Consider the following 72,089-nt stretch of genomic DNA (forward strand, 5'->3'; position numbering starts at 1 on the left):
TGCTCAATCGGATTCAGGTCAGGGGATTGACTTGGCCATTGCATAACATTCCACTTTTTAGCCTTAAAAAACTCTTTGGTTGCTTTTGCAGTATGCTTCGGGTCATTGTCCATCTGCACTGTGAAGAGACGTCCAATGAGTTCTGAAGCATTTGACTGAATATGAGCATATAATAATGCCCGAAACACTTCAGAATTCATTCTGCTGCTTTTGGCAGCAGTCACATCATCAATAAATACAAGGGAACCAGTTCCATTGGCAGCCATACATGCCCACGCCATGACACTACCACCACCATGCTTCACTGATGAGGTGGTATGTTTTGGATCATGAGCAGTTCCTTTCCTTCTCCATACTCTTCTCTTCCCATCACTCTGGTACAAGTTGATCTTTGTCTCATCTGTCCATAGGATGTTGTTCCAGAACTGTAATGGCTTTTTTAGATGTTGTTTGGCAAACTCTAATCTGGTCTTCCTGTTTTTGTGGCTCACCAATGGTTTACATCTTGTGGTGAACCCTCTATATTCACACTTGTGAAGTCTTTTCTTGATTGTTGACTTTGACACATATACACCTACCTCCTGGAGAATGTTCTTGATTTGGCTAACTGTTGTGAAGGGGTTTTTCTTCACCAGGGAAATAATTATTTTGTCATCCACCACAGTTGTTTTCCGTGGTCTTCCGGGTCTTTTGGTGTTGCTGAGCTCTCCGGTGCGTTCTTTCTTTTTAAGAATGTTCTAAACAGTTGATTTGGCCACACCTAATGTTTTTGCTATCTCTCTGATGGGTTTGTTTTGATTTTTCAGCCTAATGATGGCTTGCTTCACTGATAGTGACAGCTCTTTGGATCTCATATTGAGAGTCCACAGCAACTGATTCCAAATGCAAGTGTCACATCTAGAATCAACTCCAGACCTTAATTGATAATGAAATAATGAGGGAATAGCCCACACCTGTCTATGAAATAGCTTTTGAGTTGATAGTCCCATTACTTTTGGCCCCTTAAAAAGTGGGAGGCACATATAGAAACCGTTGTAATGCCTACACCGTTCACATGATTTGGATGTAATTACCCTCAAATTAAATCTGAAAGTCTGCAGTTAAAGCACATCTTGTTTGTTTCATTTCAAAGCCATTGTGGTGGTGAATAGAGGCCAAAATATGAAAATTCTGTCAATGTCCCAATATTTATCCACCTGACTGTAGCTAATTTGACACTGGAGTACTGGCAACATGTGGCGTGGTCCGGTGAGTCACGGTTCCAGTTGTTTCGGGCTGATAGTAGGGTTCAGATATGGCGCAAACAACATGAGGCCATGGACCCCAGTTGTCAACAAGGTACCGTCTAGGTTGGTGGTGGTTTCATAATGATGTGGGGTGTGTTCATCTAGCATGGGTTGGGGCCACCTGAAAATGTCACTGACCGTTAACCTCTACGTTGCATAGCTTTATGACCATCTGCAGCCCTTCATGGATTTCATGCACCCCCACAATGATGGAATATTCCAGCAGGATAATGCACCGTGTCATCGGTCCCAAGTCGTCTAGTATTGGTTCGAGGAGCATTCTGGAGAGATTTGACAAATGGTGTGGCCACCATGTTCTCCCAACATGAAATCAAATCTAGCATTTATGGGACGTGGTGGAGAGGTTCATTCCTGCATCTACAAATATCAGGGAGTTGTGGGAAGCTATCCAGACAGCATGGGTCACATCTCTCCAGAAGTCTTCCGTCCACTTGTGAAATCGATGTCATGTCGAGTTGCTGCACTTCACCAGTCTAGAGGGCTTTCTACACGATACTAGGCATCTATCCCATGAGTTTTAGCACTTTTTGTCAGCAGGGATTTATTACAGACATTGCTGCTGCAAGGGAGATCTGTCTCAGGAGATGTCAGATGCTGTTAGCTCTGTCACATGTAATCTAGCAATTCTAACAGTAGGAAAGACCAGACAGAGGCTCCCAGACTAAGCATATGTACATAAGGTAAACTTTCTAAGGCTGCACAATAGAGCTGGCCCTAGCCAATTTGGTGCCCTAGGCAAAATTTTGACTGGTCTCCCTATCAAATAATCCCACCACCAATCTAAGGCCCCTATTTATCAATGAAGTATAACCCCTTTAGCGCTTGCTAAAGGGGTTATGCCATCTTTTCTAGAGAAAACAGTTATAATCAAAGATTACCGCTGTTTGTCATTATAGCTCTCGCTATCTTTTATATATACACACATTTACATATATACATATACAATATATATATATATATATTAGTAACAAAAGTCAGGTGGCACTCAGAGTCTCAGTAAATCCATGGTTGCATGGTTGTACAGTGGGGTAAGTGCATATTGTTTTATGTGTTTATATGCCTTGTTGTATGTGTTTCACTTTGTTATGTTGTCCTGAGGAAGGGGTGGATCACCTCGAAACGTCGACCATTGACCATTAAATCCCTCTGGTGAGGGTATTGGATTTACTGAGACTCTGAGTGCCGCCTGACTTTTGTTACTATTACATTTTGGGGGTGCTGTCCTCCTTGGAGGGCACCAGAGCAAGTATTGGGCTTCTTGCCCTATGACACGGATAGTGGGAGTGCCGGTGCGCAGTATTGTATGTATGTATGTATGTATATACTATACGGACAGAGGTCGGCGCCACAAAATATAAACGGCAAGGGTGCACATCCAGAGACCAAAGCTGACCCCAAACGCAGAGAAGCGCAGCACTCCATGAACTTCAAGGAAATGACCACAGCACAATGCATAATTTTACGAACATTAAGCGCCGTATTCAATCAGAGGCGAAATCGGCCGTTTTCGCCTTCGTTTGCGAATCGGACGATTTGTGAAAAACTGCGAAAAACTGACATTTTTCACCTAAAAACTGGAGAAACCTTTTCTCCAGCCTAGGGCAGGCGAAAAAATTTACAAAATCCCTATTTTTGGGTAAAAATGTGGGGATTTCTTACAGAACCCTTTGGACAGCCCCCCTAATGATAATTTAGCGAAAACATATTTCGTAAATTGCGTACTTTGTCAAAAATCAGGCGCTGAAATTTCAGTCTAAATTTTTTTCCCCGTAAAAAATGTGTTTAACGTATCGGGTCTGGTATTTCGGAGGGCCATAAGGCTGCGCCAAGTGTTTTAAACATCGCACGTGGCTGGCGCAGGTGGTTCTTTAAAACCACTAAAAAACCACCTGTGCCGGCAACGTACGATGTTTAAAACACTTGGCGCATCTTTATGTCCCTTCAAAATACCAGTCCCAATACATTAAATGCATTTTTCACAAAAAATAAATAAATTTCAGCTGTCATTTTTCGCCAAAGCACGCAATTTATGTAAAAATGTTTTGCCAAAGTATCATTGGGGGGGCTGTCCAAAGGGCTCTGTAAGAAATCCCCACATTTTTACACAAAAATAGGGATTTTGCCCATTTTCCACCTTTTTAAAAATGAAGGAAAGTTTTCTCCATTTTTACATGATGGCGATAATATCGCCGAAAAATCGGGTGATTGAATACGGCCCTATGCCTTGTGCCGTGGTTATTTCCTTGAAGTCCACAGAGTGCTGCAATTACTTCATTTGAGATAGATGAGAGAGAGATCTCTATCTATCTATATATATATATATATATATATATATATATATATATATTTGAGATATATCTATTTGAGATACATTATATATATATATATATATATATATATATATATATATAATATGCAAATGGCCCGGCACTCTGCAAACCCTAGTCAGGGTATATACCTTGCTCCAGGTGCCCTCAGATGGTAGAGATCACTCTCCTCAATGAAGTCGACAATGGATCAGCGGCACTCAGGAGTCTTTAAAAGTTAGTGAAGAAAAGGTGTCTTTATTTCGACGTTTCGGGGTCAAGTGACCCCGTCTTCAGGAACACACACAGGTTCCTAAAGACGGGGTCACTTAACCCCCGAAACGTCGAAATAAAGACACCTTTTCTTCACTAACTTTTAAAGACTCCTGAGTGCCGCTGATCCATTGTCAACATATATATATATTATAAATATCTATAGATATATATCTATATATATCCCCAAAAAAACAAAGATATCATAGATATGTTTGTGTGTGTGTATGTATATCTATCTATATATAGATAGATATAAATACACACACACATATCTATGACATTGTTGTTTTTTTGGGGGGATATATATATATATATATATAGATATATATATATATATGACAGCTCAGCCCCCCTCTCTGCCAACATTGCCTGCCTACGCAGGTTACACTTACTTTTTGATGCAGGTAATGCTGCTGGGCAAGGGCTGGGCGCTGGGCAATGCGGGTGGAGCGCCGGCGGTTAGTCTGGGAGCAGAGCCGTGAGGTCACACATGGCTCTGCTCCGCAAAGGCACATGGGAAGAGTGGCCGTGACTGGGCATGCGCAGCATACCCTCCGCGGCCATCTTCTCTCCTACTGCAGCCAATAGCCAGAATGAGCTTCTATGCAGACGCTCATTCTTCTGACCTGGCTCACAGTCAGTCACCTGACTGGCTGACTACCGTACTGTAGTGCCCGATCGGAGCTGCAACGGGAGGGGAGGGGGTGAGGCAGCGTCGCGAAGGGTGTGGGGGCAGCATCAGAGCCCTGGAATGCCTCCCCGCCCCAAGGCGTTTCAGTCGCCCTAGGCATTTGCTTAGTATGCCTAGGGCCGGCTCAGTATTTGTGGGAAGGTACATAAAGCAGTTCATATTCTCTGTAGAGCAATCACAGTAAAATGCACTGACAGGTAGCCACTAGCCAGGGCAGGAGGAGACATCATCTGCAGGTTATGAGGAGACAGGCGCTAACACACACAGGACGCTGCATGGCATCTGACGTCACACCACTGTGCCAGTGCTCTGATTGGCTAGTGAGTGTCATCACGTGATGCGGTAGTAGCAGGGAAGGAGACAGGCGTCTCCGTTGTTATGGTGACCAGGCGCAGGTATGGCGGAGAAGAAGAAGTTTAGTGGAGCTCCCTTCGGCAGCCAGGAGGCCAGGTACAAATGTCCAGCCCAGGACGCACAGGCTGCGGGAATATAATGCTTTTGGGACAGTGGGAAACTAAAGCAAACAGAGACATAACAGCACACCTTGGTGTATGAGAAGGTCTATAATGTTACAGCCTAACTTTCTTTAATGTATCGTTAAGTCAGGGGCGTATCTACATCCAGCGCTATCACACACACACAGCAGCTGGCTGGTTAGTTCTTCTAGCATGTATGTGAAACAATGTAGCTGCAGCATGACAGGACACGCTGTCCTGGAGCTGAGCAGCCTAAGCCCGTCCTCCCTCCTCCCTGACTGCTCTGTGTATCGTGTGTGTACTGCTGCTGCGGGGATCACTGATTTAGAGCAGACAGGCAAGAGGCAGCGTCTGCTCTTAGTCACAGGCAGCAGCTTCTATAGCACAAATCCTCCTCCCCAACGCATAAAATTGGCTGGCAGCAAAGTGTTAAACACATAAATTACATACAGTACTTGAAGTTGTCTCTGTCTCTGTCCTCTCTGTCACCCGTCCACTACACCCCACGCTGATTGGATAAGGTCCAATGGTGGGGGTGGGACAAACTTTAAATGACAGGCTACTGGACAAATGATTGCCTGTATAGTGGTGAGTGGACTTGTGCTGTGTGTACACAGGAAGGGAAGTAGAAAGGAATTATGCGTTCCACCTGCACATGGATTCTACTTCCCTATGCTGAGTCTGCATGCTGCATCTGGTTAGACAAGCAACCTGCCAGCCAGGGAGCCCAGCAGCCAGCACCAGCCAGGGAGCCCAGCAGCCCGCTTACCAGTGACAGGGCCCAGCAGTCTTCCAGCCCACCAGAGACCTGCCAGCAATCTGCAACCCAAGTAAGTGGAGTGGGTAGCCCCTGATAGCTTTGTCCTTATAGGGCGGTATTCAATTGTTATGCCCCTCGCAGCCCCAGCGGGTTGCGAGCTGAAATGTGCGAAAAGTGACCTGTTTGGGCACCCAAACATCACTTTTCGCGGTCGCACCCAGCACTTTGGTCGGGGGAAGCTGCTTTACACGGCTAAACCTGAACACTTTGGGCGCGATCAGCGCGAAAAACTGCAACAATTGAAAAGCGCCCTGCGATCTCCTGTCACTTTAGACGGGAGATTGGGAGCACTATAACAATTGAATACCACCCATAGTGTAGTAAGGGGGATGAGCAGGAGGGTAACGGGGTAAGAAGTTTGTGCAGTAGTTAATTTCCTGTGTGCCTGTTATTCATAGCAGCCCCAGATAGCTTCATAAAGAGTTTTTTAGTTCTTTTAAAACTGATTAATTTTGTTTTCATTTGCAAATATTTAAGTTATAATTAGAAAGTATAATTATTCCTATAAAAAGGAGGGGAGCGGGAGGGGGGGCGCAGGTCCTTTACTTTGCCAGGGGTGCTCGGACCCCTAGATACACCCCTGCGTTAAGTAGATGGCTGAAATGAGCCCAAGGTATTTTAAAGGGGAGATAGACAATCATTTATAAAGAATAATAATGCCTACAATAGATAATATGGACAAATAATGTTTAGTAATTGAGTCCAAAATGTGGCAAAATATATGCAATAATGAGAATGTGACAACAGTGGGAATCACATAGATTATAATTGAAATGGCACCAGAATAATAGCAGCATCAATTATAGTAATAGAAGTTGCTTTCAAGTAGAGAACTGTTCTATAATGCCCAGATGTCTCCTGATAAAAAAAAGGTTTACACGGTACAATATTGGTGTAAGTCATTCATGTATAAGCAGCGCAAGAAATAAAGGATAATACTCTGTATTAAGTAAACACACCCCTATTTGCACTTTGGGCCTGATTCGTTACTGATCGCAACTGCGATTATGCACGAAGACGGCCGATTGTTGCGTTTGCATTGCAGTGCGCAAATGTCACTGCGATCGGACTGCGATCGCAGTGACTACACAGGCCTATAACAGAGTGAGTGTTTGGGAGTGGTGATTGGGGGGGTGGTCGGCAAAACTCAGACATGCCAGTGCATTTGAACGCCATTACAGTGGCGTGCATAAATGCCACTTCGATGGCATATGCAGCTTGGGATCTCACTGCGTGCGATGAGGTTAGCAAATTCTGACCTTGTGCAAGTGTGCGTGAGGGTCTGATGGTACTCGTTGCTACCGATGATTATGCAGATTTGCAAAGTATTATGGATGTGAGTAAGGAGAAGTGGTCATCCTTATTTTAGGCTGCGATGGCACTGAGATTGCAAACATTAGCATATTTTCGCTGTGCAATCCGTAATGAATCAGGCTCTTTGACCCTCCACACTGTTCCAATAGTTTGGCATTTTGACATTACACAATGACAAAGTCCATTTATACTGAACTCTACCAATAATGATGTAAAATTTGCCTTGATGACCTTGAAAAGACACTTTGAAAATTTTTAGGTGAAATGCCAGTTTCATGTTTGGTAAACAGCGAATCGAATTTTAAATGGAAATATAATTTTTTATGTTGTTGATAAATGTGCACTATTTCCCTAGATTCTATGTTTCTAAAGCATCATATACGGTTCTTTTACCAAAATAAAATGGGCAGACTAGATGGGCCAAGTGGTTCCTATCTGCCGTCAAATCCTATAGTGTATTTTAGCTAGTGGCAGGATTAGCAGTATGAAAGCTCCCACCCATGTTAATACATTTAAACGTGCAGTTGCAGATATGTTATGCAACTTAAAATTAGAACTAAATGTTTATAGAAAAATAAAGTGAAATTAAACCAACTTAGAAAAATATTTTTTTACCATGAAATGCTCTAGTGCTGTCCTTCTGTTGAGATCTTCCTGTCAGGTGTCATACAACAGGGCACAAAAAGCATTTTAAAAAATATATTTTTTTGGAATAACCGAAAAACTGAAATATGGTCTGGTAATTGATGTATATAATACTGCACCAACACTCATGAAGGGATACACCATAGTCTCCAGCTGAACTCTAACTTCGCACTATAGGGGCTTTATTTACGTAGTGGCAGGTTTTATAAGCTGACACTTCCAGGGCCGGCGCTTCCATTAGGCAGCTTTAGGCAGCTGCCTAAGAGCGTCGAGACCTGATGGGCGGCCCGCTGAGGCTGTCTTGGAGAGAGGGCATTGCCTTCCCTCTCTTAGAAGCCACTATTGCAGGCTGAGACCCGGTGAATCCCAGTGGCGGCGCCCATTACACCCGCTCCCTCCCACCCAACCGCGGAGAAGACAAACTAAACAGACACACATAGAGGGGAATTCAATTAGAGGCGAAAAGCCATATTCACCTGTTTTTTTGTGAAAAATTTGCCTAAAAAAAAATTCGCCAAATTCAATTCCAGGACAATTTCGCCTAAGTGGAAACAATTCTCCAAAAATGATTCTCCAATCAATAGCTGGTGAAAAGAAATGCAAAATCTTTATTTTGGGGTGTAAACGTGGTGAAAAAACTCAGACCCCTTGGGACAGCCCACCAAAGGACAAATCTGCAAAAAAAAACAGAAACAAAAACCTAAGAACACCCCAAAAAAGACATGTCATTTTTGGGGTGAGAATTTAAAAAGTGGGGGGATAAACATTAAAAGTATCGAAATAGACTTCTTGGGGGTCCCCAAGTATGGGTCAGGGGTTTTTGGGATTGCAGGTGCATGCAGCAGGTGGATTTTTCACGTTTTTTAAAAGTTCACTTTAGAGACATAAAAACATGCTAGCACCCCAAATTTGACTGGTTTACTTAATTTCACCAAAAAATACAGCTTTATGCCATTCTTCACCACTTTTACAAAGACGCTAATAGCAAGCAATTTACACAACTTAAGTACCCAAAATAGTCTTATTAGGGCTATTAGTACACATTTATATTGATTCCCTAGGTTAATATATCTTTTTCTGGGGTACAGACTCATTTCCCCAATTCTTTCAGTATTTTTCGCCTGTTCCGCAGTCGCCTATTTCCGTTTTCGCCTGTCTTGCAATTGAATTAGGCGAAAAGCGGGGACGAGCATGGAATAAAATCGCCTCTGAAACAGGCGAATGAAGCGAACAGTCGGACAGGTGAAAACTACACCTCTACTTGAATATGGCTCACAATGCTAGAGGCTGCGGCAGCTGCCTGGGTCCTGTGCCGGCGATGTCATTGGCCGGCCCAGTCTGCTGCTCCGCCTCCAGTCTTCAATGTTCCCTGAGTCCTGGTGCTATGTATGCGCCCCTCCTGGACTGATTCCGGGGGTGGATGGGGGTGGATTGGGCTGCCGGGACGCCAGGTCAGTTCACACTCAGCCCGCCCTTCAATATCTGATCCCCCTCCATGCGATCAGGCAGCTGGATGCTTGATGGAGTTAAAAAAAAAAAATGGCTGACGGAGCCTTTGCTCTGTCTCTAGCCCCTGCGCCGTCAGCCTCAGACTTCAGACCAGGCAGCAGATGTAATGCAGCACTGAGCCAGGCTGCCAGCGCCCAGCAGCAAACTGCCCAATATTATTGTACAGTACTGCAGCACCAGGTAGGCACCAGCAGAAATATATATAATTCTATAGTGTCCTGTGTGGGTGTATATATATATATATATATATTAGTGTCCTAGTGTTCACTCTAGCTCCGGCGGCAGGCAGGGTGCCGGAGCTAGAGAGGGCAACGTTGTGCGCGCGCCCAAAAAGGGGGTGTGTGTATAAGACGCGTCCCCTTTTCGTCATACTTGGGGGCGTGCCCGGCACTTACGGACACGCCGGGCAGCCCCCAAGCGCTGCAGAGAGGGAGAATAGATGCTACCCGGCGTCTATTCTCCGGCGGTGACTGGGTCACCGCACATTTCTCCCCCTGCGGGACACTGCGTCCCGCGGGTGAAGACGGCACCCGCAGGCTGTGAGGGCAGGGCGCTTTTTGCCCTCCTGGAGGGCAGGGTGCTATTTGCCCTCGTATTATACGTGTGTGTGTGTGTGTATAGATATATATAAGCAACAACTCCGGCACTCCTTCACGCAGTGTAACTTGGACAAACAGCCCACACCTTGCTCCGGTGCCTTCCTTATTAGGAGGACAGCACCCCCAATACACACTGTACAAAAAAATAGGCAGCACTCGGAGACTGGATAAGACTCGTGAAACCCTCAGCCGAGGGACTTTTAATCAATCATAGGTCGACCTTTCGGAGTCTTGCACCCCTTCCTCAGGACAGCAGAATAACACAATACAAACAAACAGACATATTTATATCATAACTACTCACCACTAAACAGGCGCCATGCACACCTGAGCTCCGTCCAGCAGCCGCACTTCCGGTCGCGGCAAGTCCGCAAAAACCGGAAGTGACGTCACCCGGGCGGGACCCAGCGCCATGGCAACCTGCAATAACATACACAGTGCGATCGTGAACAAACTTAGTCATTATCATAATGCAATAGATCCATAAAGTGTATATATCTCAGCACATGTACACTGTGTAAAAAACATAAGATCTGCGTACAAATATCATGCACAGAAAGGATTATACAAACTTTGTTGTGTATAAAAAGTGATACTTACAAAAAGTGTAAAGTGAATACACATACATATAAATACTCAAATAAAATACACATATTCTAACGTGGACATATAACTAAAGATAAAAAATGCATTAGTAACACTATAAAAAACATTTTGCCACTAATGACATTGCCTCTTATTGTCATCAATATGACAAGTAAAAAATCAATACTACATAATGGAGAAATGGAGCCATCTAGTGGGCAAAAAAACACCACTACTACCAAATTTAAATGCATATACAATCCTTAATGAACATATTCATGTCATAGAAGATCCACAACATTGGCATATAAAGCCATCCAAAATTACACAAATTTATAAGAAATTAATAAGACCCAAAGAGTCATTTAACCCTCGAGGAAAAAGAGTATCCAATTGTGTCTCCAATTGCAGGAGTTTCCTTCCTCTATCACCACCCCTTAGTGACAAGGGTACATGGTCAATAATCTTATATCTGAGGGTCGCTATACTGTGTTTGTTATGCGCAAAGTGGCGTGCTACCGGTTGTTCACTACCATTAGTGGAGATAGCTGTTCTAATTGCCGATCTATGTTGAGCCATTCTGATTTTAAATTGGCATTCAGTTTTGCCTATGTAATATAGGCCACATGGGCATATAATAACATAGATGATGAATCTAGAGGTACATGTCAAAGGCCACTTAATTTTATATCTTTTCCCCGAGTATGGATGGAGTATGGTATCCCCAGTCTCAAGATATGAACACGTCGTGCACCCTAGGCACTTAAAACATCCATCTTTACGTGTCAAGAAATTGGGCTTAGGCATAGGTTTTAAAAAATTTGTCACATCAGTTTTAACCACCAGATCTTTGATATTTCTCCCTCTGGTATAGCTAGGTAATAGTTTAGTATTGTGCAAACACTTTAGCTCTGGATCAGATGTAATAATGGGCCATAACTTCTTAGCTCTTTTGTTGGTATATTTGCTCTTAACATCGTATTCATGGACCCATGGTAGCTGATTTAGCTTTTTGTCCTTAGGATCAATTCTCAATAACTCTTCCCTACTCAGACAATGCTTTTTGTCTAGCCTTAATCAATTCTTCCACCGGATACCCTCTCCTCTCAAATTTTTTAGACCTGATATCTAATTGTCACTTCCGGTTTTTGCGGACTTGCCGCGACCGGAAGTGCGGCTGCTGGACGGAGCTCAGGTGTGCATGGCGCCTGTTTAGTGGTGAGTAGTTATGATATAAATATGTCTGTTTGTTTGAATTGTGTTATTCTGCTGTCCTGAGGAAGGGGTGCAAGACCCCGAAACGTCGACCTATGATTGATTAAAAGTCCCTCGGCTGAGGGTTTCACGAGTCTTATCCAGTCTCCGAGTGCTGCCTATTTTTTTTGTACAGTGTATATATATATATATATATATATATATATATATATATATATATATATATATATATATATGTGTATGTATGTAAAAATGCGATGTCTGTCAGAAAACAGCTACAGGCGGCACTCCACGGTCTATATAAATGAAGAAAAGTGACTTTATTCGCCAACGTTTCAAGACCTGGGCGGTCTTGTCATCAGGGTGCAAAAGTGTGACAAATAAGGAAGCTTACCTTAAATAGCGGTGTATTAACAATGGTGTCCATGAACATCCTCAATCCTGAATATTCAAAATATTCTCCAGTACAAACAGGAATTAGATAATCAACTTTTGGACACTGCAGTATATGAAAAATTAACATATGACCCTACTTTAATATATAAGTCGGAACTGGATTCCACTTTACACACGGCGGTACTTAATCAGCATCTAAGTTCTAATCTGCTAAACAACTGGTGCAACCATTTCCAAGAGTCCCGGTGATTTATACAGTCGTCGTCGTCCCCCCCCCCCCCTGCAGTAGAGAGAGACTTAACAAGAATAAAAAAAAAAAACACTTACCTGAAAATCCCGCTCCTGGTCCCGCCGCTGTCCGCTCCTCCGGCCGCTTTCATGGGAGAGACGTCGTCATGACGACTTGTCTCCCATCACCCACTGCGGGAGCCGGAAGATGGCTCCCGCAGTGGGAGCAGCAGCAGCCGCTGAGAGTCTGACAGACTCTCAGCCGCTGCTGATTACACCAAACACGCAGCAGCCGGCTCCGGCGGCTGTGTGTTTGGCAGTGTGTAGCGCTGACCGAACTCCGTCCGGTCAGCGCTACACTTGACTCGGGTATAAGCCGAGGGGGTACTTTTTCAGCACATTTTTTGTGCTGAAAAACTCGGCTTATACTCGAGTATATACGGTAGATCACCTGTGCTCAAGCATGGATATCCTTAAAACATGGACTGTATGGCGGAGTTTGGGAACCTCTATCATATGGTCAGGAAGCAATTAGTTACTTATGTAGAATCAGTCATGGTTTGCGGTCACTGGGCCTGATTCATTACGGATCGCAAATCGGCCGATGGTACGTACTTCGTATGCATTGCAGTGCGCGTACGTGAGTTAGCATTGCGATCGATACAAAGCCATCACAGACTGAAGGACAGGAGGGTGTTTGGGGGTGGTGATGGAGGAGTGGCTGGAGAAACGTTGGCGTGCCTGTCCGTTTGAACGCCGTTGCATGGACGTGCATAAATTGTCCACTGCGACGGCATACACAGCTTGAGTACTCACTGCGTGCAACGAGCAATTTATGAGTAAGGTCATACCTGCTGTAATTGTGCGTGAGGGGCCGATGTTACTCGCTGTTCCCGATGTATACACAGCACTGCAAGGTATTACGGATGTGACATAGCGGTAGTGGGCGTCTTTATGTTGGCTGTGCGACGGCATTGCGATAGCTTTCATTAGCATATTGTTTCAGCACACCTGTGTGCGTAATCGCAGCCGCGATTGCAATAGTTATCCGTAGTGAATCAGGCCCCACTGTTCTTTAATGTTTACACACTTTTTAGCCACGAACCAATGAGTGAACAACAAATACATTTTTTTACATAAATAGTTACATTTAGATTTTCTATCTTATCCCATAGATTTGATGTATCTGCGGTTTATCCTGAATTTAAGAAACCTGGTTCCTACACACAAGTACCTTCCTGCAAGAGGGCAACTTCAGAGACAGTGAGTACATATATGATACACCACTGGCTAAGAAACTCTAAAGAACATATTTCATAAAATATTAGGAGGGGAACATGCAGTAGCCAATGGCAACTACATAAATTAATTTGTGTCTCTAGAGTCCTGTAAAGTGATATCTGGTTGGTTGCTGTGGATTGAAACAGTTCATGCTCATTGCACCATGTTATTAAATAAGATCTAGTTGATGAAGTTGATTTTAGATTCAAGAAAGTTTATGAAAGATGTACAGTTCAAGGCTACATCCGAATAACAATAATGTCCTTTTAGAGGTCACAGGACACCACTTACCCCCTCTGTCCCTCATCTACCTAAGCCTCTGTTGATTGCAGGGCTGTATTTTATAGGGTAAGACTGGTTTTCTCTATATGTTTTTCTTGAGAAAGAAAACATTTTTCACGTTTTTTCTTATTTTTAAGTAAGAATGTGAATGTTGGACATAAATTGTATCTGTAAAAAGACTGTGATTTAATCCAGGCAAGACGTTTAGGGCCTGGAACCTATAATCCCTATAATCCTTTCGTTCTGGAGCGAGTTGCATCTACGCCTGGATGGAAAAGAGCAGAAGAAACAGAACGGCTGACTGTGATGCCACATGTCCTGTACAAGGAAACATGGGAGAGGAACCGTTTGCTGGTGAGGTGAAGCTGTAATTTACACTCTGGGAAACATGAATCAATTTTCTGAAACGTTTGTATGCTTGATTACTTTAGAAGCAAAACATGGGGCCGGGTCGATACAACATAAAGTCATTTCTGGAGCTAATGGAAAAGAAACCTGCCAGCGTGCGAGGACTGTGTAACACTAAAGATGTGCGATTCAAGGACGAATTAAAGGTAGAGCATGTTAAACAGTGATAGAGGAGTTCTAGGAATATGCACAATGATCCTCTACACATTGTGGGTCAGCCAAACTGTAGGCTAGTTCTAGGTACACACTGTGCATTTATGGGACCGATTAACCAATTCCCAGCCTAGTGCTGCCGGCGAACGGTCACAGTAATATAAGCATGCCCTGGCAGCGCCCCCTCTGTTTTACACGGTAGCTTGACCCGACGCTGGCGAAGCAAAGTATTTCCATTTTTGCATGTCCCCGTTGTCGGGTACAGTGTAACGCAATCTGAATAAATTACAGTAAGCTGCCATCTCCATAGAGATTTATAGGGGCGGGGGTAAGCCTCACAAACTGATTTCACTGGTGCTAATCTGTTAATAATGTAATAAAAGCACAGAAAAGCCCTTTGGTGAAAACACCAGAGAAAGGACTTTTCTCATCTTAATAAATAGACACCTGAATCAGTTCTGTACCCCCTTCCTGGCAGTGTGTGAATGATGTCACATGCAGATGAATGTTTGCTATGTGATCTATTTTGTTCATGATTCCTGTTTCTGTCCTCCACACAGAATTGTACCCCAGGACCTGGAACTTACGGCAAAGCAGGGAATCCACACACTCATAGAAGAGAGGGCTTCAGAGTCTGCCAGCTCCAAGGGTATAATGGACAGCGAAACGACTAAATGTGGCTCAGCAAGCAGCAATGTAAGTGATTATGGGATGAGAGGGGCCGTGTGTCATTGCTTTCCTAATGCACTGCTCATATTTCAGGAATGTGTGCCGGGACCAGGAACCTACAACCTAAAATGCTCCATAGATGAAACCTTGAAGCACGTTGTGGGTAAAAGAGGACCTTATGACCTATTCACCGGGCCAAGATCACAGCACATCCTGTACGGACACTTTGCTACACCTGTAAGTATGCTACAAAGTGGAACGCTTCCATTAGAGGTCATTGAATGGAAGATGCTGACCACATATAGTATGTACATGTATAAAACTGAATATAAGAAATTAGGGAACCAGTATATGACGAACGGTACAGGAGGTATACAATAGTATATGCCTGTACTTTTTTATTTTCAATTATTATATAAATGGTATACTTCTCTTTAAGTATTGTTTGTGATTTATGGCTACCATGTAATGATCACAATATTCCCTTGTTTAAAAAAATAAGAAAAAGCAATCTTCTCTGTTCTGTGGCCAACTTGGAAATCCAGAAGACTCTGGGCCTGATCAGAGATGGGTGATAATGCACAGACTGCGACTCTGCATGCAGCGGCTGTGCAATAATATGCTTATGCCACAGGTGGCGTCTAGTTTAAAATGACGCCTACTGTATGCATTGCAGATCCGAGGGGTGCAGCATCGGCTCACTCTGTGGGAACATCTGCCATCTGAGTAACCCTGTGTTGCAAGACGCAGACACTGGCCACGGCGTGCCTCAAAAACGGGGCCGACACATCTGTTTTCAAGACCACCCAGTCCCCAAACTGCCGCAGCTTGTCATTCATGTTGTGGCTTAGGGGGCACTGCTAGCGATCTCTCAGAACGAGATCTGCACATGCACAGATCTCACACCATTGGGTTTGCGTACATCTCTGAATAAGGCAGATCTGACCATCAGGAGGTGAGGTTGAATAACTGCACCCTATACAATACAATACAGTACAATAAAATACAGCCACCCACAAGATTTTATGACCTCTTGATCAAAGACACTGCAGGGGTGGTAAATGAATAAATTGTATGTGGAAATTGCCAGATTTGGCCAACTTTATCTGGAGAAACTTGTAACATTGTAGGTCAAATTGGTGTTATTATTGTCCCACTTGGTGCAGTTATGGGTGGAATGTCTATAATTGTTTACGATTAGGGAACTAATACAGAAAACATTTGAATTTGTTTATTTAAAATATATTTATGCAGCAGGCTCCATAGGGTATCCACAGGGTTACCTTGGGTTATAGTCCTGGCTTGGCCATCGGGCACCACACAGTTAACTTTGTGCTCCCAGCATGCACTGGGCCCCCCTCCTATAACCCCGCCCCCAGGCCAAGGCACCTCAGTTTCAGTTGGTACCCGGCCATAGTCGGGTCACTGCATGGGGGCTGCTGGCAAAAACAGCCCCGAAGTTAAGAAGACTGCAAGTGCGGCTAGTGGGGACAGTCCAGCGGAAGCCCCCACTACCCCCACCTACACCCCTGCTGGCGCTGAGCCACCGGTACTGAACCAGGGAACTCGGCAGGCTTTTCTGGGGGTCCCAGCTAGCAGGACTGTGGTCAGGTGCACAGGGAGCAACAAGGTAAGCACAGGGGGCGTCTGCGGACGGAGCCCACTGTGGCACAGTCCAGTGTCCTCAGGGCTGGGGGCTACCTGAGGGGTGCAGTTAGTGGAGCCAGGTACTCATCCTGCGCTACCACTAGACCACCAGGGATATGGGGCTGGAGCATTAAGGAAGTGCTCCAGCATCCTGAGGGTTAATGGCCTGCCAGAGAGGGTGCTTTTCCGGTTTTAGACTATGGGAAAGACCCCTCTCTCACTGCACCAGCTGCCGTTCTACTGAGGCTTGGCGCGCTGGTGCTTGGGATCCTTCCCCACGGCTCCGCCTACAGAACGCACGGTGGCCATCTTGGATGCACAGCAACGCTGAGTAGGAATGTGGAGCCTGGATCCCCCACCATCCTACCTCTCCTACAGCTTAATGTTTGGTCAGGTAGCACTATTCCCACTTCAGACTTAGCATCTGAGTGGTTGATGATAGCGCTGTTAGTGCAGGCAAGCGCCGGCTCTGACGTGCGCACGCGTGAGACCCGGCTAGCGACGGGCGCTCCGTTGCTCCGGGTCTTGCACCAAAACGGGGCGGCTATCAATTTTGATCGACAGCTCGCACCATTTTGGAGGCGTGGCGGGGGGGTGGCTTCACAAACTGAGGCGTTCCCAAGCGAACGCCTGCCGTTTGTGGGTGGCCCCACTGACATCACCAGTGATGTCAGTGGGAGAGCTTCCGGCTCTATTAGAGCCGGAAGCTCTCTGAGGCTTGCGTCCACAAGACCCTACCACAAGCCCCGATGGTCGCGATGGCCTGGCCGGTCGCAATAGCTGTGGGTGGTCACCCACAGCTATGCGAGTTGCCTGGAGGCCGCACAAAAAAAAAACCGCCCTGAATCAGAGCGAGCGCTCTTTCAGAGCATCCGTCTCTGAATCAGGCCCTCGGTCCGCCACAGTACAGAACTTAACGGACGTTTTGCAGGTGCCCGCTCTACGGCCTGCTGAGAGACCATTAGTAGCGCCACTGTTACCACATTATGACGATGATGATGTCAGATGAAGGGGAGCTCCCGGAATCTGACTCGGAACGACCCACTTAAGCGGTTGAGTATAAGTGCAGGATTTATGTATCCGGGCTAATTAAAGCTTTCCGCAGGGTTATGGAGGATGACTGTCTCCCTGAGACTGCATCGTCTTACGCATACTTTAAAAGGTAAGGCGTCAGTTTTTCCTCTCTGGTCAGCTGGTGGACCATATGGAGGAAGCGTGGAAATTCCCAGGCAGAATGTTTCAGCCCCAAAAGAGACTCATATTCTTATCCCTTTGCAGAGGATTACTTCACTAAGTGGGACACCCCTCCTCAGGTGGATTCCCATGTGACACGCCTGATTAAGAGTGCAATCTTACCCATGCCGTCTATGTCCTCATTTAAGGACGTTTCGGACCGCAAGGTAGAGATTTACTTAACATCCATTTACTCTTTGGCCGGGGGATCCGCCAGACTGCTCATGGCGGTCTGTTGGGTGGCTTGGGCCATGGAAAAATGGGCTGATGCTTTTTAATCGTCATTCTCCTCTGATGCTTCTGAGGAGCAGACGGTGCTGGTAGTATCCGTGATTCTGCTACTTATATTAGCGAAGCAGCGTTGGATGTTAGCCTGCTTACTTCCAGGATTTCAGCAGCAGCAGTTTCGGCTTGCCGATCGTGGTGGTTACGTTCTTAGATTCCACGTCTGCATTCAAAGAAGGGCCTGGAAGGCTTGCCGTTTAATGGTCTGGTCCTCTTCGGCCCAGACCTGGATAAAATTGTAAGTACATTGGCAGCTGCAAAGTCTGCATGTCTGCCATCGCCTCAGGCTCCGTCTAGGACTGCTACTTAGGCTGAAAAGACGATCGTCCTCAAGGTAAGCAGAAGGTGCAGTCTTTTCCCAGGCCATCAGGAGCCACCAGGAAGACACCCTAGTCCAAGAAGCGACCTTGGAGTGCTAGACGCCTTGTCACCAAGCCTAGGGCAAACTCTCAGCATGAGTTGGGCCTCCCCTTGGGGAACCCCAGGGTGGGAGGCCGACTTCTTTGGTTTGCCCAGCACTGGTGGATGATTATCACAGACACCTGGGTCAGAGAAGTGGTTTCTCACGGGTACGCCCTCTCCTTCAACAGAAGGCCTCCCCATCAGTTTTGTTTCCTACACTCCGGAGGTAGGCCTTCATTCCACAAAGGCTCTGGAAATCCAGAAAGTGGTAAGTTCTATGCTCCAAGACGGGGTCATAGTTCCAGTCCCACCGTCCCTCAGGGGGATGGGTTCTTATTCCAATCTCTTTTTGGTACCAAAACCGAATGGTTCTGTCCGTCCTATTCTCAACTTCAAGGCTCTCAACAAGTCTCTGAGGGTCCCTCGGTTCAGTATGGAGACTCGACGTTCCATTATATTAGCTATGGAACCTGGGGATTTCATGGTGTCCCTGAATATTCAGGATGCCTACCTGCATATCCCCATTGCTACGGCTCCTCAGAGGTTTCTCAGATTTGCTGTATTGGATCACCATTACCAGTTTCAACCGCTGCCGTTTGTTCTTTCCGCGGCTCCGCAGGTGTTCACCAAGGTAATGGCGGTCATGGCGGCTCGCCTGCGGTTACAGGGGGTTCGCCTGTTACCTTTCATGGACAACCTGCTTTTCCTAGCAGGGTCTCCGGAGGTACTTCGCAATCATCTGCAACTGACAATATCGGTGTTGCATACTCACGGCTGATCGATTGGAAAAAGTCCTCACTGATGCCATCTCAGAGGATGATGCATCTGGGAGCACTGTTGGACTCTCAGCAGCAGAGAATCTTCTTTACAGAGGAGAAGATCTCAGCCCTACATACCAGGTTACGTTCCTGTCTCCAGGGTCGCCAGGTGTTCATTCACTTGGCATTGAGATTACTGATTTCCATGGTGTCGACATTCGACATGGTGGAATATGCCCAGTTTCGTTCAAGACCTCTACAGAGGCTGATCCTCTTCAGATGGGATGGATCACATGGTCGGATTAAGGATTCTGCCTTTGAACCTCTATACACCCCTGCCTATACCTTCTGATATCCTGCCTATAAACCTCTAAGGACGACGCTATTTTGCGTACGCAGTTATACAGTAAATAAAGACTCCAGACCTAGAACCTGTGGTTCCAAAGCACAAAATATTATTCAAGCAAAAGTACAGTCAGTTACACGCTAGTTATAAGTACAAATTTAGCGCAAAGGAATTATACAGACCCAAGTACAGTTATACATACGCAGCGCTCTGGACCAGATGTAGGCATCAGCAAGAAACCCCTCGTCAATCAGCATTCAGCACGAAGACTCGAAACCCAGGGTCAGAGCACACATATTTATACCCTCCAGAAATAGACAACACAATAGAGAAGTTTGTTGCTAATACCATTGGTCCTAAAGGAGAGGGCATATGTTACAAGGCATTTAACAGGTTGGTTCAAATATACACAGTCCAGCCTCTAACAACTGGTGGTCTCTGGTTTCCCACCTCATGCAAATCCTAATGGTTGGTCATATAATGTTCATTTTGTTGCTTGAAGTCTCTGCGGTCCATAAGTTGAGAATGCCTGTTGCGATCTCTACATCGATGTTACCGGAATACTGTTGAGAGAGTATGCATCAGTACAATACCAAACATGGCTTACTTATCACATATAAAACCTTAGTTACAAAATAATCTTTATTTCATAGCAATTATAGTAAATGTGCATACTTGAATCTTATACCTTAAAGCTTTTGGAACCTTGTATGTGAATATGTAATGTGTGAGTATGTGGGGTTTGATGTAAAGACGCTAGTTAGGTTTATCTGATTTGGGGCAGATGTGCACGCATGCAGCTAATAAACAGCGTTCGCATGCAGGATATTGTGCATTCGCTACTGAGCGTCATGTTAGCAGCTTAACTGTGCATAATGTGCGGTGTTCATGCATGAGATTCCATACGGCAGTGTTCATTCCAGGAGTACTCAACTCTGAAGCGGACTTCCTCAGTCGACACGATGTACATCCAGGGAAGTGGTCACTTCACCAGGAGGTCTTCCAACTCCTGGTGGACAAATGGGGTTTTCCAGAGATAGATCTCATGGCCTCCAGATACAAATGCAAGCTAAGAGTGTACGGGTCCAGAACAAGAGACGCAGAGGCTCTCCTGGTAGACGCTCTGTCGGTTCGGTGGACCTTCCAGTTTGCGTACCTGTTTCTTCCTTTCTCCCTTCTTCCTCGGGTATTGAAGAAGTTCAAGCAAGAGGGAGGCATGATCCTGCTGGTGGCTCCAGTGTGGTCGGACGTCACTGGTACTCAGATCTTCAGAGTCTCTCCATAGACGCTCTGTTGCTGTTTCCTCAACGTCCGGACCTGTTGTCTCAGGGTCCTTGTGTTTACACGGATTTGAGTCGTCTGTCTTTGACGGCGTGGGTCTTGAGACATCCATGCTTCGGAAACCTGCTTCTGCCAGGATTTACCACAGGGTATGGCATACCTTCTTTGAATGGTGTCGCCCCAGGGGGTACGATTCCCAGGTATTTCGGATATCCAGGGTTCTGGCTTTTCTCCAGGCAGGATTAGATAAGGGTCTTCGTCTAGCCTCATTGAAAGTACATGTTTCTGCACTGTCTGTGTGGTTTCAGTGGAGGATTGCTCCACTCTCGGATGTTCGCACCTTTTATGCAGGGTGCTCTTCGCATACAGCCTCCCTTTGTGCCTACTGTGGCTCCTTGGGAATTGACCTCCATTTGAACTACTGGGCTCAGTGGATCTCAAATGGCTCACAGCTAAGACTGTGTTTCTCCTGGCTATTGCTTCCGCCAGGAGGGTGTCAGATTTGGGGGCTCTTTCTGGTTTTTCACAGCAGCAGGGCAGTGCTTCGGACTTGCCTTGGGTTCCTGCCTAAGGTGGTCTATAGTTTCCACATTAATGGGGAAATTGTAGTGCCGGCCTTTAACTCACAAGACCTTGTGGTACGAGCTCTACGGTTTTACCATACCAGTTCCCTTAGGAAGTCGGACACTTTGTTCGTCCTCTATGGTTTCCATAAGAAGGGTTGGCCGGCCAACAAGCAAGCGTTGGCCAGGTGGATTCGCATGGCGATTTCTGAGGCTTACAGTCATGAGGGCATTCCTGTTCCGCCCTCTGTTACTGCTCATTCTATGAGGTCTGTGGGTCCATCATGGGCAGCTCCTTTCTGCACAGGAGCGCCCCCACCGTTGAGGATACTGCTTTGGGAACTCCCAAGGTATCCCTGTGGATACCCTATGGAGCCTGCTGCAGAAAATAAGAGAGATGGTAAGAACTTACCTTTGTTATCACTATTTCTGCAAGGTCCATAGGGTTCCACAAGGAGCCCACCCTGTCGCCCTGTGCTTCATATGGGTCTGGTTCTGGTCACCGATTTTCCGTCTCCCTGTTGTGAGAATGTGATTCTTGTGTATTCCAGACTTCCTTCTCTCTTTTTCTCTCCTCCTATGGCCTTGGCTTATTACTGAATTGAGGTGCCTTGGCCTGGGGGAGGGGGACCCAGTGCATACTGGGAGCACAAAGTTAACTGTGTGGTGCCCGATGGCCAAGCCATGACTATAACCCAAGGTATCCCTGTGGAACCCTATGGACCTTGCAGAAATAGAGATCTCAAAGGTAAGTTCTTACCATATCTCTTATTTTATATTATTTATATATATAATAATCTCACAAGTTTCACACTATGGGGCCGATGAGGGGTTGAATGTAAGTTGGATGCAGTTATACGCTACTGTGCGCACAGGAAACTAATGTGGTTGATCACCTGTTTGCAGAGCTGTACGCATTTATTTATTTACATTTAGAATATATAATGCTACGCTTTACAAAGAACAATTCAGTCCTTCACTGCCCCAATGGTTCTTACAATCTATGGTCCGTATCCCATGAACATACATACACACTAGGGTCCTTTTTTATCAGAAGTCAGTAAATCTACGCTATGTTTTTTGGAGTCTGGGAGGAAACTGGGAGAGCCGAAGGCCTTGGTCAGGAACTGAACTCCTGATCTTGGAACTGTGAGTCTGCAATGCTAACCACTATACCAACTGTGCTGTCCCATCTGTTCAGCCCACTGTCCCTATGCATTTGCTCGCTTTCATAGACACCATTGTTATGAATGCACCAGTCTGATAACAGCCATATCGCTGTGTACACACTACTCTGCATAGCACGCAATTCTGTTGATAGGCCTGCGAAGCGGTCATGCGACTGAGTTGCATAGGACTCAGCTATGGAGCATACACAGCACAAAAACACTCAGAAGCCAATTGCAAAACAAAGTTACGTTCAAATCTGCATCGGCCCTTACATTGGGTTTCCTGTTCTTTGGAGAACTGGACACAAACTGCCTCATCTTTTTTGCATTTACTTTATAAGCATAGATACTGTTTTACATACCATGCCTACCTATAAGATTAGTGCTTTGAGTGGACATCAGGGACATGAATATCCACAGGATTTTTTTTTTATGCAAAACTCGGCCTTTCTGCTATCAGTGCTGCTACGCCAATCATGTGCACAAAATTCTACTAGGGTCGACCAACAACGGCTCTGTTATCCATGGCTAATGGTTTCAAACCATCAGTAAGAAACCATCAATGATTGAGCCATCAATGGTTTAACTCTGCGCATGCGCTGAACACAGCCGGCATTAGCCATTTGGATTTTGCCATTGATGTTCACCATTGGTGGCCTCCGATTGACGGTAAAACTAGTTATGATCGACATCAGACCATCGATGGTTGCCAATCATCAATGGTCGATGGCCAACCCTAAATTCTGCTTCTAGTATTCCTGATTCAATACAGATGGAGGTTAAAAATATGACTGAATGTGCTAATAGAAGTGTATGAAATATATTCACAGTGCACATGATATAGTTTCAGAACATCACGTGCTAGACTCAACCCACCTACATTCTCCCAAAAAGGCAAAAACAAGTGGCCAGAATATGGTGGTTATTCTGTGTGTGTATTTATGTCTGTTTCATTATATCCCTAGGAATGTTATCAGACAGAGCTAGGATACTTTGATGCAAAGTCATTCATTGAAGATCTTGAAAATGATCAAAAAAAGAAACATGGCAAGTTTGGAACAATTCATCGCTTTCCAAAAACTCCAACGGACAGGATATTCTACAGCTCGCTTGCCCACTGTCCCCGGCCACTTGTCAGTATTCAGGATTTGATTATCCAGTACAAACCATTTGCAGGATGTCTGCTTCAAAATCTAGCCTGTATTACCATGGAAACTTGGATGGGTGTGAATGTATACAAATGCACCCTTTATGCAAATGTACACAACTATGGATGGGCCATATAATATGTTTCCATTACTTAATTGCATATTAAGACTTAGCATGATAAAATAGTATTTTGACTCCTGGCTGTAACAAGTGTTTTGTGCACTAACATTCCTGTAAGCTCAGAATTTGGGTTTAGTTGGCTGAATCCCATGGATCTAAATGAATCCCAAATGTTTGAGTTGCTGTTAAGGTCCATCCAAGTCTCCAACAGAATCCTGAATTTGATACATTCCTTAATACAAAATGTATGTACTGTACATATAGAACACAGCTTTCCAGAGCTGGTTATTTAAAAGGACTGCACATACAGTATGTTAAAGATGGAAGGAACTGAGCGGCTAAATAAGGCATTGGAACTGCTGTGCTGGTGTCTATTGGGCAGCATGAATCGTGCAGAAATGATATATTGGTGAAGCTTATACTTGGCCATCCCACTCTTGCGTCTCATATATAATTATAGTAGCCCACTGATGCTGGCTGGTGATCACGTACTTTCATGCAAGTGCTACACCACATATGCTACATAAAGGTAAATGAAGACACTAGGGGATATATTTAATAAAGTGAGAATTTTTAGAGGTGGATATGTTGCCCATAGCAACCAATCAGATTCTGCTTAACATTTAACTAGAATCTAATAGTTAGAATCCGATTGGTTGCTATGGGCAACATCTCCACTTCTAAAAACTCACTTGAGTAAATGTACCCATTGAGCCCTATTATGAGTATGTTCCAATGCCGATATTCTCGCATTGGTCAATGTTTTTTCAACTTTGCATGCGTTTAAATTTCAGCTTGAGCGTCCCACAGTATGTGGGTACAAAGTCGCAGGACCCAATGATACCTTTGCATGGAATCAGAAATGTATTGGGCATTCCTGAACGGTAACTGGGAGGTGGCTCTTCTGACACAGGAAGATGCATCTTATGGGTGTGTTATGGGAGTTTTGCGGGTGTGTCGCAGGAGGGGTTTTGGAATCAGATGCTTAATTGCGTGCATTGGAGGCCACACTCTGACGGAGAATCTGCACCTAGCAGTGACGCACCAAGCAGTAATGTAGCACCTACAGATGCACAAAGTGGCTGTCTCAGTCCTTGCACATTCCTGCGCACGGCTGTACACCAAGTGCTTATTGTAGAATTAGCATAAAGTCACAGGTGAGACTGTGACAGAAGAGCGCAAACACGTACGCCACTTTGTCTGGCTCAGAATCAGTCCCTAGAGGGAGCAATAAAGTGCACATGGTTAGTGGGGTGATCTGTGACAGTCCTCCTAGTGACTAGCTTCCAGTATCAATACTAATGACACCTAGGCAATAACATCTGCAATGTTTATGTACGCGCAGCAAGAGTTCTTACAGGAAGTGTCTGTGCGGCCTGTTATGCCTGTGTTATACTAATATACTGTGTGTCACTGCATCTTGATCTATTGTTTTTCATGATAGCATTCCCCAGGTCCTGGTTCCTATGATGTAAAATCAGTGTTCGCTTCTGTGAGGCAGTCCTCGGTTCCCTTCCTGACCTCTGCTAAGCGATTTGACAGAAAGTCATGCAGAGTCCTCTTTGGAAGTAATGTAAGTTTATTGTGCATAGAATATAGATGTTCTTTTTATTTCTGCATTACTGGTGCTGACTCGGCCTAAGTTAGCTCTTCCTAAGATTTTGGGTTGCTCTGCACAAACTTACACAGTAACTCCCTGAGATCTATGGGTATTTCGCACTCACATTTACAGCAAGCTTTTTATTTTTTTGCTTTATAGTATAAAAATAGTTTCAAATACTTTTAGCATTTTCCTTCTGTTCGCCACGTTTATGAATATGGACCCTGAATTAGTACTGTCTTCAAATTGAAAGCTTATGTCTTAGACAGAGTATTAGAACCTCCGGATTATCCAGTCCCCTTGTTTCTCACATTCAGTTAATCTACTGTACTTGTCACACTGCAGAACCCAGTCGGCGTTGGTCGATACGATATCAACAAACCCACAAGTGGCAAAACTTACCGATCCGCATTTCTCTCAAAAACCGCACGCTCTTTCTCTGATCGGGAAAAAGAAAAAGCTTTCAAGTGAGTTACAATTTGGTTCTTTTGCATTCAATGGTTAACATACCCTAGTACAGTGGTTCCCAAACTTTGTTTGGTACATGGTCCCCTTAGGTCCTCAGCATTTTTTTCACAGCATCCCTAGGCCAGGGGGGAGCTATTTACTAAGATCAAGTGCATTCCAATCAGCTCCTAACTGCTGTGTTTGAAAAATGACAGCTAGGAGCTGGTTGATTGGTACTTTAGCTTTGTCCACTTTATCTCCATCTAAAGCTTAGTAAATAGACTCCTCCATTAGCTTCGAGGTTCTGTTGGAACCTTGTGCACTAATACAATGTGGGTCCTATGACGGGAATTCCTAACACGTTTTTTCTTGCACCCCATAGAGGTGCAAGCAAGAGTAAGCTAGACTTTTCATCAGTAATAACCTGCTGTGTGCACAGTTGGAACTTCATACTTAAATGAATCTCCCCCCAAAAAAATATAGGGGGAATAGCTGGGATGAGGGACAATGGGAGATATACCCACAAAGGATTGACAGAGAAACAGGTACATATTACATTTTGGAGATAGAGAGGGACAGATAGGGACACAGAGAGGGAGCAGAGATGCACACAGAGGATGTGACAAACTTGGGTGGGTGGACCAAAGTCAGGGCTGGACTGGTGAAGAAGAGACAACAATGAATTCTCCCATCAGGACAGGAATCTGTGCAGAGCGCTCATTCACCCTTGTTGTATTGGCAGCAAATATTTGGTGCTCATTAACCTCTTCTCACTTTGCTGCACAGAGAAGGAGGGAGGAGAAATGAGAAGACAGATGGGGCTGTACAGCACAGCCACACACAAGTAGTGCAGCCTGTGTAATTGGCTGCACTCTGACGTTCTAAGGCTAACAGGTAGCACATGGCCCAGCCTACAAATATGGTGGCCCAAGTAATTTATTTGCACCCCAGGTACCACAGAACCCAGTTTGGGAACCACATCCTTAGTATAATATATACTAACATGTGATTAGCAACCAGTGGGCTCACTGAGGCTAAAGAGCTCTAGATGCTGCCTTTAATTTATTCAAACTGTACTAGAAAAACTGATTGGTTGCTGAGTTACAGCAACTTTTGTGTTCTGTTATCTGTGCATCAGTCTCAGAAATGTCCCCCTCAGTAGTGTATTGTTTATACATCCTCTTAACATGTAAGTTGTGCCCTACAAGAAGATGGACTTGAATTCTCATTCTGACGGCCATTATATTTTCTAATTCCACTGTTTGTTGTTCTAGGGAACGGATCCAGAGATCACACAGTACTTTGCCTGTTCAGCCATTAGTAGCACCGGCTAATGGTCCTCTACTACAATCTACTACTACATGAGAGAGAGGATGAGGCTTACCGGACATCATTTTGGCTGAGAACTTGAAATGATGGATAATCTAATGTTTTATGTGTTAAGAGGAACTGTGGGAATTAATCATTAACATCTTAATGCAAAAATCTGTCTATTGCTATTAATTGCACACGTTACTCATTTTCATCAGGATAATTGTTATATATAGTGGTCTGTTTCTTATATGTTCCAGGAGATATTCAATAGTTATTACCTCTTGTTATTTTATGAAGCACTCCCAGGTTTTCCAACAGCTCAATTCATAACACTGTCCTTCAGTGTAATTGAGGGATTCAGCATGGATGGGTAAATGAATTAGAGTCCTATGAGGGAGTAGTCACTGCTGTTATCTTTCAATAATAATTGTTGGCAATGATATCCCCCTCCGATTAAATAACTTCACCATTGACACTATAACAGATTTATATTCAACTCATAGGGTGCTACCGCTAATAACTACAACATGATCATGTTCAATGAAATGAGAAAGGAAGTTATACTATGGTGGTGTACATAAGTAACCCACTAATTATATACTGCAATACAAATTTTAATGATATATTAAATAATAATATACTAAAAGCCCAACAAACAAGAAAAAGAGGTAAACAAAGGAAAGCCATAGTAAGTTTTTCAGCGAATAGAACTCACAGTATTATGCTTTAACACACTAGAAGGATCCAATTTTAAAACCACACTTTATATACATGAGTGCCTCCAACTTGAAGTATAAATGAATGACAGCACAGTAGAAGCAGATCTCACTACTTGTACTTATGTGGATGACAAAGGAAACGAATCTGAGGAATCTCCTAGTGGTGCAGGACATAACCCTGCTCTCTGGTAGGAAGATGTGCACTACTATGGTTGGAGAGAACAAAGATTTTATGCAGGGCTATATTTTATTGTTGTAAATGTGAGTGTTTTTTATGTGAAAAATATATCTGTAAAAGGCAGAATACCAGATCTGTTGTTTCCCTTCATTTTCCACCACAATTGCAACCAGAACCAGAACCAAACCCACCACTTATTAAATGTACCCCATGGTCTATAGAGGAGATAGTTCTCCTACACAAACTACAGGGTCAATGCAGAGTTGAACGCAACTCTACCGCAGATGCTCCCTCTTTACGTGCATGGAAAAGGATGCGTATGTTCGCCTGGAAGCAGAGCTGTACGCATCTGTGCTCTGAACTGCCCACTATCCATATGCGTAGCTTATTACTTATCAACATCAGCTCACACGTGCACCAGCCTATACTTGGGGTAAAAGAATTGTCTGAATTAGCTGTATTTACGCTTCCATCCAACTTTGTATAGCCTGCAATTATGCACTGTAAGGAAATGCAAATATTCATACCACATAAATTGATATACAATTAATTAAAAAGGAGGACTTATGACTGTTAGAGGGAAATTAATCAGACCCTCTAAAGTAGGGGTGGGCAATAAGCGGCCCCCCAGCTGTTGTAGAACTACAAATGCCAGCATGCCCTACTAAAACTGTTACAATGCATGCTGGGATTTGTAGTTTAACAACAGCTGGAGGGCCTCTTTTGCTCTAAAAAGAGTGGACAAGTGAAGTTGCCCATAGCAACCAATCAGCTCCGAGGTAGCATTTATCTAGTATATTCTATAAAATGATAGGTAGAAGCTGAGTGGTTGCTAAGCCCAACTTATCCACTCTTTAGAATGTTTGATACATCACCCCCCAAGTCATCTACTATAGCATACACTACACACATCACATCTCACACACAGAGTTGTGGAGGCTTACGCTACTTCCCACAAGGTTGCCTTATAATTCCATCTTTCTCACTTTCCTGTACCTCTGTTCAATTCTTTTGTATTTTTTTCCCTAGTATTTAAAGCTCTAATATAGGTGGCGTGATCCTGCAAGTCATATTGTAGGACATCAGAGCACCCATGAAAGTGTTACAGGAGCACAGAAGAGAGATATATGTGGAATCTTTAATAACTAAATGTGCGAAAGTTGTAATATTCTGTTAAAAGGACTTACAGTTTGATGTGGTCTTTGATGGAACCAAGTAAACACCTGCTGTCACAGCACCAGCAATATACCCACTTTCTACTAGTAGTTTGTGCTGGCTCACATGGGGGATGGGTCTAGTGAATACCCCAGTATGGAACAGGGCCACCCTAAGGACATAATTTGCTTTGTTGTGAGCTATGCACATTCTGTGGCCCCCTGGCTCCTCCAGGCAGCAACTGAGAAGTTTGGGCCGAGGTGACAATAGAATCATGAGACATGTTGTTAGGGATAGGCCGGGGGTCAGGAGCTGGCAGCACAGCACTGGGAATCAGTACACAAACCAAAAGTCAGTCATTAGCAAGTGTAGGGTTCAAAGTTGTACGCTAATCTGATGTTCACGCAATTGAGCGATTATCGATGATCTACACATGCGTCACAGCCACAATGAGCACACGTGGCGATTGAATTGCGATTACGGTGCAGTGATTTGCAAGTGATGGACAGGAAGCGAACATTTTGTGGGAGGTAACTGGGAGTGTCAACTAAAATGGAGGTATGTTCCGGGCGGTTCTCCAGCTGTGTCTGTGATCCAGTACGCAGATAACATGGCTCTGGTGGACATTCTGATTGGCCAAAGACTCACTCAGGGAGTCGATGTTTGCATTATCTGTGTCCGATGCAGCGAATGTGCACGCAATTGCGGCAGGTGTGATGGCTCAGGTGGGCATCTCAGTACAAGTCCCGGCCGCTGTGCCATTAGCATATTCTCACAAATCCTCAACTGTGAAAATCTCATCTGTGGCAGCAATAGCGCACAGCTCTGAGTCAGCATTCATTCATAGATCTCCGGGGAGCCAATACATGGAGTAATGACCGGTAATCATCAGAGACGAGATGGAATACAGCGAGACCTGCAGGAATGCCAGGCTTGGTACTGTCAATAAGAGAGAGGTTATTTCATTTAATAAATAAAATTATCCACCATCCATGCGCTTTACCGTCGCAAAACGGCATATAGCATCCGCCTGCATCGTAAATCTCTTCTTCCACCAGATAGAGATGAGAGGATACTTGTGATGTGGGCACTCCTGTAACTGCCTGATATCACATCGCATAGAACTGAGGGCCTGATTCAGATCTGGTCGCAAGCGCTGAGCGCTCGCAACGGGGTCGATGGTGGCCCACAGCGCATGCGCACAACGGAGCCAGCTCCGTCGTGCGCATGCGCGAGACCCGGCTAGTGACAGGCACTCCGTCGCTAAGGGTCTTGCAACAAAGGGGGCGAGCTGTCAATGTTGAGTGACAGCTCGCCCCCTTTGGTGGGCGGGCCGGGGGGGTGGCTGCCCAAACGGAGGCGTTCCCATGAGAACGCCTGTCGTTTGGGGGCAGCCCCACTGACATCACTTGTGATGTCAGTGGAGAGATTCCGTCTCTGTTAGAGCCGAAATCTCTCTGGGGCTTGCGGCCACGAGACCCTACCACAAGGGTCTCATCGCAAGCCCGATGGTCGCGATGGTCTTGACCATCGCGACCCTCATCATGGCCGCTCGCTGTAGCTGTGGGTGGTCACCCACAGCTATGCGAGCGGCCAGGAGGCCGTTCTAAAAAAAAAAAAAACCCCGGCCCTGATTCAGAGCGAGCGCTTTCAGAGCGACCGGGTCTGAATCAGGCCCTGAATTCCCCCCAAATTACTTCCCAGAAGTTAAACACCACAGCTCTAGAGCAAAGCAAAGATAATTAGCAGTTTAATCTCACTTTAAGATGATGAGCAACTGCATGGAAAGTCATATGGAAAGACTGAGCTGTACGCAGATAACAGGCAGATATAGATGTAGATGCGAGAAGATCACCCAATGAAATGTTTCTCTCACTGCACAATGAGAGATTCTATAATTATGGAAGTTACTAAACATAACAAACAGAGGTAACGGGCCTTACTCCGAGGTGGAGGCAGGAAGGTAGCGGCTGTAGGGTAATGCTGCGGCGGATGTGTGTTTTATAGAGAAGCTCACCGGCTGCAACGCGAATCCATGGCCGCACCATTGGACCTGCAGTGGGTCCATGGCTGCCAGTGTCACGGGCATGACCGCTGCCGTGAGCCCCCACCCCACAGTCATCGCCCAAGAGCCCCACTGCAATTGCATGGATCTTTATGCAATATTGATCTGCGATCCCTACTGGTAACCATCAGGACACGCGTGTAGTGCTTCTCGGACGCATGCGCAATTGTGCCCAATGCTTTGCTCTGAATCGGGCCCACGGAATGATTTGTACAGGCAGATGCTGTAAGTATATTGGTGTACGAGCATTGCTCATATGCATTTCATAAATAGTCATAGGTGGCTACACACAACTCAATATTTATTATGACATAATAAAATATAGAGAAACAAACAAAGCACTTGATTAAACCATTATGCTTGTTGGCACTTCCCAATACACAAACATTACCATTATTTGGTTTCACATTTCTGAAAAAAAAAAACTCACATTCAGCCCCGGATAGAAATTCGGTCTTCATTTCCCAAACTTGTGTTCCGTTTTGGACCTCTTATCACAATTATTATGTCTGAATTACATGGGTCCTAAAAATCTGTGGCGTTGGACAACAATAGGTTACTCTGGGACTGCCAAGGTGTAATTGCACAAGGTTGTACAAGGTGCAGCTTCTAAAGAGTCTTTGCGTCAGTGATGGCACAATATTAGGCTCAGAGCCCCTACAAGCGGCTGGGAAAAGGCTTGTAGTATGGGTTTTTGTATACAGTCCATTTCTGTAGCTTATGTCTTTTGCCATCAATGACGTGCGGCTTTACAGATTTTATTATACACCTCTGGAAAAGCGTTTTTGCAGTTCAGTTTCTCTCGCAGCTTCTGATACAAAGAAGAGTCAAACATCTCCCAGAATTCATCACGGCTCATGTAACAGTCTGCATACAGCATTTGGAAGCTGAACAGAGAAAGAAATAATTATCATTTGGAGGCAAATAAACAACTACAGGATGTAAATATGCATTTGGTCTGCTTGTATATGCGCACCAATGGCCTGTGTCAGAAACGGATGGAAATCATACAGTTGCCGCGTCTTTGTACTCAGCAGCTGTGTGATAATAGACTAATGCCACAGGAGGCGTCTTCTGTAAATAGACGTCACCTGTAGGCTTCTCTGATTCGCTGATGCATCCGAGGACGTTACCTGTTGCCACCCCCAAATGCCAGCAGCAAGTCAATCATGCTGCAGCATGTGGGGCACTGCAAGCAACATCACAGCCCCAGATCTGCGCATGCGTAGTGCGGTCTCTGCGCAGATCTAAAAACATCAGAGATGTATGTAAACGGGTTTCCGTACATCTCATGAATCAGACCCCAAGTAAATTAATGTTGCAACATCAGTTAAAGCACCAGTTAAAGCAACCACAGGAGGGTTATAATAAACAAATCACACTCTATGCTTCCGGCAGCTGTACAACAGATGCTACAGCAATTAGGGGCCTATTCATCATCGGAGGCCGCATGGCCCCTGATGATTAAGTATTGATCTCGCTGCAAGGGATACTTAAGTATCCAACTCGCAGCGGGGAAAACTTAATTCATCATTTCTTCGGTGCCGGGACAACTGCTCTGAAAGGCAACTGTCCCCTCGGTTAGTATCGCAACTAGAGAAGTAGCTGCATTACTTACCTCCTCCACGTTGGCGCGGCTACGCATGTGCAAAGGTAGCGAGAAGGCGGCAGAGGGATCCGCTTGGATCCCTCTTCGCATCCCCGGAACTCCTTCCCATAGGAACCCATATGAAGGAGCGGGGGATCAGAAAACTAGCGCCATCTGAACATGGCGCTTGTTCTTGCAAGCAAGCTCCAAAAAGTTTTCGGAGTTTGCTGAATATCAGGTGGCCCATTTGGGACCCCTAATGATGAATGGCCCGGTAACTAAAATATGCGGAAACTAGCGTTTCCACATGATTACCGGGCCATTTATCGATGATGAATAGGCCCCAAAATTCTATCCATTTCCTCAATAGGCAGATCAGTGATTAAGGGTAAAATAGTGTAGTATTGCACATTTGTACTGGAATAATATAGTTTTTTGTGATACTGACCAAATAAGTCCAGGCAAATAATACAGGTAAAGTAACTGCCCAATGAGGCTACAACTGGAATTTATATCGGTAACTTACCCATGAGCATCTCTGACAAACATTTCTAACTGGCGCATTGAAGCCTTGGCATCAAAGTGCTTTGTCTTGGGTTCCCCATATGCTCCAATATCTACATAGGCTCAGCCTCATTGCCCTTGGGATGTACCATGCCTGGCTGACTTGGTAATATGAATGGACAAAGCCAAAGTGGGTAAACCTGTAATAAAGAAAAGAACATATGCCTCAAAATGTAATATACAGTTACAGAGCAGAAAGATAAATGTGCTGCAACCTGGGACTCAGGAGTCCTGACAAAAGCCCAAGAACCACGGTTTATTACCCTAGATTTACATGATTTAAAACCCAACAAAGGGGCTGATACAGGGTTAGGAACAAAGCAAAAAAAGGAATTTGAGCCTTGGAAAACCACATTGCACTGCAGACAGGGCAGATTTAGGGCCTGATTCAGAGCCGGTCGCTATTTGCGGTCGTTCGTTCAACAAAAAGGGGTGGCTATTCAAATGAACCGTTCGCTCTTTGCGGTCTGTTCACGCCTCTATGTCTGAACGAGCGAACAAAACTTGCGGTTGTAATTTTGAAAGAGACGCCCCCTGGCCGCTCGCATCATACGTCATGTCTGCTATTTATTAGATTAATCGAGTACATCGACCAGCGTATGAACTGTTTGCTATTCTTGTGGCTGGTGTTTGCTACCACAAATTTGCGAGCAGTTCTGGCTATAAAATAACCCAGTGACGTGGTCAATGACGCTCCAGTATTAATTATGCACACCCTTAAAACACCCGTTTTGACCTTTAAGCACGCCTGCGTTCGGATCTCCACTCCCCGTTTTCAAGCACCTTCCCCTGTTACCACCCACAAACGCCTCCTCCTGTCACTCATTAGCAGGCATTCGCTATTTAGCGAACAAACGATTTTCAGCCGCACTGACTGGTTCGCGCATGCGTATAACGATCCGTACGCATGCGCAGTTGGGCAAACATCGCTCGGAGCGAACGACCGGCCGCTTACGAGCGGCTCTGAATCAGGCCCTTAATCTGCAGAGAGATTTAGGGGTAAAATGTACTAAAGGTCGATTTTAATTCTAAATCAATCAAGATTGATTTTAGGGGCTAAATCACACATCTACTAACACTGAAAAATGTATATAAAAAATTGTCTGTTAGTAAATATGTGATTTAGTCTCTGAAACACAACATCGATATTGATCGATTTTTTTAATAGATTAAAAACGACCATAAGTAACTTTGGGGGTCATTCAGACCCGTTCGCGAGCAAAGGACGCTCGCAAACGAGTCGATGTTGCCCCACTGCGCATGCGCACGATGGAGGGAGCTCCGTCGTGCGCATGCGCGAGACCCGGAGAGCGACGGGCTCTCCATCGCTCCGGGTCTCGCACCAAATGGGGCGTGCTGTCGATGTTGATTGACAGCACGCCCCCTTTGGTGGGCGTGCCGGGGGCGTGGCTGCCAGACGGAGGCGTTCCCATGGGAACGCCTACCGTCTGAAGCCGGCCCCACTGACATCACTAGTGATGTCAGTGGAAGCGATTTTGGCTCTGATAGAGCCAAAATCACTCCAGGGCTTGCGGCAGCGAGACCCTACTGCAGGGTCTCTGTCGCAAGCCCGATGGTCGCGATGGTCTTGACCATCGCGACCATCATCATGGACGCTCGCATAAGCTGTGGGTGGTAACCCACAGCTATGCGAGCGTCCATGAGGATGCTCCTAAAACAGGTAGGAGGGCCCTGATTCAGAGCGTTCAGCTCTGAACCAGGCCCTTTATCCCCTAGTTGGGAAGAGCACGTGCTAGCTCAAATTTAAATTCCAGTGTAAAAACAAAATTGCTCCTGGACATAGCTGCATCAAGCTCAACTCATAGGGCCTGATTGATCACGAATCGCAATTGCAACCACGTGCGCAGATTGGTCGATGGGGCGTACTGCACTTGCGTATGAAACGCCGTGTGCGTGATAGCATTGTGATCGCACAGTGATCACCCACGCAGAAAGAAAGCCATCGCAGAGTGAGTGATGGAGGTCAGTGTTTGGGGGTGGTGACGTGGGAGTGGTCGGAGAAACGCAGGCGTGCCAGTCCTTTTGAACGCCGTTGCATGGGCGTGCATAAATTAGCCACTGCGAAAGCATACGCAACTTGAGTACTCACTGCGTGCAATGCGGATAGCAATTTCCGAGTAAGGTCAGACCTGCTGTAATTGTGCGTGAGGGGCCGATGTTACTCGATGTTCCCAATGTAGACACAGGACTGCAAGGTATTACAGATGTGAGATAGTGGTAGTGGGCATCTCTATGCTGGCTGTACGACGGCTTTGCGATTGCATTCATTAGCATATTTTCACAGCAGACATGTGTGTGTAATCGCAATAGCGATCCGTAGGGAATCAGGCCCTTAGTCTAGAATTCTTGACACTAAAGCCAGGTACACATTACCCGACCCGCCAATGCGACACCTGATGGTACAATTGGAACGATATACCGGGCAGTTCGTACACACTGCACTATCCGGTGTCCCACCGACCGATACATTGTTCACCCTCTTGGCTTCGGCAGATGGCTCGCTCCATCTGCCATACATGCACGGTCAACGGAATGACCCCCATGTCGCTGTGCAGGGGTGCGCATAGTGCATACACGCTACACGATCCAGATGATATGTCCATCCAATTCGCCATATCCTCCGAGAAATCGTCTAGTGTGTACCCAGCATTAGGGGTATATTTGCTAAAAGTTGATTTTAATTGATTTCGAAAATCACTCAAAATAGATTACCATCGATGTTGTGTGTGGGGCTAAATCACACATTTACTAATACTTAAAAACACAATAAAAATGTTGATGGATTTTGAATGATTTTCAATCGATTAAATATGATCTTCAGTAAATATACCACTAACACTGACTACAACTGAAATGAAATACAAACAGGATATACTGTATGTAGAAATATTGCACCAAAGATCCATCAACATGATAAGCTCTCACTAATATCTAAGTATATCACATTTAAAAGAGTTAGCAACAAATCAGGCTACAAATAAACACAGCAGCATTTGAGTCTTGCACACATGACGTGTTCAATAGTAGGAGTTATAGAAGCAGTTTCGGACTGGTCGGGGACCTTGCACTTTACAGATGCATGTGCCTACTATCTATAACCAGTCTCCCAGTGCTTCTTCCTCCCAATTGTCCTGCCACATCAGCCTGCATATGGACCGGACCAATGGTAACTACCCAATGAGGATGGTCTCCTGTTTGTTTCTTACCTACTCAGGGAAGGGTTTTGTCCTTTTACTCTGACAACTAGAAAGCCTAAATCATTTTAGTGATCTACAGGATTGTCTTGAGCCTTAATCCTTGCTTGATGCAGATAATGGCTGTGACAAATGTCAGAGTAAACTACCTGCAGATTAATCAGGACTTTGTCCTGCCTGTATCCTCCTGCAGTCCTGGATAGCAACCCAGGGCAACCTGCCTTCCTACTATAGATAAGGGAATGATTTAGCAGAGAGTCTTCTCCAACAGCTAACAGGCTACAGAGTGTGGCTCTATTGGGGCCTAGTAGACAGGGCAAGCAGAACTCCCAGCGAAAATTGGACGTGTGTTTAAAAGGTGGAGGTAATTCCATCTCTGGGTGGTGGGGTGCAAGTTCCACCACTGTCCACATTAGGGGTGTCGCACACAATTTTTTTTTCTTTCTGGAAAGGGTTCAGACTCTGGGATCCGATATATTTCAGGTTTTCAGTGCATGAGGGTTGTCAAAACCCAGGTTTCAGCTGACCTCCAATGTCCATTCCTTACTAGCCTCACTTTCTCACAAAATATTAAGTATTCCTTCCTGTGGTAGCAGGAGGGGCACCATCTGTCTACAGGTGAGCCATTACCAACAGTGGCGTAACGAGGCCAGGGTGAGCGGGGCACGTGCCCTGGGTGCCATGACAGGCCCGGAAGAGAGGAGCGCCGCCGGCCAGGGCAATGTAGAGTGTGTAGATGTGCTACACACTGGGATCGAGTGTGTGATTCCAGCACCAGCAGTCCAGTGAGAGGTGTCCCCAGTGGGACACATCAGTGGCCGGCGCTGGGACAGTGGACCTGATTCAGCGGGCGATCACAGCTGTGAACGCTAATTGGCAAGCATTTGGCTAATGCTTGCCAAAGCACCGCCGACATAAAGACTCCCACTGCTGCTATCTCACATCCGTCCACTGTCGGTCTTCTGTATAAACATCGGTACCATTGATGCACATCGACCACTCACGCAGCATTTACAGCTGGTCTGACCTGATGCAGACACTGCAAGTGTCTTAGCACACAGTGGGCTCTCAAGCTGCATATGCAATCGCCGTGGCTGATTTAGCAGAAGAATGCAGCAGAGGACTGGAGAGTGGGAAAGTAAAAGAGCTAACGAAGCTCTCCACTGCAGCCTCTCCCGCCAGACAGGTAAGCCTTCTATGAGGCCTTCCCGTCATTAACCCCTCCCTAGACCACCAGGTTGTCGGGCACTAGACCCGTGGTTGTAATCAGGCCTTAGGTCTGTGGCACTGATTAGTGGGCATCAGGCCCATGCTCCTGTAAGTGACCTTGGGCAATAGGACCAGGCCACAAATTTTTTTGGAGGGGGCGCCATTTTTCGATTTGCACTGGGCGCCTAAACTCCTCGAACACCCCTGATTACCAATTCCTAACTGGTAGGGAATAATCATGGAAGACTGTTTCAAGGATTGTGGGACATAACGTTTTGGGGCAAGAAAAGCATCCAAATCAGATCCAGTAGTCTGAACATTTAAAAAAAAAATTTTTGCAAAACAATAAAAAAAAAGGACACAGAGGAAATCATTTATCAATAACAAAAATGTATTTTTTTTGAAGCTTGCCATATTCTCTGTACATTGCAGTAATAATTGTTTAGAACTCACATTAATCTCCTTGTGGAAAGCAGTGATGGATTTTTGTAGGCATTTCATGGGAACAAGCATATCCTGAACCACGTGGTGCTGCTCATACAGCCTTCGGATGGTCTCGCCCTGGGTGAGCTTTAATAAGGAGATTTTTGGAGGAACCATCCAACCAAACAGGTACCGGAACACTGGGTGATTACCAAAAGGAATTATGGCCCTGATTCAGAGCCGGACGCTCTGACCAGAGCGCTCGCTCTGAATCAGGGCCCACCTCCATAATTATGGAGCGTCCTCCTGGACGCTCGCATAGCTGTGGGTCACCACCCACAGCCTATACAAGCGTGCAGGATGATGGTTGCGATGGTCTTGACCATCGTGACCATCGCCAGTGCGACCAGAAGCCTGTGGTTGAGTTTCTCAACCGCAAGGCCAGGAGTGATTTTGGCTCTATCAGAGCCAAAATCACTCCCACTGACATCACTAGTGATGTCAGTGGGGCCGGCTTCTGACGGTAGGCGTCCCCTTGGGAACGCCTCCGTCTGGCAGGCATGCCCCTGGCACGCCCAACAAAGGGGGCGTGCTGTCAATCAACATCGACAGCACGCCCCCTTTGATCAGACACTACGAGCGAAGGAAAGTCCTTCGCTCGTCGCGTCTCGCGCATGCGCACAATGGAGCTCCCTCCGTCGTGCGCATGCGCAGTGCACACCATCGACCCACTTGCGAGCGGACAGCCACTCGCGAGTGGGTCTGAATCAGGCCCTATGTCCTAAAACAAAGGGAGAACAAAAAGAAAAGTTTATTACAAATTTTTTGACACACGGTTAATAAATAATTTATTAATAAACGATAAAGCTCTTAATACTTCTGTAACGTTTTGGAACAGGCGATGTTTATCGACATGATATTACAAATCTAGTCCTACTAGCAGCACTGGTACAATCCTATCTTTCTAGAGCACTTGTGCACTGGCGGAGCTGGACACCTACCTGCAACTCCCAGAAGATACTCCGTGTGTGTCTGTGATAGTAATGCCGTAGGGGGATGTACTCTGTTCCACTTCGGTTACTCTTCAAATAAGACTTAACATGTTGGAAAAACCAAGGTTTCCAATAATTTCCAATATTATTGATCTTTAAAATGAAATAAAAAAAAGTTAAGGATTAGGTTTGGGTCAAAAAATAAGACAATTTATAAAAGAATATTAGATATGGGAAATCCCTAAGCAAAACATTACAATATGCTGGTATTACACCTCTCCAATGTTGAAGTAGACAGGACCCGATTCAGAATTAAATGTGAGTCAGTTTCACAGACAGATCTTACAATTTTTAGCAACAGGAGCTGAAATGTATCTATAGGTGATTCTGGGCCATGCAAATCTCAGTCACGTTTTACTAGAGGTTGAATGGGTGTAACTGGGTAGCAATTGGGCATTCGCATGTAGACGAGGTTTACAGAGGGGCGTGTCGTTGGCGTATATGCAGAATTGTGATCTAAGCAGTGTTGAGCATTTGCAGAGGTCCATCTGATAGCAGACGGATCTTTTACACCATTTATAGGACTGACGCTGATAGTGATGACGGCTACGTTCACGGTAGGATGGATAGGTGCAGTCGTATAGATGCGCCCAACTCTGAATATGGGACAAGATCCAGATTTATCTCCGGGCACACAATGCAGCTGCACTTGCAACCAACTAACATTAACTCTAAAACAAGTCCACAGTGAGTACATTTAACAAGTACATAATGGTAACCCATTCATAGTCATTGGATCTCACAAATAGTCATTGTAAAGCAATTCTATAAGCGGCTTTAAATTGTCAGAATACCCTTTAATAATGGTAATGCTCTCTCTGCATTGACATGTAGGATTTACTAAGAAAGCAGAGGCAGAAACTTGGGGGTAGATTTACTAAAACTTCTAAAAAGTGCAGGTGTTGCCTGTAGCAACCAATTAAGAGTGTAGCTATCATTTAACTAGTACATTGTTGGTTTTTCTGCGCCTATGCTATTATTAACCTCAATAACCTTAATTTCCACTCATTTCCAGTCTATTCTGAACACCTCATATCTCACAATAGTGTTTTTATGTCCAAAAGGTTGCACCGAGGTAGCTGGATGACTATGCTAAGCGACACGAGTGGGCGGCACAAACACATAGTTCATCTAGGAGTGACACTGCAGTGGCAGACAGGATGGCAGTTTGAAAAACTAGGCCCCAAACAGTACATAATGCAAAGAAAAAAAAGAGGTGCAAGATGGAATTGCCCTTGGGCCCTCCCACCCACCCTTATGTTGTATAAACAGGACATGCATACTTTAACAAACCAATCATTTCAGCGCCAGGGTCTGCCACAAGACTGTGGCTGAAATGATTGGTTCGTTTGGGCCCCCACAAAACAAGCTGGCAATTAATCTGTCCCTGCACAAACTGGCTCTACGGAGGCAAGATGTCGTCCTCATCCTCCTCATCCACCGATTCCTCACCCTCTTCAGTGTTGTGTACATCCTCATCCTCACAGAGTATTAATTCGTCCCCGCTGGAATCCACAACCACAGGTCCCTCTGTACGTTCTGGAGGCTGGTCTCCCTGGAAGAGTTGATAATTCATTTTATGAACATCTTCTTCTCCACATTTTGTGGAAGCAACCTCCTACGCCTTTCGCTGACAAGGTTCCCGGCTGCACTAAACACTCTTTCGGAGTACACACTGGAGGGGGGGCAACTCAGGTAAAATAGAGCCAGTTTGCCAGGGACCTCCAAATTGCCTCTTTTTCCTGCCAGTACAGGTACAGGACTGACATGCCTACTTGGATGCTGTCACCGATGTAATCCTTTAACAGACAGACACAATTCACAAAGACAGAAAAGAAGAATTTTTTATTTTTTGTGGAGCGCACTTTGAGGGTTACACCACCCTTTAAGAAATGAGCCAGCCAGCCCTTTACTTATGGGACACAGGCGCACGCTTGGCGCTGCTCCTTTGTTGATGCACGTGCAACCACAGTGCACACAATTCACAAACACAGAAAAAAATGTTTTATTTTGTTTGGAGTGTACTTTGGGGGTTACAGCACCCTTTAACGGTCAAGCCAGCCGGCCCTTTACTTATGACACAGGCGCACGCTTGGCACTACTTTGTTGATGCACATGCGGCTACTGCGCACACAATTCACAAACACAGAAAATATTTTTTTATTTTGCTTGGAGTGTACTTTGGGGGTTACAGCACCCTTTAACGGTCAAGCCAGCCGGCCCTTTACTTATGACACAGGCGCACGCTTGGCACTACTTTGTTGATGCACGTGCAGCTACTGCGCACACAATTCACAAACACAGAAAATATTTTTTTATTTTGTTTGGAGTGTACTTTGGGGGTTACAGAACCCTTTAACGGTCAAGCCAGCCGGCCCTTTACTTATGACACAGGCGCACGCTTGGCACTACTTTGTTGATGCACGTGCGGCTACTGCGCACACAATTCACAAACACAGAAAATATTTTTTTATTTTGTTTGGAGTGTACTTTGGGGGTTACAGCACCCTTTAACGGTCAAGCCAGCCGGCCCTTTACTTATGACACAGGCGCACGCTTGGCACTACTTTGTTGATGCACGTGCGTCTACTGCGCACACAATTCACAAACACAGAAAATATTTTTTTATTTTGCTTGGAGTGTACTTTGGGGGTTACAGCACCCTTTAACGGTCAAGCCAGCCGGCCCTTTACTTATGACACAGGCGCACGCTTGGCACTACTTTGTTGATGCACGTGCAGCTACTGCGCACACAATTCACAAACACAGAAAATATTTTTTTATTTTGTTTGGAGTGTACTTTGGGGGTTACAGAACCCTTTAACGGTCAAGCCAGCCGGCCCTTTACTTATGACACAGGCGCACGCTTGGCACTACTTTGTTGATGCACGTGCGGCTACTGCGCACACAATTCACAAACACAGAAAATATTTTTTTATTTTGTTTGGAGTGTACTTTGGGGGTTACAGCACCCTTTAACGGTCAAGCCAGCCGGCCCTTTACTTATGACACAGGCGCATGCTTGGCACTACTTTGTTGATGCACGTGCAGCTACTGCGCACACAATTCACAAACACAGAAAAATTTTATTTTTTTTGCACTTGGGGGGAGCACCCCTGATGGACAGAGCACCCCCTGGACAACACTACAGCACCCCTTTAGGACTGGGACTCTGCACAGGACTTTGGAGTGGACACAGCCCCTATGGACAACTGACTGCACAACACAGTCCAGCCAGCCCCTATGGACTTTGGAGGAGTGGACACAGCCCCTATGGACAACAGCAGCACAGCACCACACAGCCAGCCCCTATGGACTTTGGAGGAGTGGACACAGCCCCTATGGACAACAGCAGCACAGCACAACACAGCCAGCCCCTATGGACTTTGGAGGAGTGGACACAGCCCCTATGGACAACAGCAGCACAGCGCAGCACAGCACAACACTACACTGCACTATACTACACTACACTACACAGCCCAGCCAGCCCTAACTCCCACCCTCCCTCTTGACTATCCACAGCCGAGTGAGAAAATGGCGCCGACGCGGGTACCTTATGTAGGATCCAAAACCCGCAAGACCCGGAAGGCGGGACGATGACGTATTGCCTCGATTTCAGATCTGAGTCAGGCGGGAAAAGTCGAGTCTGACTCGGATCGGGAGGGGTTCGGATTTCAGAAATCCGAACCCGCTCACCCCTAATATATATATATATATATATATATATATATATATACACACAGCCACATATAAACGGAGATAACCATATATATATATATATATACACACACATAGCCACATATATACACAGATAACCATATATATATATATATATATATATATATATATATACACACATAGCCACATATATACACAGATAACCATATATATATATATATATATATATATATATATATATACACACAGCCACATTTATACCAACACTGAAATATAAGGAACATATGTGCTATTATTACCTTGTTATGGTACCACGTTATCCCTGAGCCGGGTGCTCTCCTGTGATGTACTTAACAACTACCTCCACAGCCTGCACTCTGCCTGTCTCCACCTCAGCACTCTCCCCAATCAGTTCCCTCTTACAGTCTCACTAATAGCTCGATCCCCACAGCTCCTGGACCTCACCTAACAGAGAGGAAGGAAAGGGGGGGTGGGGGTGTATTCAGCATGCGGGACTCGGGAGCCGGGCATGCTATCCTGATGGGAGATGGTCCTCGGGAAAATGGCTGCCACTCCTTAACTCTTGCACACACACCTGTTACTATACATATTCACACTCTAGTGCCCAGACCTCCCCCTAGTGCCTGCTTCAGCGTGACATGACCAGCTGCTGGATTCTATGGGGACGCGGAGCGCTGTCCAGCGGCAGCGGAGTCTGTGCTGCTAGGAGGTGACTTCTAGGGTGGGGCGATCGCCACAATCGCCCCCCCCCCTGGATCCGCCAGTGAGCCATGCTGCAGCACAGATGGTTAAATCAAATTAACTGGGATACTAATTAAGTCACCTGTGCTCAAGTATGGCTATCATTAAAACCAGGACTGTTAGTGTGCCTTGAGGACCGTGGTTGGGAACCCCTGGCTTAGTGAATAGACCCCCTTGTGCCAAACCACCACTGCTTCCACCGCCTATATTCCCAGCCCAGGGCTAAAACTGATCTCGACGGGACTTGGACATTGCGGTAGTAGACGGGGCTGACAAAGTGTTCTGCTGCTGCCTGCATGTAAATCACGCCATCTATTCAGCACCTAAATTAGACCCAAACAGAGCAGACGAAGATGGGTACCAGGCCAATCTCAGGCAGAACTGGCTAATACGCTAGATTGTAAGCTCTCATGAGCAGGGCCCTCTCTACCCTCTGTCTCAGTTCTGCTCCTTCTTTAGCTGCCTCATATGTTGTGGTTCTGCTGTAGGATTTTTTTTTTTTAATGTATGATTTGTTAAACCGACCGTCCGTCACTGAGAAGTTTTGTGTCTCCTTACAAATAACGGATAACCTACGGAAAAAAGGGGGAGAAGGACAAGCGCCTGATAGTGTAATATACAGTATTAAGTAACAATTAGTCCAAATTAGGTATTCCGATGTATATGCGTGCCCAGGGGCGTTTTAAGAGAGGAGGGGGCCCGTGTGCACTCCTCGTGCGGGGCCCCCTCCTCTCTCCCTGGTGGCTGGCAGCCGACTGACGCGGCTGGCCAGCCACTGGAGCATTAGTAGACTCCGGGCACTAGAGTGTGCCCGGAGTCTACTGCGCATGCGCAGAACACCGGAAAAATGGCCGCGGTGGCCATTTTTACGGTGTTCAGAGCAGCAGTGACACCCGATGTGGGACCTCGGACAGGTAAGTTTAAAAAAAAATGTGGGTGCAGTGTGTGCGGTGCGGGGCCCCCCTGGACCCGGGGGCCCTTGTGCCCCGCACACACTGCACCCATTATAGATACGCCACTGTGCATGCCATGTATACACTTGTCAGTTAAGCATATAAAGCAAATCTAATGCTGCCCATCCACTAGGCGATTAAACCTAGTGATGGATCGATAACGACGGTCGTTATCGCTCTGTCGCTTGGTAATCGCCTGCAAATCGGGCAGTAAAATGTTAAAACGACCAGCGATACGCACGCCCGCAGGTCGTTTTTAACATCAGTCATCGCCCGAACATGACGGTCAATCTGACGACCGCCATCATGTTGCCATGTTCGGGGACAATTGATCTGCATACACTGAATGTTCAGTGTATGCACTTCACCCCGCGGGAGACGACGACGTCGTAATCGTGCCGTCATCCCCGCATCGTGTAGTGGATGGACAGCATTAAACAATCAGCTTCAGGGCTTCCCACCAGGGAACAACTTCAGATACCTCCTTCCGCTTAGATATACGTTCGTCACCAATGATATCACAGCAACGATTTATGGATATCTGACGCGTATACTGCTGTACTGCCAGTTGCAGACGGTCTGTCTTCGCTCTTCAAATAAAGACTGCCTGCGGTGCCAGCTCTCTTATTTTCTCCTATCCCACAATTCTCCTTCTGGTTGTTACTGATAGGCAGAGGGAGGTTGGATCTCATCTCCTCATCTCACAGCAACAACAAAATGGCTGCTGTGGAGGATAACCTACAACTGAATGGACAGATGTTCCTCTGACGTTCCGGCCAATGATATGGCTATATTCTGGACAGATAACTTGCTAAGCCTGAATTTAGGAATCAGCGTTTGCACTGCTCTATAAGAAACCAAAAAGGCAATTGCAACTTGCACCAGTTAAAAGCCAATGGCCGATCAGTTAGTAAAAGTGCACGCAAAAGTACCGTATGCCATCGAGCCATGGGGTCTGATTCTGAGCCGCACTCCACGCCGATGTTCCCGGAGTACAGTGATTTTCTGCTACTGTGCATACGCAAAAAAAACCCTAAGAACTCTTACAGTGCATGCGTTCCACTGTGTGTACTCAGAGAGGGGCAGATGACACGGAGAAGCAAGGTATCAGAATTGTACTGGAAATTTGCTGGGCGGTGACTGTGAGGCGGCTATTCACAGACACGGAGATGGTCCATCTTGTGGGCGTGTTATGGGAGTGTCAGGGGCGTGCCACTGAACTGATTGCACACACAGATGCTTAATCGCTCACATTGGCGGCCATTGGTGTGGATTAACAGATAGACAGTAAAAAGGTCGACAGTGTCTAGATAGACACCAGATGTTAGACAGTCAATAGGTCGACACTAAATGTCGACATGTAAGAAGGTCGACATGTACAAATCGGCGACAAAAATTGTCGCCACATGATTTTTTAATATTTATTTTAGCCATAATCTTCACCCTAACCCTCCCTCCTGGTGCTTAACCCTAACCGTCAGGGTAGGTGCCTGAGCCTAACAGTCCCTTCTAGTGCCTAATGGTGCATACACACTGTCAGATTTTTCTTTATTTAAAAAATCGTTCAATCGCTCATATCTGAAGGAAAATCTGACATATCTACAAATAGAAAGTATGGTGGTCGCTCAAATCAGCTTAATGATATTGCCCAGGTGCTTGTAAAGGGCGGGGTTTACACTGAACCAGAGAAAAAAAAGGGATATTCCCTCCAGCACACTGCAGCAATATTGGCAAAAATACTTGAATCCTACATGATAACAGAAGTCAGAGGTATTAGTTGCATACATTTGCGTGAGGTCACTGGTACCTAGTGAATTAGGCTGCAGTCTAGCAGACGGCTTTCACTTTGAGATATTCCGTTTGACATTAGCTGAACAAGAATATAACACCAGAGCACAAATACATAATATTATTTTTTATTATTATTATTAATAATGAATATCCTGCAAGTAAACACGTCCGCTAACTAACGAGTGACATGCAATCAGGAAGCCTGATTAGAGAAGATAATTACTGGTTTCTGAATATCAATGCTACTCTTTGGGAAATATTAATTGAATAAGTCATGGTTTACTTAAAAGTAAGCGCCATCTGGAGACGCCTCGAAAACGCTTAGTCACAAAAAAATGAATAGATGTGAGCGATTTGTCTGAGTAAATAAAGCAATATAATTATACTAATGATTAAGGCTATTAGTAAAATAGCTGCAAACTACAGCAAAACATGATGCACCAAGCTATAAAGCATGCCCATCTGCTCTAATGATTAATTTGGCATTAAACAGAAGGATGAAGTCCACGCTTGCACTCTACGTGAACATAAGGCGGGGACAACATTGCACATCTGGGTCTGGTAGTGGAATGGACATATACAGATTATGGGGGCAACCATGCTGGCTGGACCAGTATGTACCTAATAATTTACTAGGAACCAGTGACATCATAAAGGCACTGCCTAATATTCATGAGGCCTGCCTAATATTCATGAGGCCTGCCTAATATTCATGAGGCCTGCCTAATATTCATGAGGCCTGCCTAATATTCATGAGGCCTGCCTAATATTCAGTGAACAAGTAGATCAGCATGCAAAATAGCTGCATTTGTCATGAGGTTATGTAACAACTGCACAGCATTCTCATACCCCTTTCAGGCATACACCAAAAACCCGGGTTTTCGCTATATGTGAACAGAAATGACCCGGGTCGAAGTCCTGGGTCCATGACCCTGCTCTGTACCAGGGTTTTCCCGGGTGAACCCCTGGTAGGCTGTAGTGTGAATACATCCAACTCAGGTTTCTAGACCTGGGTTTTAAGAAAACTTTCTCATTGGCTGTTCCGTGCACCTGCAGATGACATCAACTGCAGTCACCCGGACCACGACAGGGGAGCAAATTAATTTAAGTGTGTATTATTTTACGTTTAACTTTTTTATGTGAAAATTTTGTCTTTGTATAGACCAAGACTTATATTCATAATTATCTTATATTGTAATGTAAACATTTATTGGTTTTCAATAAAAAAAAAAAACACATTGGAAACAAAGTTTGTGGCCTTTACTCTAAAAATGGTAATTTTTATACTATGTCATTACTGTGAATAAAAAAAATAAAAATAAAAATGTTCCTTTTAAATCCATACCAAATTTCAGGGCAGACCCGGGTTTAGTGTTAATGTATCCGACCCTGGAATTTCCCGGGTTTTGGTGTAGTGTGAATGGGGGTCTCATCGATTTTGTCCCTCACTATTCTACCTTCTCCATCCATCGACTTCAGCTTTGTCCCTCACTATTCTATCTTCTCCATCCATAGACTTCAGCTTTCTGCCTCATTATTCTACCTTCTCCATCCATCGACTTCAGCTTTCTGCCTCATTATTCTACCTTCTCCATCCATTGACTTTGTCCCGCACTATTCTACCTTCTCCATCCATCGACTTCAGCTTTGTCCCTCACTATTCTACCTTCTCCATCCATAGACTTCAGCTTTCTGCCTCATTATTCTTCCCTTTCCTTCATTATAAATCATTATTCTACCTTCTCCATCAATCGACTTTGTCCCTCACTATTCTACCTTCTCCATCCATCGACTTTGTCCCTCACTATTCTACCTTCTCCATCGACAATGTGCCTCACTATTCTATTTTCTCCATCCATCAACTTCAGCTTTCTTCCTCGCTATTCTACCTTCTCCATTCATCGACTTCATCTTTGACCCTCACCATTCTACCTTTTCCATCCATCGACTTCAGCTTTGTCCCTCACTATTCTACCTTCTCCGTCCATCGACTTCAGCTTTGTCCCTCATTATTCTACCTTCTCCATCCATAGACTTCAGCTCTCTGCCTCATTATTCTACCTTCTCCATCCATAGACTTCAGCTTTCTTCCTCATTATTCTACCTTCTCCATCAATCAACTTTGTCCCTCACTATTCTACTTTCTCCATCCACTGACTTTAGCTTTGTCCCTCACTATTCTATCTTCTCCATCCATCGACTTCAGCTTTCCTCCTCGCTATTCTACCTTCTCCATCCATCAACTTTGTCCCTCACTATTCTACCTTCTCCATCAATCGACTTCAGCTTTGTCCCTCACTATTCTACCTTCTCCATCAATCGACTTCAGCTTTGTCCTTCACTATTATTCTACTTTCTCCATCCATCGACTTCATCCTTCACATTTCTACTTTCTCCAACCCATCAACCTTAGTTTTGTCACTTAGGATTTTACCTTCTCCAACCCATCATCATCACCTTTGCCTCTTACGATTCTACCTTCTTCAACCCATAGACTCCATCAACCTTAATTTTGTCCCTCGCGATTCTACCTACTCCAACCCATCAACTTCAACATTGTCCCTCACAATTCTACCTTCTCCAACCCATCAACTTCATCCCTCGCAATTCTTTCTCCATACCAACAACTTCAGTTTTGTTGCTCACGATTCTACTAATTTTTCTGAAAACTTCTAAAACAAATTATAAATAACCAATACTTAAAATAAATTGTTTTTGCAGCAGTCACCTACAAGCAACTGTAGCAGCTATTTTGTCAACCGATACACAAGAACGCCGTTACGGAACCAGCGCCACCACTGAGGAACTTCACAGCTATCCCGTATTGTACCTGTAACACTCTTTTGGTAGTGTCTACAAAGCACCACGCAATGACCCACAGATAGCACTACATGTAAGGAATGAGACTGTGCTTTTGTGCACAAGTTACTCTATGCTATAATCCTATCTCGCTGCGGATCTCACCTTTTCTGCAGGGTCTGTGCTCGCTTTGTCAAACTTTGAGGGTTTAGGAGCCACGATGGATAGCAGCTGAAAGAAACCAAAGTCAAGTAATCGTTATCACGAGATATAGGTCGCTTCCAGGTATTTTCAAATCAGAGGCCCTGCGCATTTTCAAGAAATCACACACTACAATTATCGGGGCGTTTAGTGGATATCGGGTGGGTCGCTCCGATAATTGCATTCTAGGGTGTAGAAGTTAATTTTATTTATTTTAAGTTAAAAAAAAAAAAAGTATCAAAATCTGCACTAATGGTTGTTTTGATGCCATCTAGTGGTCAGTGTTAGAAAATGCCAAGTCCAGACAAGAGATAACAGGCCTGATTCATTACGGATCGCAATATTGCGCACTCATGCATGCAGTTCAACTGCGATAACATGCAAATCCATTGCAATCGCAATGCAAACTCAGCACTATATAAGGACGCCCACTTTACATTGCACACATGCGTAATACTTAGCAGAATAGCGAAACCATCGGTACAATCGAGTACCATCGCAGACTCATGCACATTTGAACAAGCCCTGACCTTACTCAGAAATTGCTAACAACCACGCACACTTTGAGACCATGTATGGTAATGGACAATTTATGCACGCCCCTGCAACGGCGTGCGAACTGGCACACCTGCGTTTCCCTGACCACCACCCCCAGTCACCACCCAGAAACGGTGCTTCCTGTCAGTCTGCGTAGCCTCTGCGATCGCAGTCCCGATCACAAAAGCTAGTTTGAGCACTGCAAAGCATATGCATGCGCGGACGCAACAATCAGGCGACTGCGTGCGTAATCGCCGTTGCGTACGGTAATGAATCAGGCCCAATGTTGGGTTTGTATCATGGAGATGACCAATCCAAGCGCATTCCGTATCTGAAACCCCTAATCCTGGTTTCCCCGGTTAAAATTTTTTAATTCTGTTACCTACACATCTCAATTCATATGTTCAGACAATAGTAGCCGTTTAGCATGTATGGTACACAATACACGTACAGGACCAGAAAGCCGTTTAGCATGTATGGTATACAATACACGTGCAGGACCAGATAGCAGTTTAGCATGTATGGTATACAATACACGTGCAGGACCAGATAGCAGTTTAGCATGTATGGTATACAATACACGTGCAGGACCAGATAGCTGTTTAACATGTATGGTATACGATACACGTGCAGGATCAGATAGCAGTTTAGCATGTATGGTATACAATACACGTGAAGGACCAGATAGCATTTTAGCAGGTATGGTATACAATACACGTGCAAGACCAGATAGTTTAGCATGTATGGTATACAATACACGTGCAGGACCAGATAGCCATTTAGCATGTATGGTGTACAATACACGTGCAGGACCAGATAGCCATTTAGTATGCATGGTGTACAATACACGTGCAGGACCATATAGCCATTTAGCATGTATGGTATACAATACACTTGCAGGACCAGATAGCAGTTTAGCATGTATGGTATGCAATACACGTGCAGGACCAGATAGCAGTTTAGCATGTATGGCATACAATACACTTGCAGGATCAGATAGCCGTTTAGCATGTATGGTGTACAATACACGTGCAGGACCAGATAGCAGTTTAGCATGTATGGCATACAATACACGTGCAGGACCAGATAGCAGTTTAGCATGTATGGTATACAATACACGTGCAGGACCAGATTTTGGGAGTAGCCTCAGTCACATTCATTTCATCCTTGACCCTTCTCTCACTGGTTGTGAGCCACAGAAAGAGTACAGGGTGGGACACACTCCCACCTATAATGGTAGGACCATTTACCATGTATATAATTTAAAAGACTATTTCTGTGCAAACTATCACTCATTAACGTGTGGAGGCAGCTAGGTTACAACTATTTATTTTATGTACTTCCCACCAGTGTTCCTCTCACAGCCAGGTCTGTTACACATTATTTTATGTACTTCCCACCAGTGTTCCTCTCACGGCCAGGTCTTTTACACATTATTTTATGTACTTCCCACCAGTGTTCCTCTCACGGCCAGGTCTGTTACGCATTATTTTATGTACTACCCACCAGTGTTCCTCTCACGGCCAGGTCTGTTACGCATTATTTTATGTACTTCCCACCAGTGTTCCTCTCACGGCCAGGTCTGTTACGCATTATTTTATGTACTTCCCACCAGTGTCCCTCTCACGGCCAGGTCTGTTACGCATTATTTTATGTACTTCCCACCAGTGTTCCTCTCACGGCCAGGTCTGTTACACATTATTCTATGTACTTCCCACCAGTGTTCCTCTCACGGCCAGGTCTGTTACACATTATTCTACGTACTTCCCACCAGTGTTCCTCTCACGGCCAGGTCTGTTACACATTATTTTATGTACTTCCCACCAGTGTTCCTCTCACGGCCAGGTCTGTTACGTATGCACAGCAACCCAACAAAATATAGAGCTCCCTTGCTCAGGGACGAATAACTAATACGCCATTTGATACAATGATCTCTCAGCATTTGGCGCTTTCTCACCCGTAGGGCAGCCGATAAACTCTGGATGACGAAGACGACGGGAATTCCAGCATTTTTAATGGCCTCCACAGCTTCATCGTGTCTGGTTTCTCTCAGATCTACACCCGACACCTGGAAATTATATTCAGAGGCAAATTATACACCTCAAATACAGGTTCTGTGTCACTATTCTATCATAGGAAACATTTTTAACAACTGAAACACATAATCAGTTTTATTGCAAATTTAGTAATGTACAAATTAGTACCAACATTTAAAACAATGCAACTGGAAGGGGGGAATGATCTACATAATGGCCAGGCAGGGAGTACAATAATAAAATGCAATAATTCTAGATACCATAGCTTAAACTAATATTTAAATTCACTAGTTGATAACGAAGGCAGAGGTTTTACGGTACTCTGTGTTCGTGGGATGCAATTCCCACACTTGTCTGGGGTAAAAGAATGGTGAGAATGGTAACATGATGGTAACAGGATGGTTGTAATGGTAACAGAATGGGTAAAATGGTAACAGAATAGTTAGATTGGTAACAGAATGGTTAGAATGGTAACAGAATGGTAACAGAATGGTTAGATTGGTAACAGAATGGTGAGACTGGTAACAGAATGGTAACAGAATGGTTAGAATGGTAACAGAATGGTTAGAATGGTAACAGAATGGTTAGAATGGTAACAGAATGGTTAGCACCTGTAAGTAACACCAGCGGCGATAGAGGCAGATAATTTATGTAATTGCAACTATTATCCAACAACTTGGTTACCTCTCCTACGGTCTCTGCTATGACTATGCTAAATGCTAACAATACAATTATGTCATACAGAAGATTATGGAGATCGTCACAAATATTGGGGGTTGCAAAAAAAAGCTTTGAAGGGCCGCAGCAGACTAAAAGAGCCCTGTATCAGAACATAAGTCATCCGACAGGTCCTTATACTCCTGGCAAGAGACACATGAAGAACATTGAACCTGGTAAACGTCTCAATTGACATATGTAATACTTTAATATTTACAGATATTTTCAAACTTCGCTGCTAAGAGTCCTGCACTACACGATTAAGCTTCCTTGCAATGCAAGATGCTACCTAAATGAAGTTTGTATATTCATCATATTCTAAAAGGTCCTCCCACAAGTCAAAAATATATTGTTGGGTTATTGGGCTTCGCTTCTGACTAATTTTTCCCTATTGTTTGTGCGCACTTGTGTGCCTATGGTCGGGGGATTAGATCATAGGCTCCACAAATTGTACTGTACAAATGGTTAGATTGAAAAATACAGAAACTGTACAGGAACAAATCTTTAAAGCCTTGAAACTTAGGGTAAGTTGGTAACTATGCCATGGAAGTCCCAGGGGTGAGGAACCGGTAGGCGTCCAGCTCAGTGGAATAAGACGGGAAGGCGACGTCACCAGGAGGAACAAAATTTACAGAACTGTTCCACAAACTATTAGTCCCATGGTGCATTTACAGTGCATCCGGAAAGTATTCACCACGCTTCACTTTTTCCACATTTTGTTACATTACAGCCTTATTCCAAAATGGAATAAATTCATTTTTGTCCTCAAAATTCTACACACAATACCCCATAATGACAACATGTAAAAAGTTTTTCGAGATTTTTGCAAATTTATTTAAAATAAAAAAAACTAAGAAATCACATGTACATAAGTATTCACAACCATTGCTCAATACTTTGTTGATGCACCTTTGGTAGCAATTACAGCCTCAAGTCTTTTTTGAATATGATGCCGCAAGCTTGGCAACCTAACTTTGGGCAGTTTCGCCCATTCCTCTTTGCAGCACCTCTCAAGCTCCATCAGGTTGGATGGGAAGCGTCAGTGCACAGCCATTTTCAGATCTCTCCAGAGATGTTCAATCGGATTCAAGTCTGGGCTCTGGATGGGCCACTCAAGGACATTCACAGAGTTGTCCTGAAGCCACTCCTTTGATATCTTGGCTGTGTGCTTAGGGTCGTTGTCCTGCTGAAAGATGAATCGTCGTCCCAGTCTGAGGTCAAGAGCGCTCTGAAGCAGGTTTTCATCCAGGATGTCTCTGTACATTGCTGCATTCATCTTTCCCTCTATCCTGACTAGTCTCCGAGTTCCTGCTGCTGAAAAACATCCCCACAGCATGATGCTGCCACCACCATCCTTCACTGTAGTGATGGTATTGGCCTGGAGATGAGCAGTGCCTGGTTTCCTCCAAACATAACGCCTGGCATTCATGCCAAAGAGTACAATCTTTGTGTCTCATGGTCTGAGAGTCCTTCAGGTGCATTTTGGCAAACTCCAGGCGGGCTGCCATGTGCTTTTTACTAAGGAGTGGCTTCCGTCTGGCCACTCTACCATGTAAGCCTGATTGGTGGATTGCTGCAGAGATGGTTGTCCTTCTGGAAGGTTCTCCTCTCTCCATAGAGGAATGCTGTAGCTCTGACAGAGTGACCATCGGGTTCTTGGTCACCTCCCTGACTAGGGAGGTGACCAAGATCCCCCGATCCCCCGATCGCTCAGTTTAGACGACCGGCCAACTATAGGAAGAGTTCTTGTGGCTCCGAACTTCTTCTTTTTATGGATGATGGAGGCCACTGCTCATTGGGACCTTCAAAGCAGCAAATATTTTTCTGTACCCTTCCCCAGATTTTTGCCTCGAGACAATCCTGTCTCGGAGGTCTACAGACAATTCCTTGGACTTCATGCTTGGTTTGTGCTCTGACATGCACTGTCAAGTGTGGGACCTTATATAGACAGGTGTATGCCTTTCAAAATCATGTCCAATCAACTGAATTTACCACAGGTGGACTCCAATTAAGCTGTAGGAACATCTCAAGGATGATCAGTGGAAACAGGGTGCACTTGAGCTCAATTTTGAGCTTCATGGCAAAGACTGTGAATACTTATGTACATGTGATTTCTTATGGAGCATACACATGGTCAGATTTGTCAGATCTGTCAGATGAACGATTGAACGATTTTTGACCGCATTAAAATGAATGGAATCGTCCAAGTCTGACTGCAAACACATCAGATGTCAGATATAGTTATCTGACCATCGGGAACACGCATCATTCAAATCGTTCATCTGACAGATATGTCAGATTTTCCTTCAGATATGACCGATTGAACGATTTTCTAAATCATTATCGTTCAGATCTGAAGAAAAGTCTGACCGTGTGTATGCTCCATCAGTGTTTTTTTTTTAATGAAATTTGCAAAAAAATCTCAAAAAAACTTATTACACGTTGTCATTATGGGGTATTGTGTGTAGAATTTTGAGGACAAAAATTAATTTATTCCATTTTGGGATAAGGGTGAACATAACAAAATGTGGAAAAAGTGAAGCGTTGTGAATACTTTCCGGATGAACTGTAGCTGTAAGTTTTGAACATTTCAATTTTGGAATTTACTCTTAAATTCTCCTATTCCCAATCCAACCACATCACCCGGTAGAATGAAATGATCGTGGCAGTTCTGCAAACCATACTGCAAATTTACAAATACAGTGCAGAATTGAAAAGGAAAAAGCTGGATAATGGGGCAATTCAATTAGCGGCCTGGCCGTGAAGTGCTGTCCAGGAAAGTTACATCGCGACCAGCAACATCGCTAGTTTCTCCTTGCACCCCATAGAAAACTAGCGATGCTCAGCCTACCCTAATAGGCAAATAGGAGCGCAGCCAAACATTGCGGGATGTGTACAGCGGCACAGCGTCTCCAATTCAATTGGTCGGTAAGACTGTATTGTTTGTATTTGCTATTACACTTACTTCTAGAATTTTATCTCCAGTCTTCAAGGCATTGGTTCTCCCCACGGGACTGTCTTCCAGGACCTGGTTAATAAAAATCCCTTTCAGCTCCTCCCCATTTTTGAGGCGTTTTATAACGGTTTGCCCACCAACAATGCTGATTAAAAGGGAAACTTCAGGCTCTCTCCAAATTTCTACCCTGAAAGGAGATCAGAAAACAGGAGATGGTTGGACAACAGTAATGCAGTTATTGGAAGTGGTTAAAGACAGGGACGCACACTGACAGCTATGACATACACACGTGGGGCGCTCCAGTGGCTGAATGTTGGGGTCTCCTCTCCTTCCCCTTCTTCCCATTCAGGTAGTTTCCTATAGATAGAATAAAAGTGACAAATGTAATACAGAGTACAAGACAGCAGTGCATCTTACTGCAAATGCCATTACTGCCATGCAAGTACCATGTACCAGTACATCCATGCCCTGCACCTGGGGCGAAGCTGGGAAGATAGAGAGCACTGGGCATCACAGGAATTTTTTGAAGTGGCCACTAACTGACTTCCATCGTTTTGTGCTGTTCTGCATAGCACGGCTATAGGCTACATGAGCTATCGTATACTACTGGAAAAGAAGGATACAACCGTATATACTCGAGTATAAGCCGACTTTTTCAGCACATTTTTTGTGCTGAAAAAGTACCCCCTCGGCTTATACTCGAGTGAAGTGTAGCGCTGACCGGACGGAGTTCGGTAAGTGCTACACACTGCCAAACACACAGCCGCCGGAGCCGGCAGCTGCGTGTTTGGTGTAATCAGCAGCGGCTGAGAGTCTGTCAGACTCTCAGTGGCTGCTGCTGCTCCCACTGCGGGAGCCATCTTCCGGCTCCCGCAGTGGGTAATGGGAGACACGTCGTCATGACGACGTCTCTACCATGCAAAGCGGCCGGAGGAGTGGATAGCGGCGGGACCAGGAGTGGGAGTTTCAGGTAAGTGATTTTTTTTTTTAATTCTTATCACGTCTCTCTCTATTGGGGGGGGGACTACAGGGGGCACTACCAGGGGGCGTTTACTACAGGGGGCACTACCAGGGGGCGATTACTACAGGGGGCACTACAAGGGGGCGATTACTACAGGGGGCACTACCAGGGGGCGATTACTACAGGGGGCACTAAAAGGGGGGATTACCACTGGGGGCACTACAAGGGGGGGATTACTACAGGGGGCACTATAAGGGGTGATTACCACTGGGGGTACTGCCAGGGGGGGATTACTACTGGGGGCACTAAAAGGGGGGGATTACCACTGGAGGCACTGAAAGGGGGGATTACTACTGGGTGCACTACCAGGAGGGATTACTACTGGGGGCACAACCAGGGGGAATTACTATAGGGGGCACTACCAGCTGTTGCCATTTCCCACACTAGGCTTATACTCGAGTCAATAAGTTTTCCCAGTTTTTTGGGGTAAAAGTAGGTACCTCGGCTTATATTCGGGTCGGCTTATACTCGGCGTATATACGGTAATACAACATTAAAGGCACTGTACCATCATTAACGTAATGTCCAGACAAGTTATTATCCTGCTTTAAAGAGACACAGAGGAGAACACATTTGGTGCTTCTTACAAAGTTCGTACAGTGAATATAATGGAGAAAATAACTTCATATTAACTGCTGGCTCGTAAAATAAGTTATTAGACTTCCAATGAAAACCTGGGAAGAGTAACTGTGCAGCCTTTGGCTAATCACTATTGGTACCTGCGATATGGGACCGTTAAAGTGCCCCTCCCCTTCGTCTACACACAGTGAAGACCGACAATTTTGGGGCAATATTCATCACCGAGGCAATAGGCAAAAAAGTGCCTTGTGCCTCAGTGATGTCACTGATCATTAGGAAATAGCTAAATCAAATATGGGCTCTTCATGCAAAATGTTCCAGGCGCCCTGCAAGTGTGTAAGCGACATTAAAAAATGCACAGTACAGGCAACATTATTAACCATGACAAGGAATTAACGCTGCTACTACAGAAAAAAAAACTTCCAAAATACTAACAGGAAGCAAAATTACAACAAAACTCTACATCTATCTATGTTAAACAAAATTGAATCAAAGACGCAGTCTCACAGCTTTAACATTTAATGCGATCATGCCCAATATATTATTAAGTGTGACACCTACTGTATTTGCCTGAATGTATAACCGTTTATTAGATATCTAGATAGAGCCAGGAGCAATGCAGGTTGAGTCTCCCATATCCAAAATGCTTGGGACCAGGGGTATTTTGGATATCGGAACATTCTGTATTATCTCCTGGATAAATGTTAGGAAGTATGACATAAGGCAAGCTGTACCTTCGGTAGGGATTTCCATTGAATGCAATAGTGAGGGGGTATATTGTGCTTGTGTGGGCGCTTCCAGGGTCAGAGCAAGCCTAAACTATGACTGTGATGAGTATCCCTAGTATAAAACTCACAGGAAGGTCAATACTGGCAATGAAAGGGTGTCATCCCATTGAGTGCTCTGCCATCAATAGCTGAAGGTTTTGAACTATAGTCGGACAACAATTTATGGCTGAAACATCAATAGTTCGCAGCCACGCATGCGCAAGCCTCTGAAACCAATGGTAAAACTAGGGGTGTTAAAATGGTAATTGAAGGCTCCATAGCAAGAGTTTGTAAGGGGCCCTTTGTACCACCCAATGGTGAAAAATATATAACACACTTAACTTTGAGAAGGAAGATGAGCCCCCCTCAGCTCTGGGCCCCACTGCAGCTGCATCCTTTACACCTATGGTAGTTACGCCCATGGGTAAAACCATCTACCTTTGCCAGCTAACCATTGATGGTCAACCCTAATTTTTGCCACCTACATAGGAGACCCATGGGATTTCAGGTACCTTTACCATAAGGGTCTTGTGTTATTATTTATGGTCCAATTCCAGAATTTAAGCAAAGGCTTTGTTCTGTCTCTTTCTGTGTGATCGATCAGGATCTACGAGATCTGCTTCACTTTCCTGCCAGCCCTGATTATCACCTTCACCAGTCCACTATCTGCTCCCAAGGGAGATTACTACAATAGGGGCTAGAACAGGGCAGCCAGTCCGCTAATAAACTGCACTAGAAAAACATTGGCCCTCATTCAGAGGCGGTCGCAAGAAGCGATCGCTCTCTCTGAATGAGGGCGGCCGCTTCCTTTTTTTTTTAGTGTGGCCTCCTGGTCGCTAGCTAAGCTGTGGGTTACCACCCACAGCTTAGCAACCGACCAGGGTGATGGTCGCGATGGTGAACACCATCGCGACCTGCAACGAGACCCTAAGGTTGGGTCTTGGCAAACGCAAGCCCCAGGGAGCTTCCTGCTCTGATTGAGGTCAGTGCGGCCGCCCACAAAACGGCAGGAGTTCCTTAAGGAACGCCTCCATTTGTGAAATAACCCCTCGCCCCCAAAAAACAGGGTGAGCTGTCGATCAACATCGACAGCCGCCCCTTTTGTAGAGAGCTCCGGAGAGAGATTCTCTCTCGCTCCGGGGCTTGCGCACGCACAGCGCGGCACATGCTGCGCATGCGCAGGGCTAACCATCGACCAGGTTGCGAGCGCATCGGCGCTTGCGACCGGGTCTGAATGAGACCCATTGTTTCTTATTGTCAATAACAACTTTTTTTTTTTTTTCAACAGTTTCCAAAATTGGCCCCTACAGTGTATCACCGGTATAGGGGCATATTCAATTAGATGCAAAAAGTCCCGTACTTTTCGCTGACATCACTGGTTTTCAGTGCGAAGAAGTATCGTGCTCGTCCCCGTTTATCCCCGTAATCAAAAAGAAATCAGCGAAAACGGGACCCGGCGAAACTGTAACATGCGAAAAGTGCTGTCAGATTTGGGGAAATCAGCCTGACACCCCCCAAAAGATGCATCGACATTGGGGATCACTATAGATACCCCCGAATAGCTCTGCTGAAGGTATTTGGGGTTCTTAAATGGTCTCAATAGCTGCTATTTAGTGTCTTTGCATTAGTGGTGAAGAAAATTATTTAGCAGGTTTTTTTGGTGAAAGTAAGTAGTCCCAGCAAATTTGGGGTACATGAAAATGGGTGCTAGCATATTTTAAAGTTGCTAAAGTGAACTTTTAATAAACGTAAAAAATCCACCTGCCGCGACCACCTGCAAACTTAAGAACACCTGGGGCATACTTGGGGACCCCCTGGAGTCTATTTTGCTAGTTATTAAGTTTGTAACTCAACTTTGGACTTTTTCGCCCCCAAAATGAAAACACTTTTTTGGGGTGATCTAAAGTATTTTTTAAACTTTTTTTACGCAGTTTACCTTTGGGGGACTGTCCCAAGGGTGCAGGGAGGTTTTCCGAGGTTTGCACCCCAAAACCCCAATTCTGTACTTTTTTTTGACACCTATTCATAGGCAAAACTTTTCACAGGTTCAAATACATTGGAGTTTCCGCACCGGTGAAAAAGTCTCCAAAATTGAATACGGAGGAAACTTTTCGCATGGCGAAATGTCACTCGCGATGCAGTTTTCTGCGAAAAAGTTTTTCGCACCTAAGTGAATATGGCCTATAGAATGGTCGATGTAACCTCCATAGCTGCATCAGTCATGTACCCAGCATCCCAATGCACCCGATTTAGGGGACTGTCCCGCACATCAGGACTATTGTCCCAATTCCAGGAGAACTGTGCCCCACTAATGGATTCCCCTCAATGCTGTGTGTGTGAGGGACAGGTGGGTGGGCACAGCAAGGGTGTTTGTAGAGCAGTATAGAGAGGACTGGGAGTGACCCAGCACTTTGGAAACTCTGGGTATACCCAAGGGGCACATGGCCCTGTTCTATTCTCACACATGGTCCTGAATACTATAATATATAATCTGTGAGGATCTGCCACCTCTTTATCTGGCCTAAGTTGTGTTTTTTCTGTCATTTATGTACCTTGCAATGCCCAAATAATTCTCCCCCCACCTTCCCCCCAAAAATTATATTACAAAAATCATATAACTAGGCCATTCCTTCAAGCTATTGTATGAAGAGGCGATGATCACAAAGAAGGCAGTACAGCAGCAGGATTTACTGTAAACTGAGCATAGGGAAGAGAAGGCAAACAATGGCACCTCTCCTGAACGAGAGCTCAGCAAGCAGATTATACTAGCACCAACAGAAGTTGTTCAATAGCATGAATAATAATTATTATTATTAATCATTTCAGTTTATATTAGACAAATTATAGGGTTACAGTTCTTTTAAATATTTTTCTTACGGATACAACTTTGGTAAAATAGACGACAGCTCATTAATTCTCAGCTTGGAGGTTTGTCCTACACGCTCATGCTGTAAGCAGATCTACTTGTGTCACTCAGAGTCTTCAGATGCCCTCCTGATTAGGTCATAACAAAATAAAATAAAATTCTACCCAAGGGAGATGAGAGAGCATAAAACTCGATTGGCAAAAAAGACGTTAATGGCACTGCACGATACCCTTCTGAAACCGAATTTATCATTCCATTACCGAGTCAGAAGTAGGGAGCTCATTATATCGTAATAAAATTATACACCTTCTGAAATGTTGTTAACGAAAACACAATAATGTTTTATGTGCCATCCTTACAAAAGCCAAATAGATCAAGCCTCAGAAACCCTTGCCGCTCTGTTGCCTCTTCTAGATCGTCAAATGATTGATCAGACTTCAACAGAATACGCATAAATATACCGGCACCACCAGATTTTATACCCAGTTTTTAAACTGAGAATATGCCAAGTTTAATTTCAGTCCAAAAAAAGAGTAATAAAAGTACAGAAGCCTTTGGCCCATTTTTATTAATGATGGAGGAGAGACAAAGATACAGTTACAGAAATTGGCTATTAATGGTTGGTGTAAGGTTCTATACCAGGGGTCTTCAACCTTGGCCCTCCAGCTGCTGTGGAACTACACATCCCAGCATGCACTGCCATAGTTTTAGCATGCTGTTATATCAAAAAGGTGGCAGTGCATGCTGGGATGTGTAGTTCCACAGCAGCTGGAGGGCCAAGGTTGAAGACCCCTTTTCTATACTATATTACTGGGTACTTTGCACTGAAATTTGTCTTTTTGTGATCAGTCTACAACAGAGGTTTTCAAACAGTTCCCGATTTCCAGGTCACCCAGCAGGTGCACAGCTGTACTCATTACTCACTGACACACTTTAAACGAGCCACAGTTGGAGCTAATTATTTCACTTGTGATTCTGTCAGGAGACCTGGCAAACATGACCCGTTTGGGGTCCTGAGGACCGAGTTTGAGAACCTGTGCTCTACAAAGATGATGTTCAAACAATTGCTTGAAGAGCCTTCAAAATACTACAAAACTTCTCCTACTAATAAAGTGTGTTTCAATGTTTTTATTTGGATGACACGTCAGGCCTGAGCCAAGTCTGTCCCTTACAGCCAATATAAAAAGGCTTCAGGGAGATAGATGTGTCCTCCTAAATCTATCCTCAATACGCCATGCAGCGCGACATGCCTGACGTGAGGGAGCCGTCAGGTCCTGTGCAGCACTGGTCGCATCGGTAGTCTTTTTGTGCCGAAAATGCAGATCCTACAATGTGACCCCTTCCACCTGGTACAAAAAGCTCTGCTCCTGGATTTCTCTCTTAATTGATGACTGCAGCTACTTGTGGTGAAACACCTGCCTCATCTTTTAGCTAGCTCTACACAGGTGTCTGTAATCATTAATTAAGAGAGAAATCCAGGAGCAGAGCATTTGTACCGGGTGGAAGGGGTCATGTTGGAGGGTAGGAAAATGCATCTAAGGGCCGTATTCAATTAGGCTGCGAAAAACCCGTTATTGGCGATACTTTATCGCCGATGATGTCATTTTCTCAGTTTTCACTTTTCCCCGTATTCAATTTCAAAGACTTTTCACAGGTGCGAAAAGTCTTTGGCAAAATCTAGGGATAAGTTTTCACAATAGAATAGGTGGCGAAAAAAAGTACAGAATCGGGGTTTTGGGGTACAAACTAAAAAAAAGTACCCTGCACCCCTTGCACTGTCCCCCCAAAAGTATTCTGTGTAAAAAAAAAAAAAAAAGAGTTCCACAGGACAGGACACTCCACAAAATGCAAAATGTATTTATTTTTGGGAGCAAAAAATAAAAATTGGGGTGACAAACCTTTTAAACTAGCAAAATAGACTGTGCGGGGGTCCCTAAGTTTGCCCCAGGTGTTTTTTGATTGCGGTTTGTTGCGGCAGGTGGATTTTTTCACTTTAGGGACTTAAAAATATGCTTGCATCCATTTTCATGTACCCCAAATTTGATGGGACTAGTTATTTTTCCCAAAAAATGTTTGTCAAAGACGCATAAAAGCACCTGTAGAGACCGTTTAAAGACCCCACATACCTTTAGCAGGGCTATTCGGGGGTACTCATAGTGAACCCACATGTCAGAGCATCTTTTGGAGGGTGTCAGGCTGATTTCCCCTAAAATGACAGCACTTATCGCAGATTTCCTTTTCGCCGGGTCCCGTTTTCGCCAAAATGCAACGGAATACGAGGAATCGCGTGGACGAGCGCGATAACTTTTCACTTCCAAAACCTCCTTTGGCTCCGAAAAGACCGGCAACTGACTTTTCGCCTCAAATTGAATATGGCCCTAAGTCGCAATGCAATGTCACTAGGAAGCACCAGGAGACTGTGCTGATTAATATAATATGTGACACTTGTATATCTGTGTCTGCGACTGAGAATGTAAACGGTGCTTGGCGTGGGAAAAATCAGTGGTCGCTGCATTGTCGCACTTTGCGCGCTGATTGAGACAGCCAGTCGCACACAGAAATACAAGTGTCACATATCAGACTAATCAGCACACTGTCTCCTGGTGCACCCTAGTCGCATCGCATTGCGACTTAAGGTGCCCACACACATACCGATGTCCTCACGATACGATTTTATGGCCAATTTCCTCATGAACTTTCACGGAAGCTCCCTTGCCGTCGTGATCACTATTTTGGAAAGAAGACACCCAATCTGTGTTGCGATCTCACGATCTATCGGATCGTACACATCGTGAGATTGGCCATAACAAATCGTGAGTTAAAAAAAAAAAAAAAAACAGGCTCTTGACTATTAGTGGGAAATTTAAATAGCCATAACAATGGGAGGGGCTATCTAGGGAGTATAAAAAGCAGGCACCCTTTAAACTCTGTGTACATTCTGCTCTGCTACTAGATGAGGCTAGGTGTATTCCTGCTGAATCCTGTACATTGCTACTGTGCTCTTTGTATTTGGCTTGCCTTTTATAAAGGTTATTCTACCTGCAAGTGTGAGGTACCTACCTGCATTCTAACCTGTTCCTGAATTCTGTACTGATGCATCCCTATCGGTATAGAGTGTTGGTCGCTGAAGCTGGCGTCCTGGAGATTAGGAAGAGGGCCCAGCGAAGAAGGACGAGAGCATGCTGGACCAAGGAGTGGCTGCTACAAAGGGATACCCGCTCTCACATGTCCCTGCTGATGGAAATCAAGGAGAATAACCCGGACGACTATCGGAACTACCTGCGCATGGATGACGCCAGCTTCCAAGAATTGCTGCATCTGGTGACCCCCCACATCCAGAGACAGGACACAAGGTGGCGGAGGGCAATCCCTGCTGAAGACAGACTGGTGGCTACCCTAAGGTACCTGGCTACAGGAAGATCACTGGAAGACCTAAGTTTGGGACACTCATCTCACCTCAGTCTTTGGGCGTCATCATTCCGGAGACCTGCAAAGCCATCGTAAAAGTGCTACAGTACCAGTATTGCAAGGTAAGTTAAAAAAAAACACCACACATTGGTTTCTTGTGCAAAGAATAATTTTTATTTTTATTTTTTACTCAACATAAAGCAAAAAATTGCCTTCTTTTAGTACAATGTGCACTGACCTGCAGGCAACTGAAAGTGTGCACTAAACTGTGTGCAATATACTTTTTTTGTAACAAGTTCACAAAAGAACATTATCACCAAATTTTATGAATCCCAATAGGTAGCCGGCTGTATGTGATAGGGTGGGTCAGACGCCAGTTTGAACAGGCCAATACACATATGGCACAAGTGTACATTGTGGCCCCAGCTTCCAGCAATGTGTACTTGTGCCATGTGCGTAGTGACCTTGTCCAAATAGCGTCATCACCACCCTATCCCATGCAGCAAGCACCTATTAGAATTCATAAAATTTGGTGACATTAAAAGCAAGACAGAAAAAACAACCAAATTACTTATCAAATAAATTTACATCTCTGTATATTGGGGCGACTCATCTGCATCCAGCAGAGCATTATACAAGGTCGTGCTGGTGCTTGGTGGGGGAGTAATATCTAACTGGGCAGGGGGGGGGGGGCGGACATACCTATTTGGGGCAGGGGAAAATAGCATTGGATCTGCAATGTATGTAGAATTTGTGAGATTTTTGCTCATATAGCGACTCAATAGGTCGTGGGTTAACTTTAGAAAATTTCTTTGGATATCTGTATCCATATTTCTCAATGTGCTGTTCACATGAGCTGTGAAATCATCTATTGCATCTGGGGGTTTCTGCAGAAGCCGTTCTGCGTTTTGTAAAATATTGTCCTCACGTTCAGTAAGATTTTCCTTTCTCCCTTGTTTTTTTTTCTTTTTTTGGGGTTGTTGAGAAGATGAGGGTCCAGGTGGAAGTGGAGTTTTCACTTGTGTGCTATTCTCCGGATCACTGTCACCACCGAGCAGACTGAGGTCCGGTGTGGATGCTAAATCAGGGTGTTGGGTGGGAGTCTATATAGGAAAAAAAGATATGAAAAAAAATTATAGTCATGTTTTAACCCCTTTTTTACTATTTTTACAGTTTCCTAACATCGTGGAGGAGTGGACCAGCATCGCGGAAGATTTTGAACAATGTTGGAATTTCCCTAACTGCGGAGGAGCCATCGATGTGAAACACATCCGCATCAACCCACCTGCCAACACGGGATCATACTACTACAACTACAAAGGATTCTTCAGCATCGTTCTCATGGCAGTGGTGAATGCCAACTACGAATTTCTGTTTGTGGATGTCGGCAAGAATGGCCATGCTTCAGATGGTGGGTCCTTCAAAAAGACGGCTTTCTACCAGAGACTCGCCAACAAAACCCTCAACTTGCCCTCACTGGACCAGACAAAGCACGGCCTAAATTACGTTTTCGTTGCAGACGAGGCTTTTGCATTACATGAACATGTGATGAAGCCATTTGCACACAGGGGCCTGACCAGAGAGAAAAGGATCTACAACTACCGTCTATCCCGGGCACGACGCATTGTGGAAAATGCGTTTGGAATAATGAGCAACCGCTTCCGCATTTTCCACACCACCATCAATCTACATGTGGAGAAGATAAACTGGGTCGTGATGGCGTGCTGTGTGCTGCACAACTTTCTGCGAAGAAAATCTACTCAACGAGGACCTGTCCCAGCTAGAGCAGAAGATGTAGGACCCCTGGAGGACATTGAACATTTGACATCTGCGTCTGCACCACCAATTACAACAACATCCACCGCACGTGCCAAAGAAGTGAGGGAGGAGTACATGACCTATTTCAATGGACCAGGTGCTGTACCATTGCAGGAGGACTGTCTGTGAACTACTGACTAAATTGGACATTTGGGATTTAACAACAAAAACATTAAGGATTTTGGTTTAAACTGTGTCACTACTTACCAAGACTTCTGCAACCTCCTCTTCTCCCTCACGCTCAGACATCAAGATGATAGATTCCCTTTGAGGCTCTTGTTCACTGATGAATGACATCATATGGTAGTACCACAGTGCAGGAGTATATATTTCATCTGTGCCCGCTCCTGATTTTTTGGAGTCATCCACCTTCTTTTTTTCTTTGATGTACACTGTCCTGAGATTTTGAATCTTTTGCCGTGCAGTTTTCAGGTCTGCATCAGATATGTATTTTTTCGTATACACCAAAAGTTCCTCTAGTGCGGCCAACTTGTGCGACTTATTGTGGTACTTCCGAGAACTGATCTTCCACAGACACTCTTTCGAGTGCAGGATTTCAATGAATCCTGTAACAAATTCACGTTCAGAATCCATGGACATTATCTATGAATAAGAAAAAAAAGGAGATTTAAATATTTGTGTATATAGTTTTGTTAAATGTAATGTTGTTATAGTTCACATTTTTAATGTTTTAATATTATTTTTTTTACAGGTTTTTAAAGGTTTGTTATGGTATTCTAATCATGCTTTCTTTTACAGGAATGTGATGTGTTTATTGTTTTTCTTTGTTTGACAGTATGGGTTTTCCACCTTTGGGCCTGTTGTTGTGGTAGAACTACAGATCCCAGGATGCCCTAAAAACAGTTTCAAAGGTGGGTGGCAGGTCATCCTGGGATCTGTAGTTCCACAACAGCTGGAGACCGAAAGGTAGAAGACCCCCAGCTTTAAATAATGTGTTTTTAAATGTAATGTATGGTGATTATTTTGTAAAATACGTGTTTATTTATTTTTTTGTTATATTACACACATTGGTGTGTAGTGGGAGCTTAAATGCATGACCCAGCCACCGCCCGCCTCAATACGGCGGGCGATGGCTGGGTCATGCATTTATTACCTGGGGGCACACATTGGTGGGCAGTGAGAGCTTAAATGCATGACCCAGCCACCACCCGCCTCAATACGGCGGGCGGTGGCTGGGTCATGCATTTATTACCTGGGGGCACACATTGGTGGGCAGTGGGAGCTTAAATGCATGACCCAGCCACTGCCCGCCTCAATACGGTAGGCGGTGGCTGGGTCATGCATTTATTACCTGGTGGCACACATTGGTGGGCAGTGGGGAGCACATATTGGTGGTCAATGTGGTTGTATTTCAACTGTACCAATACTCACCAAAACTTGTCCAAAACAAGAATCCAGTGTGCAGGCTCCTCAATGTGCGACTGTCTTGCTCCATACACGATGCTGCACAAGATGGCGATGGGGCGTGTCCAGGCTTCTGTCAGTCAAATTCCGCATTGTGTGATGAATCGTACGATTCATCATGAGGGAAAAAACCCTCACGATCTGCTTCCATTGTGTTCATGGTTGGCTAATCTGCCCTACAGCACGGCAGATCAGAAAATGCGATGTACGACGAGCGGGGACGTGCATCGGCATCGTGCCCGTGAGTATAAACTCACGATTTGTACTTTTTTTACCCGATTCGTCGTCACGATTCGTCGAAATCGGCCAGATCGTGTAAAATGTGTGGGCACCTTCAGTGTCTTCCCTCACATGCTGCCTGCAGGAGAGAGAGCCAGTCCAGGCAGAGCAGGAAGGGGCGGGGACTCGGGATAGGGACTGGAAGGGTGCAGGGAGGCGGGGCTTCACACTCAGCTTGCTGGGGAGGACAGGCAAAGCAGGAAGGGGCGGGGACTCAGAGAGGGGGTGGGGAGAGGGGATTTATCTGTCTCATGATCATCCCCTGCAGAGGAGAAGTATGGACAGGTCATGCAGAGACACTATAAAGCTGGGATGATGTCGGCACGACATGTCTCTTACGAAAACAAATCGGAATGAAATATCGGCCGGATCGTACGATCGCGTGTACACCCAATCCATGCCCTCCCGTGGTCGCATGCGATATCGTCTGGTCGGCCATGCTACTCGGTCAACCAGATGATATAGTTTGCGGCACCATTGCAGGTAATCGGGCGTTTCTAGAGAGGAGGGGGCCCGCGTGCAGTCTCCGACACGGGCCCCCTCCTCTCCGCCCGGCAGCGCACTGAGCTGTGCGCTGCCAGTGCCAGAGTTATAGACTCTGGGTACTAGAGTATGCCCAGAGTCTACAGTGTCTGCACAGATCACCGGGAAAATGGCCACGGTGGCCATTTTTCCTGTACTGCGCATGCACAAATGACGGGAAAATGGCATGCCGCAGCCATTTTCCAGTCGTTTTACAGCGCCGGACCCCCGCGCCGACATGGGACTTCGGAGAGGTAAGATTATGGGTGCAGGGTGTGCAATGCGGGGCCCCCCTGGACCCAGGGGCCTGCATCCATTATAGATACGCCCCTGCAGGTAATGAAGAACGGAGCAAGGGATCATTCTTTTGTTCATTACATCTCTCTAATGTGCACTCGCGGTACTATATCTCGACCTGTTGGGCCAATCTATTGTCCAGGTACACATCGTCCAGGGTGTAACCACCTTAAGTTGTGCAGTCTTGCAGCCTCTGCTTTGCTCTCCTATGAGAAGGGGCACACATCTTCCGCTAGCCAGTAGTCACAGTGACTGACACTGATAGGGGGGCCCACAGCTTACCACTGATCCTAGCTGCAAACTGCTTTGTCCTCACAAGCAGACATGTGTCTGTGACTAATGCTAGGTACACACACTAGACGATATATCGCCCGTTCCCGCAGATCGGAGCCACATATCGGGTACATTGTCTAGTGTGTACCCATGATATGTGCGCTCCCGCAGGTCGTTAGCGACATCGCCCGTCGAGGATGTTGTTAGGTCCCATTGCACTAGGTATACATCGTCTAATTTGTACCCAGCATAACAAGCCGTTCACAGGCTGTATCATCTGCACTCTGCGGGCCCCCCTCTGAGTACGGGCCCAGCACATTAGTACCGGCAGTACCCCCCTGATGCTGGCCCTGGGACTAAATGTAATAATGAGTATAGCTAGGAAAGCCAATCCCGCCTCATTTTTTTAATCCCAGGATTCGGGATTGAAAAAAATCTCAATCCCGGTAATCCCGGGATTGAGTTTATCAATGAAAATAGGCCGCCAGCCCCACAGAAAAAAATAATTATTTCATGGCCTCCAAGCCCCATCATGGCCCCCATATACAGAACAGTCACAGGAAGCCAGCCAGCCCAGCCCTCACACTCAGCCCACACTGAGAAGAAATTGTGAGCGTCTGTGTGTGTGTTACTGTCACACATTGACTCACCCTCCTCAAGAAGAACAATTACAGGCACAGCATAGTCATTTTGCAGAGTACAGGACCAGGCAAGCAGTGTGTCACCGTGGTTCTTTCACAGTCACTGCAGTCCTCAGGCTCAGACAGAGAGAGTCAACCTCCACTTTGAGGCGTACGTCTGCGCAGCATGACCCCTATGACGTCACACACAGTTGCATAGCTGTAGGAGGCCCGGGGGCAGCGTCTGAGCCCTCTGGACTGGTGCTGCCCAGGGTGAAAAAAGCCGCACAGCCTGCACTGGAGCATTCCGCAGTGGCCACTGAGTTAATCCCGAAAATCCCGTGAGTCGAGGCACCAATCCTGGAATTTAAATCCCAGACTTTGTAACGGTAAATCCCAGGGTTCCCGCTGATACCAGGATTGGCTTCCCTAAGTATAACTGATCTCTATGTGGGCTTGAAGGGCATAGACAATGCCGGAGAAAATGGATGCAATTTTATGGGCCGGATTCAGATATTTATGCGAACCTGATGGTTTGCGCACATCTCCAAAGGCGGGGAAACTGCGCATGTGCAGAATGGTCCCTGTGTCCTTGCACGCAGAGATTGACAGGCTGCAGCCATTTTGGGGGATGTGATCGTCACGATGCTGATCTGATCCTGCAGGTGTCGGATCTGAGATGCCGACAGGAGGCGTCTTTTCCTTCCTCTGCAGACATTAGACTATTTTTGCACAGCAGCTGCGTCCAAAGTCACAGCTACTGTACAAAATCGTCCATCTCTGAATCAGTCCCTATGATCCCTTTTTTAAATATGACCTGTGTGTAAAGCCCACATTTATTAACCTAGGATTTGTTATCTGCCTGCTGCTACCATAACCCAACAAAAGTCAAACCCACCAGTGTTGAGAGGGTTGGCACCAGGGAGTGAAAGTTTGGGTACACACTAGGCGACCCGCCTACACAATGCCTGATCATCCGATGGAACGATATATCTACACGATCCGGTGAACGACCATCATGCACGAATGATGGAACGACCCCGATGTCGGTGTGTGGGAGCACACCTAGGGCCTGATTCAGCAAGCATCGCACCTGCGATTACGCACGCAATGGGATGATTGTTGCGTACTGCACATGCGTATGCATCACAGTGCACGAACACTCCACTGCGATCGGGACTGCGATTGCAGTTGTCGAAGCCGGATGATTGGCTGAGACAGAGGGCCTGATTCAGACCCGCTCGCAAGCGCTATGGGCTCGCGAGCGGGTCGATGTTTGGCCACTGCGCACACCGGAGCCGGCTCCGACGCGCGCATGCGCGAGACCCGGCTAGCGACGGGTGCTCTGTTGCTCCGAGTCTCTCACCAAAGGGGGCGAGCTGTCGATGGTGATTGACAGCTCGCCCCATTTGGGAGGCGGGCATGGGGGGTGGCTGGCCAAAGGGAGGCGTTCCCGAAGGAATGCCTGCCATTTGGGGGCGGCCCCAATGACATCACGAGTGATGTCAGTGGTGAGCTTCCGTCTCTATTTAGAGCCGGAAGCTCACTGGGCCTTGCGGGAATGAGACCCTACCGCAATGGTCTCGTCGCAAGCCAAGATGGTCGCGATGGTCTCGACCATCGCGACCATCACCCGGCCACTCGCAATAACTGTGGGTGGTCACCCACAGCTATGCGAGCGGCCAGGAGGCCGCACGAAGAGAAAAAAAACGCCCTGATTCAGAGCGAGCGCTCTTTCAGACAGTCTGGCTCTGAATCAGGCCCAGAATCTGTTAAAATTAAAGTCTGCATGACGCCATTTTGCGAAAAGTCACACAGGGCCATTTTGCGAATCCCACATAGTATCAGTAAATATACAGCACTATGTTATTATTTAGCATTGTGCGTTTCCTACGCAACAGAACACTGTTAAAAGTCCTTACTATAACAATACACACATTTATTAATACACATAATATGACCAACCCCGCAAAACACGTACCACGGTGTACTCCACAAACACGTAGATGCACGACGCATACTAGCATCTTTTATCTAATATCCCCACACTTACATATTGCATACTAAAAACACTGAAAGGTTCCCCAGCATTAAGGCCGGGCTTCGGTCAGCGAAGTTGAATAGATGAGGCTTGGGACTTCA

At 45.4% G+C, this 72,089-nt stretch overlaps 1 protein-coding gene across 1 annotated transcript; it reads right to left on the minus strand.

The window, feature by feature from the left end:
- Nucleotides 1-39,587: 39,587 nt before the first annotated feature.
- On the minus strand, nt 39,588-56,493 carry LOC148431204 (inaD-like protein). Its single transcript, XM_088466224.1, has 6 exons — nt 56,362-56,493; nt 56,082-56,259; nt 52,321-52,431; nt 49,791-49,856; nt 39,653-39,735; nt 39,588-39,591 (listed from the first exon to the last, which is right to left on the minus strand). The coding sequence occupies exons 1-6, from the start codon at nt 56,415-56,417 to the stop codon at nt 39,588-39,590; spliced, it is 498 nt and encodes a 165-aa protein (XP_088322350.1). The 5' UTR covers nt 56,418-56,493.
- Nucleotides 56,494-72,089: the final 15,596 nt, after the last annotated feature.

The sequence above is a fragment of the Taudactylus pleione genome, unplaced genomic scaffold, assembly GCF_031769625.1.
Source record: "Taudactylus pleione unplaced genomic scaffold, aTauple2 ptg002677l, whole genome shotgun sequence".
Classification (NCBI taxonomy): domain Eukaryota; kingdom Metazoa; phylum Chordata; class Amphibia; order Anura; family Myobatrachidae; genus Taudactylus; species Taudactylus pleione.

What these genes read in the sequence shown, in the direction of transcription:
- LOC148431204 (XM_088466224.1), bottom strand. Translation starts at nt 56,417, where the DNA reads ATGGGAAGAAGGGGAAGGAGAGGAGACCCCAACATTCAGCCACTGGAG. An exon ending in CAGCCACTGGAGCGCCCCAC is followed by an intron (nt 56,260 to 56,361) that starts GTGTGTATGTCA and finishes ATCTCCTTTCAG; the next exon opens with GGTAGAAATTTGGAGAGAGC. An exon ending in GCACAGACCCTGCAGAAAAG is followed by an intron (nt 39,736 to 49,790) that starts GTGAGATCCGCA and finishes TTCATTTTAAAG; the next exon opens with ATCAATAATATTGGAAATTA.